At 35.5% G+C, this 72,089-nt stretch overlaps 1 protein-coding gene across 1 annotated transcript; it reads right to left on the reverse strand.

Annotated features, from left to right (window-relative positions):
* Window positions 1–2,682: 2,682 nt before the first annotated feature.
* On the reverse strand, window positions 2,683–34,443 carry LOC140151556 (general transcription and DNA repair factor IIH helicase/translocase subunit XPB-like). Its single transcript, XM_072173941.1, has 19 exons — window positions 34,326–34,443; window positions 30,402–30,476; window positions 28,975–29,105; window positions 26,598–26,713; window positions 25,585–25,705; window positions 23,492–23,566; window positions 19,019–19,150; window positions 18,091–18,290; window positions 16,292–16,363; window positions 15,501–15,607; window positions 14,531–14,707; window positions 13,770–13,889; window positions 12,264–12,532; window positions 11,534–11,670; window positions 10,725–10,821; window positions 9,605–9,722; window positions 7,794–7,942; window positions 6,760–6,888; window positions 2,683–5,238 (listed from the first exon to the last, which is right to left on the reverse strand). The coding sequence occupies exons 1-19, from the start codon at window positions 34,351–34,353 to the stop codon at window positions 5,104–5,106; spliced, it is 2,388 nt and encodes a 795-aa protein (XP_072030042.1). The 5' UTR covers window positions 34,354–34,443; the 3' UTR covers window positions 2,683–5,103.
* Between the last annotated feature and the right edge of the window lie 37,646 nt (window positions 34,444–72,089).

The raw sequence follows: 72,089 nt of genomic DNA on the forward strand, positions 1-72,089 counted from the left end.
TGCAGAGAAGCAGTTACTTGTGGCAGCATAACTTCAATTTTCTTATTCACCACACTTACTGCTGTTAATTACCAAAATCTGCCTCATTTAGTGGTGCTGGATCACAAATAAGTTTTCACCTTAAGGGTAGACGAGGTATTGTTGGTCGAAGCAGCCTAAAATTGATTTTTATTATCTAGATCAATATATTATTGAAAACTAACACCTTGATGTTTTTGCAAAAGTTAGTTCTACAAATCGTATACTTTGCAAAATTGCTTAATTTATTGTTGTTAATGAGTTATGTACGTTTTACAAAAGTGTTGTTGTTTCAGCCCTCAAGAACCGCAGCACCTATAAAAGTATATCTGTGATATTTTAATCTTCTACACGCTCGCTATGAATTGAGCAATGCAGTTTTTGCCAAAGCTCACTACCATTTGTAAGATGCTGTGAACTACCAAATCACAACAGTTTAAAATAATTAATAACCTTATATAGTTGGCTTGTTGGTACCAAACTTCTATTGTACCTTAGTTCTTAGACAATGTCAGGTTCTTTTTTATGCTGTTGTATTTCAAGAAACATGACTCATTTTGTTTGAGAAGTTGTGCAATATTTTCAGTAATTATAATCTTGATTTGATTTCTTATAAGCAAGAACCATTTTAAGTTAGTACAGAAAAATCTTCCATTGATGGTGAAATGCTGGCAAACCTTGAGGCCAATATACCTGTGCTGGCACCCCACACCTGTCAAAATAAATAACAATGTTTGTACTCAATGCACTCATTTTGTCTCCGATTAATTTTATTATCATATCCAAAATTTAGTTATGGTGAAACAAAATATTGGAAACAAGTATTTTCATGTTTTGTTTAAAAGTAGACAAAGTAAAATGCATCTCCACACAACTAATAGTCTCCCCTCAAGTTCAGAGTAACTCCATTTTGGATTTCGCAGAGGCAGATTCAAATTGCGTGCGCCAACCTAAATCCCGCAGGGCGTATACACCTGAGTAGAAGGGCTATTTGTCTGTACGCTGGTGACACAACTGCATTAAGGCACTGATTTGAATCTGACACTATGAAATCTAACATGCCATTACTCTCAATTTGAGGTGAGACACAGTATATAACCAGTATAGAAAGTTGTAAGAACGATGAAACGATTATGAGTATACCAAAGAGTAATCACAACAGAATGCTTCACCAACTGCAAAGTTCAGGGTCAATCATTCCATGAAGTGCGCCAAATAATGTCCACTACGCTCTTTCTCGCAGGCATGCAATGTGTATGTGATTTGTTGCAATCAATAGAAAGATCAACCCTCGTGAATATGCGAGAATTCTCAGTACATACAAAGCACAGGGACTTTGCATGTTAGTGTGCTATCTGTACCTCTTTATAATCAATGGAGTATCCATTTTGTTGTGAATGTACGTACTGCACATTGACAAAATACCAGATTACTATATAAACCATCCCTGTATAACCTGCGAGTCTTAAACGATTCATTGACATTTTACACACTAGCTTCCAGAGAAGTATGGCACTTTTTTGCTGTGACTGATGTGTGCACTCCCTGATAATGAGTGACATACACAGGGCTTTGTGTTCCCTTCATGATTGCCGCTCTGCACAAATTGCTTCTTTGACGCATAATTGGCCAATTCAGATTAACTTGTTGTTATGATTGTGAGAGGATTGAATTAGCCAATCGGAACCCCACTTCCATGTTTACACTGTGTACACTCTGAAAATGTAAACAAGTGCCATTTTTTTCTGCCAGCAAGTGAAGTGTCTGCCTCTACATTCAGCATGATACAAGGGACAGTCCTGCCAAACATTATCTTTGATAAATCAAACAAATATGATCAACCACAAACCTATCAAGGCACATAAATCTGCATTGTGTAAAAAAGCAAAATGCAGTCCTTTTATACATACCATTTTTCATCCTGATGTGGCAGTGACGTCAACGCGGTTAAAGGCAGCTGTTTTGTTAAATACACACTGATGTCGCTGCCACATCAGGGTGGAAAATTACAGGGTATTTCACAATTATTGCACCCAAATTTTATTTGTTGCAAATATCCAAATATTTTATGCTTATGGTCGTGTCATAAGGAGCAGACACTACCCTACCAGTGCAACATCTGTTTGTGTCTACATCCAGTTGCTCTATTACGGAAATTACATCATAATTAGCAATTGCTAACAAACTAGCATAATCATTACAAGCAGTTTGACTGAACTCAACACAGATTATATAGGCCAATATCTAATTCTCGATAACGAGAGTACACTGTTGAGTCAGCATACTTTTTGTGGAACAACATAATCGCATGACCGAAGACCATGATTGGTCGATTCTCAAATGATGTGCTCGAGCCGGTATTAAAGCATGTGGTCTTTCCGAAGTATGCTTGATCCAAATATGGTGCATACCCAAGTTGGTTCTCATGATTGAGAATTATATATTTTGCCTAATAGCTATAGCTATTCATATCTCAATTGTTGCAACTGCCAGCTTCGCCAGTATTTGTTTCAGAGCAGTGGAGTTTGATTCAACACAGAGTTGTCATTTTGCTGTAAAGAAGATGAGTTGTAAATTAGTTTACCCAACAAAGCCTCATAATTGGCATGTGAAAAGAGGAGGAATTTTTAAAAATGTATTTCAAAAGGTGGTGTGTTTTTTTTTTTTTTGGGGGGGCAAGCCAAAATGGGGGAAGGGTGATTTTAGTAGCCCATTGAGAGTTTACCTTCTACATAATAATTGCATGGCTACTAAGGCCTATTTAGTCAACCAGAATTTATATGTTGTATAATAAATAGTCTTTGTAAAACAGGGTTTTGATAAAACAACAGCAGTTTAAATTTTTTAAACCGAAACTGTTGCAAGAAAATATTCATTTACCTTACAAATATTTTCGGTAACAACCTGTTACCATCATCAGGCCAGTGAGGCCACACTGCAGGGTTGGCCGGTTAAAACCGCCCCGGTTTAAACCCCGTGGTTAAAACCGGTTAAAACCAGGTTTAAACCGCCTAGTTTTGACCGCTAAAAAGTGGACAAAACTGGTCAAAACTATTTTGATGCTACAAAATCAAATAAAATAAAGGAAAAAGACTGAAAATTTACCTCACTTGACATTTATTTTAATACAAATACTCAAAAATGTTGCCAGTATCATACATTGTAACATTACTTTTTGTTTACTCCATGTAGTGGCTATGCTGGATTTTAAATCCATTAGCCTAATTATTAAAATTTTAAAAGCAATGTTTCCCCCAACCCCCCCAATTGGTGTTAATTTTCTTATTTTAATCATGTCATGTTGAGACTAAGTTATTTGGTGTAAATCTTCCAAAGGACTACAATGTACAGAACAGGTTTCAATGTAGTTACAGCCCTCATTGTTTAAATTAAAGAGGTAGGCCTACAGTACTAGTAATTTTTCATATAATTCATTAACATTCACTGTTAAGTACTTGGCTTTTGATCGGACATTTTTTATCTATATTTTCTTAATTAATGATTTATTTATTAATTAATTGATAAATAAATCATATTATTCTATTATTATTCAAGTAGTGATTATAGTTATGTTATAGACCTGTATACATGATACATCAACTTCATTTAACTCTCGAATACAAATTAGGTTTTGACCAGATTTGACCAGTTTTGACCGGTTTAAACCTGGTTTTAACCGCTTTGTGGACAAAACAGGTTTTGACCGGTCAAAAGTCCAACCCTGCCACACTGACTTGCTGATTGTCTTCACCACACCTGGCTTCTGAAATAAATTTTCAGTAGATCTCAGACCCTGTTTCTTGATCAGGGTCTTGTACTCTTGATCTTAAGATTTGCCACACACAAATTTTGTTGTGGGAACAAGTTACTTTTTTTTTAATTTCAGGGATGTAAATAGGCCTGAAGAAAAAATCCTGAAAATCTGGGAAAAAAACTGGATAAAGCGTGTGAATTTGGGCTAAAAAGCCCCAAAACGGGCTGATAATAAATAAAATTGCAGAAATTTGGACACAAAAAAATCCTGAATTCAGGATTAATCCTACAAACTTACATCCCTGTAACTTGTTCAATATAAGAACAATGTTTTTCAAAACAGCTTGTGTATGTAACCACACATGGCTTACCTTTTTGCAGCCCTCTCTATGATGCTTAATTTTCTTACAAACAAATTAGAATAATGCATAATCAAATAAACAAAACATAAGGTAGTATTTTAATAGTGGTTAAAACCACTGTATATGCGACTTGCCAAACTTTCTTAAATTAGCAATGTGCTCTTATTTAGAAATTGCTACAGTAAGAATTTCAAATAATTGGAACATGTTGGGCTATTTTAGACATGTGCGTAATAATTGCATCCATTCAGTACATGTCTGGCAACCTCCCTGTGGGTGTGCTTTCATAGTCGAGTCACAGTGTGTCCATTCAATTGAAATTCTTACTGCAGAATTCATCTGTTATACTGAAAACTGCTCTCTTTATTATAAGCCTGATGTACCTTTTACACAGCCAGACTATATTATCATATCCCTATAATGGACACATTGTAGCCGAGTCAATAGTCACCTTCAGATTTAAGTCAGGTAACAAAAGTTACTTCAGAAATTGTGTCATGACTGTCATCCATCTGACAACTCATAAATGTAGTTTTATCAGGCACATGCATGATTCTTTCAAGGAACTTCCTTGACAATCTGTACGCACTAACTTTCCTGGGTAAACACATTCATTGGGCAGTGTCACAGCTAGCCAGGCCACCACCTATCCATCCATTAATTTGGACAGGTGAGTTTGTTTTTGGCATGGGTAAAATTGATGCAGTAGACAGATTTATATGCTTGCAAGGTTAAATTTGGATAGGCATTTCTTCCAAATGACAGGCAATCCCAATTTCTAGCCTAAGACACTGCCCTGGGGTGATGTTACTTGGTCAGTGACAGGTCTCCACCACTTCCAAGCGACTCTTCTTCACTTGATGAATATTTTCAACAATGGAATGGATGTTGCGAGTTCTTCTTTCAGTTTATACTACCCCGCTTGGATGCAATTCTGAAGCAACACAACTTGGTGGCTAATGTTTGTTTTTCACTTGCGGAATTTCTTGAAGAGTGGATGAGAGAATTTCTTATCCTTGGAAGATGACCCTTCTGATCTATACTGCATGTAGATCTGGTCATCGGCGCCAGACATAGAACTCATTGTTCCCGCACGACGCACAACCTGGAGGGGAAAAAGTTCAACAAAAATGTCATCAAATTAACAATTTTAAATTCTGACAAAAATATGGTTGAATGTATCCTGGGAAGTATATAGCCTAAATATAAGGAACTCTGCTTTTAAACTAATTATACACCACGGGTAGAAAAGGGGACTTCAATTCTGCCAAAGAGCTCCCTCAGGATATAAAGGAACTCTGCTTTTAAACTAACTATACACCATGGGTAGAAAAGGGGACCTCAATTCTACCAAAGAGCTCCCTCAGGATATAAAGGAACTCAGCACTTTACTAACCCTTTTTTACTTCACTTGCAGCATAGACCCAACGAAACATATATTCTTGCAGCAACCAAATTGTTCAAACTCCAAAAGGAAGATTATTTCATGATACAACTGAGTATACAATTTACAAATAATTCCAAACAAATTACCAATAAAATTGAAATCAACACAATATTATTTTGTTCACCTAACAATATAATTATATTCTCCCATTACTTCATCCCCATATTTGGGTGGGTGGGTGGGACAAAAAAACCATCCTTCCGGTGTGACTGACAAAAAACAAATGATACCAAATACAAGCAAAGAGAGCATAGCCAATGAAGACGCTGGAAAGCTGATAAAAAAGCTGTATCTACCTAAGAAGCATTATGAATGACAAGGAACTTTGCCAGGAAGATTTGGCTGCTCTTAAGGACCCTTAAAGATGCATGCATGGCTAACCAAACCCTTGACCTAACAAGTCCCATTATCTACTTAAGCAATTGAAGTTTTTAAAAAGATTCATACATTCACTTTTTCAAACCTTATTTGTAAAGTATCCTCATTGGAGGTGCTACCAGATTTTTCAAAGGAAAGAAGAAAGGAGTTCAGCTTACTGCATGTTTAAATTCTCATTACTGACAGTCAAACAAGTGCTATTAATACTTGCTGTTACAGCTGCTGTTGCTGATTAGCTATTACAGAGCAGATTACCTGTATGATGATAGCTAACTTCACCATCGACTCTCTTCTGCAGCATCACTGGCAGCTTATATTTCTTGTTTTTGTAACAGTGCTGTTGCTGATTAGCTAATCTTACTTGTGATGATGAAGATATAGCTGACTTCACCAATAACTTTATCTTCTACAGCAACATCAGCACAGGCAACTAATACTTGCTGTAAACAGTTGCTGATTAGCTAATACACATAGTATCTTACTTGTGATGATGAAGGTTTCAAGCTGACTTCACCAGCAACTCTTGTCTTCTACAGCAACATAATATATAGCATCTTACTTGTGATAATGAGGGTCTAAAGTTGATTTCACCAGCAACTTTATCTTCTATAGCATCATCAGCACCAGCAGCCAATACTTGCTGTAAACAGTTGCTGATTAGCTAATATATAGCATCTTATTTGTGATAATGAGGGACTAAAGTTGACTTCACCAACAACTTTCTCTTCTATAGTATCATCAGCACTAGCAGCTAATACTTGCTGTAAACAGTTGCTGATTAGCTGATATATAGCATCTTACCTGTGATGATGAAGGTCTAAAGCTGACTTCACCAGCGACTCTCTCTTCTTCAGCATCAGCATCACTGGCTGCTAATACTTGCTGTAACAGTTGCTGTTGTTCATGTTTGGTTGAGTACTTGAGGTTCTCCTGTAAAAGAGAAGGTTAATTGTTGTGAAGTATTAAATATTAAAGAATGCAAATAACTGAATCCAAATTTTATAGGTGTAATGACCTTTGTCATCATATTTTGTTTATTTAACCAAGAAATAGGTGCGTGTCAGTCCAATTTGTAAGCGCTCTACCTTAACCACCTGATCAGGGAATGTGGTATTTGTAAGCCGGACAAAATTGGTGAAATATACATATTTTTTAATTAAGCTTTTTTCTTAAAGTAGAAACACTGTGATTTTTTTTATTGCACTGGGAGAATGAGTTGATCATAGGAATGTGACCTGAGACGAATCGTCTCAGAATGTGACAGACTTAATATGAGTGAATTTTGCTGACCCCCTTCTTCCGTCGACCATATGGTCCTTATATACATTTACACTTAAAACCAAAAATATGCCATCAATACCATTGCACATGTTCAACACCATTGTATTTTATTTTAAACATTGTGTCACGCAACGCAGGTGCAATGTCACCAACATGATTAGACTAATTTGTTGGAACGTGCATAGGTTTATTGAGAATGTGCTCTGCGTTGATGACTTACCAATAGTTTTGTTTTTATTTGCAAGGCTCTTGGAATATACCAAAATAATCAATTTACTATGTATATCACTGAAGTGGTGGCCACTGACAAACAGATCAAGGGGGAAGGTCACTGGTTAAACTTTTAGTGCCTGAATATTTAGCATATTGTTAGGAGCAACATACAATTGGGTTCAGTACACATACCGGGCATACACTGCGCACAGTAGCATAAGTATGGAGATTGTATGACTAAAAGTGTAACAAATCAATTGACTTAGCATTATTGAAAAAAATTCAATTCATACTAGGACAATGGCCCAATGTGCCCTCTCTGTAACATTGTTTGTATTTACCTCATCCATTCCTGCCAGTTTGGTGATGACTTTGAAGCTGTAACCCTGATTCACCAGGAATCTTTGTCTCTTGAGTGAATAGAACATCTCCTGAGTGTCTTGTGATACTAGAGTGTAGAAGAAAGCATTGAACTCCTCCGCAGCAGCAGCTGAATCAAATATAGTATAGGTTAAATACCACTAATTATTGATTACACAGGTTTCAATGGGAAAATGGCTAATTTCGGGTGGAATTTTCTCACAGTTAAATATCAGGTAAAACTATATGATTTAGATGCCAAATGATCAAAAACTCAACATAGGTTGACCTGAGACTTCTTGTTTTAATGCACTGAACCGTAAACACCTTAAAATGGCAGTGCGCCCTTGAACCTGAAAGTTACAATATTGTAGGGCGAATATTTACTAAAAACCGAAGCTGTGCGTATGAATTTTGGTACTATTATAACAAAAATGTCATATAATGAGAGAAAATATACCATTTTGAAGCATCAAACCCTAAAAAGTACTTTTTTGGTTATATAACTTGATCAATTTGAGCGATTTTAATGCAGTCTTTTCAGATGCCACGCAAACAAATAGTTACTTGTCGCATTTCCATGTATTGCCCAGGCCTATTTAGTGGTATGTAACCAATAAGGTAAGATCTAATTAAACACATGCTAACTAAAGTACAGATAAAATAGTTCATTTAATGAAGTTACCATTTCTCATGCCCTGTCTGCATAGAGACGGTCAAAACAAACACTTCAAACTACAATTGGAGGTCGTAGGCTCAACTATCACCAAATACGCCCACTGCTTGATCTTTCAATCTCTTATACTTCCATCACATCTTTACTTAAGGTTGGTCTGAACCCTGGAATTATGGAAACTTTCGGGCCTCATAACTTCTAAATTGTTGGTCTACAGTATATAAAAGTATACATATTTAGAATGGCAAAGACTTGATAAGTTCATCTGTGAGGTCAAATTTGGGCCAAAATGGCACTTTTGGCCCAAAATCCTAAAAATAACGGTTTTTGGCCCACTTCTTTTTTGTGCACCGTAACAAAAAAAAATTCTTGGAGCCAAAAGTTTTTGAAACTAATTTTTAAAAACTAGATCAAAATATCTAGGACGCGTTTTTTCATTTTTTTGAATTTTGACCAATTTCACCAAAAATATTTGAAATTTGTGCCAAAATCGGGCTTTTTATGATTTTTTGAAAAATCAGCATTTTTTGACCATTTTTGGCGCAAATTTCTCGAAGTTAGTCGAAATTCAAAAAATGAAAAAACGGGTCCCAGATATTTTGATCTAGTTTTAAAAATTAGTTTAAAAAATTTTGGCTCAAGAATTTTTTTGTTGTGCACAAAAAAAAAGTGGGCCAAAACCATTATTTTAGATTTTGGGCCAAAAGTGCCATTTTGGCCCAAATTTGACCTCTCAGATGAACTTATCAAGTCTTTGCCATTCTAAATATGTATACTTTTATATACTTTAGACCAACAATTTAGAAGTTATGAGGCCCCAAAGTTTCCATAATTCCAGGGTTCAGATCAACTTAACCCATGAATACAAATCCGTCCAAATCTATTGACTGGTTTGGCACCATGGGTTAAGTTATTTCTTTTAACTAGTCACCAGCTGCCGGCAAATTACCACTATCTTACTAACCCAGATTATGTGACCATACACCAGTATCCCCTGGGACTTTATGTTAAATGTTTTGTCCATGTGACAAGCCTTGTCAAATAAATGTCACTGAATAGTGCCGCAATCAATAAATGCATATACCATATTGTTTGTAATAAATTTTATTGTATTACCTTTTTTGGCTCTCAAGATACGTCCAAGTCGTTGAGCTTCTTGCCTTCGTGACCCTCCATGTGAGGAAATCTGTATGAGTACATTAGCTTCTGGTAAGTCAAATGAGTTGTCCCCAACCTGATTGACACAATATATAAAAAGAAAAACAATTTTTAACCTTCTGAAATACAGATACATGACTGTAGAAAAACTTCCTGACAAATAATAAAAGATAAAAAACAGGGATTTTTCCTGTTTTTATATATAATATCAGGCTACAAAAAAAACAACATATACAAATGAAAACATGTTTGTTTCTTGCAGGTGCTTCTAAAACCAAGGTTGTTTTTTTAAATTGATTTTTCTCTTATTTTTGTGCCAGAATGTATGGTAAAATATGCTTCAAACGTGACCCATCATATCAAAAACGACCAGTTGCTGGCTGGCTTCATTTTATAAATAAAAAGAAATTTGAGCTTGTTTCACCTCATCAAACATTTATTCTGTATCTGATTTCAACAAGTAAGGTGTAATTTTAAAGCTTTATCCTGATTTTTAAATCCTAATTTTCATTTCTGAAGACAACTGGTAGGTTTTGATGTGATGGGTCACAAATATTTATTGTTAAATATACATTGCTAGTAGGTTAACATAGAACTTTCATACACTCCTACATGGTGAGAACCAATCTGAGCAAATTTTAGTAAAATATAAGGTGTGCGTAAATATTGTACAATTGCACGGTTGTGCAATCTGCGTAGTATTGTGCAGTGTTTTCCAACACGTTAATTTTTCTTGCAGGTTGATGCATGTATATTTGCTTGTATTGTCCAAAATGTTTATTGAAATAGGTTATTAAATGCGTATCATGTGTTGCTCAAGAAATTGTACAAAATAATCCACTTGTACTGTGCTTGTGCATTAGATGCATCAACATCACAATACGCGTGCATTATTTTGTACAATTTCACTCCCAACAAATGATACGCATTTATTAGCCTACAATTGAGTTTGATTTTCAATACTAAATGTAACTGATTCAATCTCACTATTGAGTTTCTTGGTCATTTTATCCATAGAATTGTTGTTTTTTTCTCTTCAGACTCTTCAAATGAAAAAATAAAATTCAGGAAAACTTACCTTAGAAATAAATATTGTATTAACGGCTGGATTGTTCTGGAAATTTTGTAACACCTGGAGTCTTTCCCCTTGACTGGTAGGGCCATAAACATAAGGTCTATAAAGAAATACATATCATAAGGCTATGTAAGATTAAGAACATCAAGATAAAAAATTTAATCTGAATATATTTAAGACACCTTAAACGCAGTATTTCTCAAATTTAATCCAATTTGCTAAGCATGAAAACTGTTAAGGATTCTGGAATATTGTATAGGATAGCTACTTGATAGCTAATCGTTGATCTCAAACCATTGCTTATGCTTTTTAAAGCGCAGTAATTTATTATAGTTTGCTACATACAGGCATAAACCCACAAGCCTCAGCACACTTTACAAAGAAGTACAATAATGCCGAGCAACTGTCAATCAACAAAATTATGGGATAAGTTAATTGCATCTGTGCAAATCAGGTACACATTACGTCAACAACTCCCCAGCTGCGAGTGAATGTTAAGGGTCACAGCCTGTGTAACTATAGTACATCTCGTCTCAAGGTTGAGAGTTGAGAGTAACGTCATGTTGGATTTGGCAGTGAGAGATTTAAATTAAGTGCCCTAACCTTTATCCAGCAGGGCGTATACTCAAGAGTAGGACACCACACCACACCACATCCTTCAAGGATGATTTGTCTGTATGCCGGGTGTCAAGGATGATTTGTCTGTTTGCCGGGTGTCAAGTCTGCCTAAATGCACCAATTCGAATCTACCCCTGCGAAATCCAAGATGGTGTTACTCTCAACCTGAGACAAGACACACTATATCTACTTACTTGTTCATTGCTCTAGCATAGTGTTGTAGTGCAAACACATTGTCTGAGAACACAATGACTTTGTCATTCCTCTGCTCATGGAATCGCACCAGGAACTGACAGGCTCGGAATTTATTGGGGTTCATGGTATACAGCAGCTGAAAGAATAAGATGATTACTGATGATCAGCAGCTGTAGACGATTATATGCTTTATTAATTGGAAAGTTGCCTACAATCTCATAAAAAAAAAAGTTCAAACACCTTAAAGGCCTAACTGGACCTGGCCCCCTCTACCTCTGTACAATGTTGTAACACACACTATGCTCATCTTCACTGTCTGCATAAGATGACCATTGATACAACATTAATATAATTCTTAGTTTCCAGGACTAAAGTATGTGCACTATGGTAACAAGAACATGATAGTTCAGTGAAATTAGTAAACTATGTTTGATGAGAAGTACAATGTTTAATGAGAAGTACAAACCTTCCCCTCCCCTCTTCCCTGTCAATCAATGCTGGGGAGACCGGAGAGCCCAATGGCAAATATGCTTTCATCAACATTGAATTGGGGAAGAGGAGTGGCAATTTACAATTAGTTTGCCAAAGTGTACCAACACTATTTTCCTTGGTTGTAGATTTATTTCCATTTCAGCCAAACCATAGTTACATTTCGGGGTTTTCTTGTTTTGGGGGTAGTAGTTGAAATAAATCAAGACCCGTCCCTACTCCCCTGGGATTGTTACTTACCAGTCTCTTCCTAGTCCTTATAGCTAGATATTCTCTGAAGAACTCTGGTGTCATTGGACACCATACCTCAGCACACTGCACTCTAGCAATAAAACCACGGTTTTGTAATTCCATCCAATTTGCCTCATACAGTTTGGGTCCAATTAAGAAGTTGAGATCAGCAATCTTGTCATCTTCACGTACCAAGGTAGCGGTGAGACCCAGCTTGCAGTGAGCCTGCACTTGGGTTAACACACGACGGAATTGTTTGGCAGGGATTGTATGCACCTCTGTATTGGAAGAAATGTGTGATTGTGAATGTTTTGCAGGCCATGGAAATATTTGTTTCCTTTTTAGGACCTTTAGAGTCTTTGTCAAAAGTTTTCTGCAAGCCCTATATAGCCATGAATGGAACACTGCTATGAGGGTTTATATTCATCATTCACAAAATCATATTCCAAGGAACTCGGCTTGTGTATTTTTGCAAACACAAAATCAGAATTCATGACATTTTGTGACAAATGCTCGTAATTGCATATTTTCAAGCTCATCTTGTTCATGTTCTACCATATCACGTAGTAATAGTCTCAGTTCTAATGTTGACAATGCTTAGTTTATCTTATCACAGCTCAGTAGACATATGGTAACAATAGACGTAGTCCATTAGGCATCAGAACCAAATTAGTTCAAACTTTGGATCGACCGTCGATGCTGCTTTGATGCTTGTTATTAATGAACTAACAACTAATTAATCAGAAATAATACTAAATTTATATTGGTCAATGTCACTACATACTGAGATTCTTATGTTATCTAAATTAACAATACTAAATTAATTGATTTCATAAATAAACTAATTTGTTTCTATTGCCTAAATTCAAATGGAGCTGCTGTCAAACTAATAATATCTACTATGCTCTCCAGCAGTGTTTACTCGGAGGCCGTATGTCTCAATTTTGGCCCAGTGAAAATTATTTTCGGCGCAAACAAATTTGCAATACTGTATTACAATTAATCAATTTGGGGAATTACTGAGACAAAATTGGGCCAATTTGGGAAGAAAATGTTTCATTTGGCGCACCCAATTTCCAGAGAGAGTAAACACTGCTCTCCAGTTTGTTAACAAGTCTTGCATAATTCTGTTCAAATGACTTGAATTTTGTATCTTTTTTTGAAAATTGTATTTACTTGTTAGAATATTTTGCAAGGGTGAATCATTCAGTGTTCAGATGCTCAAGGCAGGGTGTATGACCAGTGAGGTGTGACCCAAATCAGAACAGGCTGCAAGGTCTTTGTTATGCACTGCATCTGCCCTGTAATTCAAATGCAATTTTGTTTTGAGGTGTGACCCTAATTGGAACAGGCCATGAGGTCTTTGTAATTCACTACATCTGCCCTGTAATTCAAATGCAGTTTTGTTTTGAGGTGAGCGGACATTTGTTAAATAAATTGAGGCTGAGAACTTTTGCACCAGACTCAAAGGCATTGTGACATCCTGCTCTGAATTAAGGAAGAGGCAATACATACCATCTAATATCATAAGTCCCCATTCTTGTTCCTTGAGCCATTTCATGACCTGTTCAGCTTCCCATGACCTCTTTGTGGTATGTGCTACCATGGAGTAGGTACTTACACATATACTGCAACCTGCAAATAGTTAAATAAATATTTAGAATGCAGAATAATTTAATCAGAAATCTATGCCAGAACTAAATTATAACTTGAAACAAGCTTGGTAATATGAATTTACAATGCAGTGGAAATAAAACAAAAACAAGAGATGTTACTTTTTCACAACACCCCAAACAAATTGTACATATTTCGTGGACTAAATTAACAAAATCTTGAAAACTACTCACAATCCGAAAAAAATACATTTATTCTCTAACATGCCAGAAGTCACATATCTTGTCTCAAACACACCCCTTATCACTCTTTCTTTCCCATCATTCATGTGTACACTGCACATTTCTCCAGTGCACCCCCTGGTGTCTTGCAAATTGGATTGCACCGAAAAAAAACTTCCAAATATTTCAGTGAAAGCTTATATATACTGAATTTTCAGTTGCTTGAATCATGAATCTCCCGTGACTAAGAAGTGAAGGTATAGGACTCACAAACCTTACGTCATGGGTTTGATTCATGAGCAGGATTCCTTGTTCCCCTTTTAATAAATATCATGATAGCAAAACTGTTGAAATCTTTATAAATAGTATTTGACAAGACAACTGTATCAGGATAAGCACATGTTATGATTAAGTGTACATAATATTACATGCAACACTTACCCATAGGTTTGTCTTTGGCATCTGATGTAAACCTACACACCATAGAGTCATCTACAGTAGACCACAGCTTGAACTGTGACCTCCATTGCTCTACTGCCACACCTGATGTACATAACACCATACAACGCTTTCTTACGGTACATGCTGCTGTTACGCCAACGAGTGTTTTACCAGCACCTAATGACAAAAGAAAGGAACTGATGAATACAAATATTCTTAAAGTTTTTGATTTGTCAAAACCAATTTGAAGAAACTTACTTTCTTGCTGACAGTTTCGTCAATGAACCACTGACTTTTTTGAAGCTTGATATTGTTGTGATGATCCAACAAAACTGACGAAACTGTCAGCAAGAAAGCAAGTTTCTTCAAATTGGTTTTGACAAATCAAAAACTTTTAGATTGTATAATTACCAAACCGGATGAACCTGTTCCAAGGGTACAAACATTGTTTAAGTCTAGAATTGTCTCTAATTGCACCTGCTCCATGTCGTTGTATGTGGCACTCAATCCCTAACATGACATTCAGAACAAGAACCTAACATCAACAAAATGTGAACACCTTTATTTCATACAGGCTAGGCTCTGGTTTTAGCTGCAACTCTTCCGTCCTGTTCGTTCAATTATTTCCCAGTTGTTTGCTGTTTGATGGAAAACAAATAAATTATTCATTAGAAGACTGTTGGCACCTGAGCTGGTAGAACCGCTGGCTTTAACCGTGTTCTATTGTTTTGAACAGTGCAAGGTAGGCCCAATCACTGGTTCTGCCAGGCATTGGCATGTTGAATATTGAAGCCACCCATTCTTCTTTACATGATCTTATGCAGAACACAGCCATCAAATGTGGACAGTCCATGGCTGGACATGAGTCCAAGGTGTAAGAACAAGCTTTTGTGGCCATTTAGTACACACAATCAAGAAAGAAACAAGAAAAGAACACCAATGAATTGAATAAAACTGGTTATAAGCTTACCACATGGCAACACGATGACCCCTGACCTTGCTCTTCCATTACCAAACATTTTCCTCAGACTTTTCTCTTGATATGGTCTAAGTACTGTGGTTGGTTTCAAGTCAATACTGTATGGGAAGGTATAAGGGCAAGAAAGAACAATGAAAAGGATATTGAAAATGCATAAATAATGCTTGTTTTTGCTATTTGCCAAATGAGACTTTTCTGTGCACATAATCATTCCACTTGTTGACCTTAACATGCACAACAGAATTTTGAATGAGGCCATCATGGACATGGTGTATATGGCTGTGTTAAACACACATTCACAATTACAAAGCAACCACAAATTTGAAAACAATTTTAGTAAATAAATTGATGTTTGCTGATAAAGCCCTTAAAGATATCAAAACATTCATGTATAGAATGTGTGTAATCTTAGAACTTTCTTTGACTTTAAGTCCTCCTGGTATATTTTAACTAAATGGAGGCATGCTATTATAACTAGACTGTGAAATACAGCAGTAATCATCCCCAATACATGTGTCAATCAGTTGTCAATTGCTGATCAAAATGTAAGTAATCTCAGAGTACTGTCTACTTAGACTTCACATCTTCTTGAGATATTTAAACTTGGAGAAATGCAGTTGATCATGGGTTTGCATCAAAATGTAGCCTGTTTGGAAGTAACTGATGTAAATCTTGAAATTGAATATTTTAACATCAAACTTATTTTCCTTCTCAGTGTCACATCTGAGTGTTGCTTCCAGTATATATCAATTGGATACATCAAATTTGGTTTGAACACTTACGGTAAGTCTGGATTGTGTGTGTCATTCCTGAAATCATACTCAGCCAAGAGAGGATACTCAAGTTCTATACATCTGCATGGGGAAAAGAAGAAAAGCAAATTAAAATTATGAATCAAATAACAAAATGATGGAGGTACACTATTTTGTTTAGAAAAAATCCAATGATGACATATTGATGTTATGTATATATCCATTGAAGTCAATATTCTTGATTCTTTGAACCTGATTGTAGTTTAATTTCATTATTGATTTCAAATATGCAACTACTTTGGAAAAAATATTAACCAAGATTTGTAATTTTTCTTACATTTAATTGTTTTGATATCGGCAATGTTTTGGTAGTTCTCATCATATTATTTTTTCTAATTATTTACTGGTAGCCATTGCAAATATTTCTCTTTAGCAATGAGATGTGACCCCCATACACTAGCAGTTGTTCAATATAGCTGTTGACTGACACACTGCTGCTTAACTTTTGTCAGGGAATAATCCAATTGGGAAATGACAGCAGGCTTCAACAGTAGTACAGCTATGCAAGCCACCATTAATTACCCTGTCATCGTGTATCCTCAAACAACCTACCGTATGCGACGCACAGGAATGTGTATTGTACGCACTGTTGATCGCGCATGTGGGGTACTAACATACATACTGTTAGCACCACAGCACCCCAATGGTGGCACCCATACTGCATGTGTTAAAGTTCTGATTCCTGGTGGTTTCTTTTTATTCATGCTTAGTATCATGCAAATGACAACCAGCCATGTCCTGCCAGGGCCTTGCTTTTGTATATAATTGTCTCCCAATTAACCATGCATTTGACATGCATCAGAAATTTGAAATGTATTATGGAACATTCAGCATGTAACCTTGTTACAATGGTGTGCTACAACAAGGCATGATTCAGAAGTTGTGCTAGTCTGCAACAAAAACACAGATATTCTCTTGTGTCAGTCACCACTTACAAGCATAACCTAATGGCTAGGAAAGATGAGATAAGAATAAGAATCCCATCTATTCTATTTTTCACCCCAATGTAGCAGTTACGAAAGTGAGCATTTCATAGGGCGCAGCTTCAAATCACAAGCATTCGTTCAAAGTGCTGGTGCACACGCTTAAAGACGCAGCATAAATGTGGGTGCAAAAAAGCTGCCTTAATGCGTTGATGTCACTGCCACATCAGGGCGAAAAATGATCTACTCCCCATTCCAGAAAAAGATAACACTAATTTTTTGGGATAAAAAATATTATCAAGTTCTGCCAAATGAAATATAACTCAATCCTAATCATTCATTTAGTCCTAACTGGAGATAAAAGAAAAAGTTCACTATTTTACTAATTTCTTGAAAAAAAGAGCCAAAAACATGTTTTCTGACAATCGAGTGACAAAAATCACAGACTTGGAACAAGTCTAAGCATTCAAAATCTTTAGTATATGCCGAAATCTTGCTCTAATTTTCACTTTTTTGTGTTACTTTAATTAAATGGTTGGTTATAAGAATGAAACATGTCTTTTCCAAAAATTTGAATGCATAAACTGAAATTAGCTGAAATTGTCACAGCATACGAAAAACACCCTAAAAATGCATGTTTTTGGCCTTCATTTCCAAAAATTGCCCAAATATTAAAATTTGACATTTATTGCAAGTTAGGACAAACTAAAGGATTAGGATTTAGCTATGTTTCATTTGGCAAAACAGGATAATATTTTTTTAATCCCAAAAAATATTGTGTTGTATTTTTCTGGAATAGGGAGTAGTGACCTCAATTCCCTAAATGCAACTCACTGATTGACTTACTTTTTCTGTAGGGTTTCAATCTCATCCTGCTTCACTTCAAATGAAACAGTCTCCAGATCTTCTCCTTCTTCCTCCTCTTTATCAATCTTCTCATAGAAATCAAAGATATCAGATGGAATCTCATTGGAGGTACCATTCTCACCACCATTACCATCTTGACTGGCGCCGTTTCCTTGACTACTGGTACCTGGTTTGTTCAACTGATAACAGTAATAAGCATGATACACTTAATAAAACCCTGGTAACTTCAAAAAAATATTTACCGCATTTGATCTAATTTGCACCCAGAGCTTTAAAAAAATGGACATTTTTGATACAAACAATGCTTTAACCTGCCAATAATTCAGGGAAACATAAATAATATACATAAAGTAAATGTCACAGCTATTGCTGTGATTCAAATAGCATTTTTTGTACCCTATAATTAATCTTAAAATGCATTGAAAGGGGCCGCTTAAACCAATGAAGTTCATAGCAGGCACTTAATAGGGGTGGGTGCTAAAAGTAAAATACGGTATCTATAGAAAAATCATTTAATTTGTGTACATAGTGGTGCATACTCTTTGCGTGGCTGTGCATTGTAAGCTGTTGTATGCAGATAACCTTGCATATATGGACGTGTAACACTCGTGTATTAGCATGATTAGTCACGGAGTAACAAGCGTAGTTAGTTGAATGTTCCATGATGTATACAAATTAAATAATTTTTCTATAGTTGATTGCTTTTGTAAAATGGGCCTTTACAATATGTCACTATTCTTTTATGATGAATCAATGGACAATGTTAACTGCACAGTTTTCATGCAACTACATCTCCGAATCCCATATAATAGTCTCATTCAAAAGTAATGAAATGGAAATATACTTGGTATTTCTATTGACTGTACATGCATGTCAATATGATATTTTACAAGAGTAGAGCACAAACCTTGAGTACAGACTGCTTTGTAAGATGTGACACTTGTAGACCATCACCATCTCCTGTATTCTCGTCACCTACTTCAGCCCTCAGACGACACTGCTGAACGATGGGATCTTTTAACAGACGCTGAAGGACTTCCTATCAATTGTAAGGTCAAGAGTATTAAATATTGTTAGGGATAGAAGTTGGGTCAACAAGTTTATGTATACATTGGTTTGTGATGATTAAAATTTGAGGTTAGGTATTTTCAGACAAACAACAACAGGAAACATGTATCAGTCTGATACGTGTTTCCTGTTGTTTTTTGTCTCTTATTTTAATTTATTTGTTAAAAGGACATTCAGTGATTTTTAAATTGAAAATTGTGTCCACACATTTTGTTTTACAGAGACTTTACATATATGCATTTTAAAAGTTTCGAGGAAAATTCATTTTGGCATATGGATCATATCGTCACTCGCAAGACATAGTGGCATATGTGAAGGACAAAATATGTTTCTGAGAAAAACATGTTTAAAGGATATGTTACTAATAACGGAGTCGATACTCCTCCATATCGGGAGAGGCACAAAGCAAATAACCAAAATGACACAAAAAACATTTATTGAATTTTACAAACATTATACAATAACCCAATCTTTCTTTCTTTACTGCTTAAAAAACTAGTCAAGTAAAGAAACAGAAAAAAAACACTTGAGAAACTTCTTGAAATTTCACTGTTCACTGGGCATATTATGTAAGATGATATGAGAGGGAGAGAAAAGAGAGATTGGGAGAAAGAGAGGGAGAAAGAAAGAAAGAGCATTCAAAGGAGAGGGAGAAAAAGAAAGAGAACAATAGAGAATGATAGAGGAAGAACAAGTTGTGTTATATAAGATGATATTAGAGAAAGAGACATAAAGAGAGAGGTAGAGAGATAAAAAGAGGGATAATGCAACCTGATGATATGTGAGGAAGAGGGACAGATAGAGAGAGGGTGGGGGAAAGGAAAGTTGAAGCAAAGGAAAGTGACACAGAGAAAGGAATTTAATTTAAGGGAGAGAAAAGAGAAAATAGAGAGTTATGGAAAGAAAAAAAGTTTCAATTTGTGGCTGAAAGACAGGCCATTCACCCCATGCACTCCACAGAGCATCCATGAATCCCCTGAGGCTGATTTTGAACTTGGAAGGAAAAACAAAATCAGTAAATTAGACAAGTGAATTCTGAACAGCACTGCATGATGAAACACAGCTGCATACTTAAAACAGAAACTGTTTTAAATTACACAGCTGTGTATATTACTGTTTTGACATCATCTTTGTCATTTTCAAGATATAATAGGTGCATGTCATGCAAGATGAAACCCTTTAATTAAAAATTAATTTTGAGGCAAGCCCTATAGTTAGGAATTCAATATAGTACCTCTCACTCTAGGTGTATATTGGGAAAAGTGCAATAATTATGCCGGAGGGTGAATTTCGGAAAATGGTCTGCCAAAAGGAAATTGGAAAGAGTTCTGATGTAAACCCCAAGTTACTTCCTTAAAGGAATAATCAGCCTGAATAATAATTTACTTTGAAAGCAGAACACCCTAAAATTCAATGAAATTAAGATTTAAACATTTTTGGAACAAGCATATTGTATTAATACACCCTACAAATCAGGGGTGCGATGGCCTCATGTAATGGCACTCCACTTCAAAAAGGTTGCCGACCTATCTTATATCATTCCAGTTGAAATCATACACCCCCTATGGAAGACATTATCTTAATTTCCAACACAGGGAGTATAGATATCAAATGAAGTCAACCTTTCAGGTAACCTTGTTTAAAATTCACACTCCATGTGTAGAAGATTAAGATCATGTCTTCCATGGGGGTGTATGGTCTTCAACTGGAATTGCCCATTATGTTTACTCCACAAAAAATAGGTAAGGTGCAGTTCACAATCTCAGTGTTATTTCTTAGCCTCAAAAAGTTTATCTTAGAAAGAAGAGAGAGATAGAGAGAAAGACAGGGGGTTGCCCTTGGGGAAAACCTGAATAAAGATGAACCAAAATCCAAACCAAAACAATGAGCTACAGATATACAGGTAGGAAATGATTTCCCCACTGACCTCATAAGGGATTACATATCAATAGTTCACATATAAATCATGATATATCTTAAGGCTGCCTCATGTATGGCTACTGAATGCTGAATGCAGTATTTAAACCTGATATCAATTTTAAAAAGCAACATGTCCACTAAAAATGTTTAAAAAAATATCCACATAAGACCAAAATAATTGTATGTCTTAGAACTTGCCAAGATTTTTAAAGTCCATGGATGAATGTATTTTTCCCTTGTTTTTTTTTGCTTTCAATCTCATTCAAAATAAGCTTAAGATGTTCAAAACTTTCATTCTTGTACACAAAATGAAATATTCTCACAAATTTAAAGACTAAAGTGTTAATCACACAGTTCTTCCACCAAATATTAATGCTTTTAAACATATTTGAAGGAAAAATATTAATGTGGTGTTGCAAAATGAACGCATGTGGCAGCTTTGGGACATATATTTTTTCCCAGCAGCATAGTTCATATCATCTTTTGCCCCTCAACACTTCATAACAACTCTTACATAATATGCTTTAGGGATTCTTTTCAATACTATCTCCATATTAAATCTGGGGATAATGTCAGTAGCAACTTGCTATGTTGAGGCATGAGACAAAAAAAAATTTATTACGTGCAAAAAAAAGATGTTTATCACTTAGCCCAAACTGTTACATAATAATGCTATATTGATTTCAAAACAGGGAAAAAAGCTAGTCAACCAACCAAACCCCATATTTTTGGTTAATTACGGCAAAACTAACAATATTTTTATGCAAAATTGAAAACATCCATATCAACATTGCCTTCAGCATGCTTTATGATTGATGAATAAAATTGAATTGAATTGAAGTTATTGGGTCACATATAGCTTCGGTTAGTTGTAACCAAAAGCAAAGATTTTGAATGCTATTGACTACAAATTCTATGAGATTGCATGATGATGAACAAAATGTATCTAATAATATCACACATAACTCTTAAAGGATATAAATGTTACAAAACTCCTTTTTCCTAAATGAAGAGATGAGTAAATCCTTTGGCTTACAATTCCCTTGTTTTCTTACAAAACAAGGGCAGATTACATCAAGGAGGACTCACCACTGACACACTTGTTGTCAATTAATTCCCTCAGGTAGGGTAAATATAGGTCAGTGCTGTTATGTGTATCTCTGTCCTATATGGTTTCCCAAATAAGGCAGTCCTACTTTCCAAATAGCAGACACATTATAGGCTTGCAAGGCATATATCACGACATCATGTCCTGTCATTTCCTTTATAAGAACTTTTGTGATCTTATATTGTATATTGAAAAGTTAGAGGATAATACATGCAGGGGCAATGACGATTGAGCAAACCACAGTAGTTTAAATTTACACTCATAAGTTGATTATTTGTCTCATGTCCCATGAAGACTTAAAAATCTTATGCGCTATGTGCTTTTTATTTCATTTTTTGTGTGTAATTAAACAACATAAATTTTGGGTATTTTGTACCTCCCATATATAAATGCAATTACAAAGTGTTGTCGACATGAAGTTGATATTCGATCAGAAACACATTTGAAACTGAAGATCATTTTATAACCAATTATCGGCCTAATTTTTATTATAATGTAAACACAAATGATTAAAAGAAATCAATTTCAACTTTTGCAATTTTGCTAAAACAAATGCACAGCATAAATCTGATTGCAGGGGATAAGAGATAAACTGTTAATATTTTTGGGCCTTAATCATAAATTCATATGTTTATCATACGACTCAATTTTAGTACACAAACCAAAGTAGACTGTACATTGTAGTGTGTTATTGCTGTCTTGTCAATTAGAAAATTCCTATGGGATTTATAAACTTTTAAAAATAATGCATGACACCGTCAGGTCCACTGATTGCTATTAAGTCCAGTTACTGCTCCATGCCATTGAAAATGCAACCAAGATGAGAGCCAAGATTTCACTGACTGGCCTCAAAGAGGTTAGATCATAGTTTCATGACAACATCTTAATTGAGGACTCCTCTGGCTCAGAACCTAAGTGTATCCTTTGTGTAAAAGAGAACAAAATTACCCTAGCATAGAATTCTTCTGTTGAAGGATTACACAGCTTTATTCTGTAAGCTGCTTTATTCTGTAAGCTGCTTAATTCCTCAATGGAGTCTTTACACTAGTCTTATGCATGAATATCTTACAATAAGGATACACCAGGAGCTAAGCAAAGTTCAGACATGGTTTTCTTCTACATGACTACACTTGATCACGGCCACAAGCATCTAAATTAATGGGAGAAAAGTTGCATTAAGTAATATATCTTGATGGGTGAGCTTTTTCTGCATTTCCCAACATATTTTGGCTTCTCATTTTGAGAACTATAATTACCAATTGAGTATAAAGTTGACATACTTACAGGGTGCGTACTCTCCACAAAGTATCTGTTGTGCTTCAGGACCAGTTTCACTTTTCCATAACTCAAAGTACAAAGCTATCAAATTAAACAAAATACAACAAAATGTGTTGTCAAAGAAAAACAACTTAACTGGTATTACGTATACTCTTTCATCTGGGGAAATGTTCAAATTGTATTTAAAATAACTAGCGGGATACCCGCGCTTTGCGCGGGTCCCCGCTAGATGAGTAAATGGGAGCGTTCAGTATAACATTAACAGGAAGAATTACTGAACAGATAGAATCATTGAAAAGGTACATTTTTATTTATCTAAATCTGTCTCTTCTATACATTTTCTTTTATAGTTTCTTCTGCTTAGCTTGTGATTTTCCGTTTCCATGTTATTTATTTATTTAACCCGTTCCCATTATTTTCTAAATCTGTTCTTTCTTACATTTCCCTTTTAGCATCTTTTCTTATTTTCTGCTTGTGATTTCCCGTTTCCATGTTTTTTACTTAATTCTGTTCTCATTATTTTAGCTTATTTTTTTCTTACATTTCCTGATTAGTTTCTTTCCTTCTTTGTTTCGTTCCAGTTTCATTTAGTTAATTTAACCCGTTGGCCTAATTACTCGTACCCTTTTGTCCTCATTTTAATTTTATTTTTCTTTATAGTACCGCTTCATGTTGTTTATACAACACACATCTTTTCCCGTATTTATTATCCTCTCATAGCGTGTCTGCGGACGTGTTCACCGGTATCCGTGACCCGTCCATGTACCTTTTGTCCTTTATTTTTCCTTCTTTCCGTATTATCATGTCCACTGGTCTCTGGGTGCATAAGTGTGGCTCTGCGCCGTTCTTGTGCGCATTGGCGTAATCGCGCATTACACGCTGGCGCCCGACGCTGCGCTGCCGCCAGCTGCAGTGATAGCGTAGGCTGGTAACCGATTTTCATGACAAAAAACCCGTTTTTACCCATATTTTTACTGTTTTTGCAGCCAATTCTTGACCGTTTCCAACCAAATTTTCGCATAACCGTCTCGGTATATGGTTCAATGTCCCGTATGAATTTGGCGACATTTGGATTGAAACTGACGGAGCCTTTATACACGATACATACATAGATACATACAACATTCCCCTATTTATAGTAAGATTCTATTCAAGCATTCAAGAAGAAACCAGCTTGCATTCCTGCTAGATGCAATCACAGATGTTGCAACCACAATCTTCAGATGACCTAGGATCATGTAAGGCCAGTTTCTCACATGAATCACACATACACCGTGACACATGAAGCTCTACGTTAAACCATTTATCTTGAGTCATTTCTAGTTTCTTGGTTTTTATATCTTGACCTGCTAAACAAATCCCATGATAAGTTGATATCCCATCAAGTAATTTTCATTACATAATTATTAGATCAATTTGACAAAATAGAAGTTGGAGAACTTCTAATTTGAGAGATCAGTTGGTTATGGGAGTGTTACAGACTCATATGAATAGAGGCCGTCAGCGTTTTTCATGCGTGACTCATGACAAAACTGTTTGTATGACATGATTCGTACCCATGAGCTCCTCATTTACTTGCTTGATATGATTGACCTCTATAGATTGACTGACTGCTAGTATTGCTCTATACCTAATTCACCTGTTGTTCATGCCCTGAAACTTTGAACAGAGTTTACTAGTATCCACAAGGCTGCCACTGTGACGTCACACTGATGGCCTCTATTATCACTTTGTGAGCTATGCTATGAGTATGTTGTAATTATTAAATAAGACATCCTTAACTACATAAGCAAAGACTTTTAATAGCACATATTAATGGAACTAGAACAATTCTCCTACAGCAAGATTATACGTATTTTGACTCAGGTTTCTATTTTTAGGGTCAGTCAGGGCACCAGAATTGATCAAATATTTTTGTTCCAGCACTTACTTTAGTTCAGGTGGTTTGAGAAGGATACGGTTGGTTGAACGGAAACGCATATTTGTTTAGCTAATATTTATGTTAGTACCAGTATTCTACATATGTTCCATTTTTTGCCGTATGTTGTCATTTGTTTTAAAGATCTAGCCTTGTTCAAGCTTATAATATAAAGTATTACCTTAATAAATTCTATAATGCCATCTGGAATGGATGTTTTACTAAGACGTCGTAAGTATTCAATGATGTCACTGGTTTGAAGGCCTACTGACACAGCTGCATAGAGGGAGTATGCTGTCAATCTGTTAATGCAACAACATCAAGAAACAATGTTGAAAGACTATAGGTAAAGGCTGTCTTGTGTATCATTTGTATTCATACTGTTATTTCATGTAAAGAGATACATCTGTCAATAACCTAAAAAAATGTTAACACCTTTGTTTTCATAACATGGTTCAATTAAGGGTCAGTACAACATGTGTTTATATTTTTTTAATTTAAATCATTTTTATATTTTTAATTCCAAGAACTGAAAAGAGACCAGTGGAATGCTAGACATAAACACATAACAGGTATTTGCAAAAAATCAAAACATGTTTTTACATGTGAAAATTTCAAAGAAAACATTTGGTAAAATCATGGAAAAAACCCTGTTGAATTCTGCACCTTGAAGATGAATTTTTAGCAATAGATAAAATGCCATCATAGAGAAATTGTAATTGTATCCAAAAGTTGTAGCATAAGGAATGAAGTAAAACAGCCCAATTAAAGAAAGCAATTAACTTACATTTATCAAAAATGGTAAAAATGAAAAAGTTGATTTAAGTCAATGATTTTTTTATTTGATTTAAATTGCGATTTAAATCAAGCAACCTGGATGATGATGATAAGGCCAAAAAAAATTATTATGTTTGGTTGCCTTCAGAGACCGACCCAAAAAATAGAAATCTTGGGTCTTTTTTTTTTTTTCAATCACTTTTTTAGAAGAAACATTAAATTTGGACAATATCAATGACATTTATTTTTGTTATTCACTTATTTTATTTATTAAATGCATATTTGAATTAAAAACAAGAAGAATACACAATTTATAAATTGTGTCAAGCCCTATACTGGGGAATACTACCCCATTAGAATGACACAGTAGGTCTCGGATTCAGTATTTAGAAAGAGACCACTATTAGTATTACTAACCTGTATTCATGGATATGTTCAGGTCGACACACAGGTTCCGAGATAGCGATGAGGAAATCATGTGCATGTTTGTAGACAGGGGAAAAAGACTCCAAGAATACATGGCCATCAGGTGCCTAACACAGTAAATATAATATTCACAATTAATAATTTTCATGTTCAACATTGCGAAGAGGTAATGAGATTTTAAAACTTAGGTTCATAGGTTTACAATGACAGCTTGGATAACACAATCACCACAAAGGTTTAGCTGCATTAGCTGCTTGGAGAGCAAAAGGGTTAACAGCCTTTGTTTAAACTTAGCAGTTAACAGTCATGTGCACCAGGCAGCTATTGCGATTAGCGTTGTGTGCTCCAGCAGTAGATATTATGTTGTGACTTGAAATAAACAAGAGATGGATTAGATATTTGATCTTTTGAGAAAATGATAGGTAGGTCAAGAAAGAGGGGGCACATACATGTAATTACTTACACATGAGATGCAATCGATATTTTAATTATTTGAGAAAAGAATAGGTAGGACAAGAAGGAGAGCATGTAATTTGCTTAATTGGCAGTGGTATTAGATTATCCAGGAACAGTAAGGCATGGACTTGTGGGTACACTGGTCAGAACATAGGGCAGTAGCAACCAAGCTCAATTTCAGCAATCACCAATCAACTTGCTTGACTACATACAAATTGCAACAATTTGTCCCTCAAAAAATGTGTAAATGCAAAAAAATGGCCTACATGTAGCTACTAGATTAACCCTAACCCAACCCATGTTTTTTTTGGTATTGGAAGGAAAAGAAAAAACAAAAAAGGAGAGAAGATGAAGAAAGAAGTCGCTAGGACTAGGTATCCCCGGGATTCAAACCTCGGACCCCTCGCATGCCACACAGAAGATCACCAACCTTTAGCCACAGAGGTTACGCTGCCCTGGGAAGCGATTCCCTGGGGATATGTGACTTAGGCTGATTGCGTCATCAAGTCACGTGGGATGCATGCACGCATAGTGGTTTTAATAGTGAGCTTTAGTGAGACTTAGTTCTGTTAGGGGTAAGAGGACGGAATAGTAGATTAATGTCTTTAAGTGTCACCTGCTGTCTTCTCTAATTCAAGAGAATGCAACTTGTGATACACATATTGCTCCTCTTCATCATGTGATGTGCCCTGAGTAATTTGATTTAATTTAATTATTTAACTTTGTTTACAAGCTGCAAGTATTTCATGAGATGGGAAAGCCCCTTGTAATTGCAAGATAATGGTGTGGAAAGTCATTTTGGAATTCCCCAAATTATTGTAAACAAAGTCAGAGCTATGTTTGGAACTTGGAAATCCCCAGTTCATTATTGCACCATCAGAAAAAAAACCCAGGAAGTGATGTAATGTGAAAGGTGAATGTGTATAATTAATCTTGGGAAATCCCAAGATTGCAGCAATGTTGTGAAAATGTGATTGAAGTAATGGGTTATTAATAGATGATGGGTTTTTTGCATGAGTACTGATATAAAAGCCTGAGGCTTTTGTTTGGACTTTACAGAATGCCATGGGAGATTGAGAAACTCCACATGTGTGTGATGGTCTTCGTGCTTCAAAAAAGATGTACATTTTAACCAGTTTATGTAGCCAATAATTGAGCTATTTTAATACAGCAACGAAGGAGATAGCGAGCAAACAAATGTGCTCTTCCTCATCAAAGGATTAAAGTTCTTCTGTCGAATTGCTGGAGTTTGCTGGGTTTGTGAAGGCCACGCATCTGTCAAAAAATAGCGGAGCTGTGTTAAGGAAACCTGTTCCCTGGAAAAAGAGTGATTGGTGAAAGAAACACCATAATATTGGAGAAAGCAGCGCAAGGAGATATATTGTGGAGAAGACAAGTAATAGGAGCAAGCAGCATCATTTTCATGTGAGGATTTCATACGCAAGGATATTTATAAACGCAAGTGTACACTGGACTTCGCTGATTTTCTTGCAGGACAAGTGAATAAGGATATATTACATCAGTCGTCCAGAACATTAACATTGCAAGAACTCTAGGATCACCAACAAGAAGACCGCTGGTTAAGTACTGATAGAATAAAACTGTGATTGTGTGATTTTAGTGTATATTGTTGTTATATGTACCAAGCATACTTTATTTTCAATTAAAGACTTAGATTTTGTTAGCTTAATCAAACAGTGTATTTGTGTTGTGCATTCGTGTGAGTTCGGGTAAAAGGTGATTTTGGCCTTGAGTCAGTACGACTCGTAACCATCACTATACAGAACCAACACTGATGACCAATGGATATCTTATATGTGGCACATATTTACAACTTCCAAGTTATTTATGACACTAACGATGGCATTAAAAATACACTTCTGTGAGTGGGTCTATGGTCTAATATACTTACCACCCACAATGGTCTGGCTTCATGGTCAAGTTTGAGTGTCATCAGCTGCCTGTAATCTTTGGCACCAAACTCATCCTCTTTTGTTTCTTCTGCAACTTGTCTTGAAGCTGACTCGGGTAGCTCCTCTGTACCTAGAAATTAGTCCAAATGTTTAATAGAACACAATACATTATACTTTCTTCTTTTATACACATAAATCTATCTTGCCATGACAGTGCACACATATAATTATTACCGTATTGCCTGTAATAAACGCCCCGGAGGCATTGCATTTTCCAAACTCGGGGCATTTATTGAAGGTGAATTGTGAGTGAAAAAAACTTAGAAATCAGTTAAATTTCCCAATGGTGCTCCTGTAGAAAGGAGGGATTTATGACTACCTAATATGGTGTCGCCCACAGAATTACGTGGAAAATGATATTTTTGTGGCACATACAACAAAATTACACTGGTAAGTGCATCATCAAGCAAGAATCTGTTGAAATTCTACCATAATTAGGCAATGGAATGGATGGAAGTGTGAGTCATATAATAGGTTTTGTCCATGCGATTTAGCGATCGTCACACATAAGACTGACATGACTACAAGTTTTAAGCTTAGTCACACAATATAGCATTTTTTCACAGAAAAATTGGATGGGGGCGTTTATTAGAGGGGATCGTTTATTACAGACAAACAATACGGTATTCAACCTAATTAGCACCCTGGGCGCTTCAGTCAGCTTTTTCTGGGGGAGCACTTATTAAAATTATGAAATGAAAGTTACAAATGGGATTTTCCAGGCAAAAACATTCAAAATACAGAGCATCTGGAGAAAAAAAAATCATCATAATCCTAAACTGGAATGTTTAGAAGGTAATTTCATTCAGATGGAATTTAGTTGTAAATGCACATTGAAAAGGGGGCACATAGACTTTGTCTGTGGAAGGCACTTTTAGGGGAGGGTGCTAATTCAGTAAAATAAAGAGTATAGACTCTGTCATATAGTGTGTTACACATGACGGGCAAAATAGATCATTATAGATGCATACATGTGTCACATGTACCGATCTGAAGGTAGTCATAACTCTTGAGCACCAACTCATTTATTTGTCATAAAACTCACAATGACATATATTTTGAAGATCTTGAACATTTTTATACTTGTTCACATACTTAAACAACAGCAAAACAGCCAAAATTTGCTGTCGGGCAGGTAAAATAGCAACATTACATTTCCAACTATTTCTGCTCAACCTCCACACTCATTTTCTGGTAGAAATATCAAATTTTCAGCATTCTGGATAGGGAAAAGAGCCTGAGACTGGTAATTTTTTATCAGGATTACTTGCCTGACTGGCTAGCATTATTAAAACATTGGCTACCAGACATATAGAGCATGAGCTCAAGATGATGAGGTCATCAGTAACAAAAGATGACAACCTACCTTCTGGACCAAGTGAATCCTCATCTTCATTGTAATCAAAGTCATCTACTTTAGCTCTCTTGGACTTGCGACTACCTGAAAAACAACATACACAAATAAAAAATGAACAGTTGCATGTATTTGGCTGACATTGGGAACAAAATTGGGCTCAAAATCTGTTAAAATGTGAGTTTTTTACCAGATCATATGGGTCAATCGCTATCATGCTGCTGAATATAGACTACCCGGTCAGAGCGCAAATAAGAGCAGCACAATAATTTATTCTTAATGATTACAAGTCTAAATCCCCTGCTGTGCGAGCCAGATGGTCAAAGACCTTGGACTTCAACCACTCTGTACAAGGAGGAAAGCAAGAAGACTCTGCGCATTTAAACAAGCAAGACTTGCCGGTGACCTGTCCCGGCCCATTGTAAACATTCTGCAGTATGTCCAGCACTGTTTGCGGCATCATCATCCTAATTCATATTCTACAATATCAGCTAACAGTGATTGTTAAAAAAACTCATTTGTACTAAAAACAATCTGTGACTGGGACTCTCTGAACTGCCACATGATCTAATCAGCATAACAAAACCAAAAAGCTTCAAAGCAGCAATAACTAAGCACCTACATGTAAGTGAACAAGACTAGCAAGAAACCACAGCGCAGATCACAAACCCTGGCCATTTGATTCCATATTGGAGAGTTGGATTTTATTCTACTCAACAGGGTTCGCAGGTTTTTGCCGCAGGTGGAAAAAAACATGGTTTAAACCGTGATTTTAACCGCTTGGCAAAAACAATTTTTGCCAGTTTTTGCCGGCAAAAATGGCAAAAAAAAGAAAAAAAGAAGTGATTTTATAGTTCAGTTTTTCATCTCAAAATAAATTATTAAGTTACAAAAATCATTTCCTGAGTGTAACAAGGCCAGATTTTGTAATTATAAGTAACATATTAAGAAATTAAAGGCATGTGTTTTCATTGCTCATTTAACCGAAATGTGGCATATATCAGATTCAAAACTTTTTCATTTTAAGGACTTGATGAGACAAACATTATGTTGAATGATTCATTAGAAGTTGTGTGCTGCTGTTTATGAGCTTTCTGTTTTTTTTATAAATATTTGAGGCTGACTATTATGTGAGTTTTTGCCGGTTTAATCCAGGCAAAAACTGGCAAAAACAGGTTTTTGCCACCGGCAAAAACCGAACCCTGACACTCAAGAGGGCATTTTTAGAAGTGAATATTCAGTGAAAAACACTTTAAAAATATTAATAAATAAATGAATGAATGAATGAATGAATGAATGATTGGTTTAAAAACTACTTAAGGGGGACTACACCCCTGCCCAATTTTGTGCCTATTTTTGCATTTTTTTCTCAAAAATTATAGCGTATTGGTGACAAGTAAGTCATGTATATTACAGGGGTAAGGACTACAACTACTGCACTATACTCGGACGAATACGGTAATATCTGTAGCATATCCAGTTTGGTACAAAATAGTGTTTTGAGGTTTCTGATCGTCACAATTTTCACCCAAGACACAATTTTCTCCAAATTCCCAAACATCTTGTTTACTCCTTGTTATCGTTGTGACCAACATCATTTTTTACTTTTAGTCTCAATCAAACCCAGAATGCAATATTGACAACAGAAACCGGCTGTAAAATGAGATGGTTCATCTCATGACATTCATTTCGACAATTTGTTGTGTTTCATCAAGTCGGCGACCACATCATGACCATGTTTGATCAGACGTCTGGGGTCACTGGCTTGGAAATAATATTAATTATATCAAATATTCCAAGTTACATCCATACATACATACTTCTTAGATTTTAACTAGAATCTGTCAATCTGATATGGTAATTTTCTGCGATTCTGTTTCACCGATCGGCACCAGCCAAACCGACCTTCCTTTTTAGTATAATACGCGCTATTAACCAATCAAGGATCATCTAGGGAGTTTACTAACAATGACATCAGACATACATGTAAACTACAGCAGGAATTCCAATTGAATGAACGTAGCCTGACATAGCGTTACGTTTTTTGTGTTAATAATGCGGAAGTGAATCCAACCGTCCATGCCAACGCATAAGTTGTGATTGGCATGATTGGTTAGCAATGTTGTATCCAAGGTCTTGCGTTCGCATATAGTTTGAAATATGCGATATACGATCGCACTTGGATCGAGTAGGCCTACAGCTGTTGAAAGCTGCGTTCAATCAATTGGAATTCCTACTGTAGTCTTTTATTTTGTCTTTAATTATATGTTGATTATAGACCTTTTTCTGAGGACATCACCTTAGAATCGATATTGGGGTCTCAGATGTAAACAAACAACATGTGCGTTTCTCACTTGCCCACGGTGTGAAAAAAACATATATATTTTCTCCTCTGTTTTGTTATCTTTCACTTTAGCTATGCCCAGCGAGGTCACGTCACACTCAGTGTGACGTGCCCTGAACTCCAAATAACTTTCGTAAGCGACAAATTGCAGAAAAGCGTGCCAATTTAAGCTTCCTGTAATATCTATTGCACATGTATAACATACGAAGTCACAAACTTACAAACTTCAATATGCACTTCAAATAAATCAGACCAGCTGTTAATTATTACCGATCCTGCAGAATAACTTACATAATCGTCCATTTCATGGAATCCCGTTGCTCAGAATTGTAAATTCCATTTTTATCTGTCAAATGCACTGTGGATGTGCTCAGAGATTATGATGTGCTTCACTAAATCACAGGTGTGAAACTGACTTAAATACCATTCGCTCGCTTTACGCGAGCAAGCGAAGCCTCCACCTCGTGGCGCTGGGGCATGACGTCATCCTGGACTGTGCAAAATTTCTGACGGCCGGGCGCCATATAACCCGTTTTGTGATTGGTTGCAAAAACCATTTATTGCAACCGTAAGCCAATCAATGAACGCGGCGGCCTTAATTAATGTGACCCCATGTGACCCGCCAGTAAAGTACGTCTAACCTGATTGGTTTACAAAACTACTTTGATAATTACTAAGCCAGTCAGCGTGCTCGATGTTTAACAACCTCGTTGAGGTTTTCGCGAGGCGAATTCATGTGGTGATCAGCGATCGAGTATAAATTCAGCGTGACAACTGCACTTGCAGGTGCAATAACAATACATGCACACAATCAGTGACATTTACACAATGAAATAATGAATTATTTATGACATGCATGGGCTGGATTTTACGATTGAGGTAAGGTTTTCGGCCTGTCCCTGCGTGAATATCCTTAGTTTTCAGCATCAAAGATACTTGCGATGACCAGTTTTTGCAGACACTTTGATAACAGGTAACTTTTATAGGTCATAGGGTAGAAACGATAGTTGTACAATTGCACAAAATAATCATTTTGTTATAGGCTTAAAATATTTACAAAAAATATATTGGTCCACACGTTGTGCATGTATTCAGTTGTTCGACGTATACACTTTTATAGCTTCCATAAATACATGTAGATAATTGTTTTTAACGGGAACTGTATACTGGTTACCTTTCAGCTTGATTTGATGCTACAAAATACAAAAGATATGGGAAAAATGTGATGCTATTTGAAAATCAATCTTTGTTTTGTTTCACAATTTCTATTTACTTTTTACACCGTGTCCGTGACGAACTAACTAAACACGTACTGATACTGCATGTACTGCGAGCTGGCAATCTCGCGCAGGACGCCTATCGTGGCGCAAAGTTGATCACGCGCGCCGGCGTGGTATTTGCTTTTGGGTGCTGGATCCAATATCGATTGATTGATGACGTCTGAGAAAAATGTCTACATGTCAGTGTCACTGTCAGGGTTGCCGAATTCGACATATTTCAGATCCAAATCGTTCTGACGGCATTTTCCTTGGACGATTTAACGAGATATGAAATCTCAATAATGGAAATTTAATGGTTTAATATTACGTTACCTCCTTCTTTTCTGTCTCGCTTGCCCATAACAGCATATTACTATCACAAACACCGGTAAAAGAAGAATATTTTGCGAGATATTTCAGTTCCTATTTCATCACACTGCGAAATTGAAAGCACTACGTGCTGTATGTAACACGCGGTGATTATAAAGAAACCGTATGACAATCAAAATATTTTTTTCACAAATCAATATCAATTAGAGAAGATCACAGGAATCAATCAATCAATCAATCAATCAATCAATCAATAAATAAATTAAAAAAAAAAATAAATAAATAAATAAATAAATAAATAAATAAATAAATAAATAAATAAATAAATAAATAAATAAATAAATAAATAAATAAATAAATAAATAAATAAATAAATAAATAAATAAATAAATAAATAAATGAATGAATGAATGAATGAATGAATGAATGAATGAATGAATGAATGAATCGCTTAGAAAAAAAATAGCCAATAGGCCGAATGCAAAGAAATAAAGAAATGTTATCAAAGGAAAAAGCTGACCAAACGGCACAGCAGTGATTATCAGGAACATGAAGCAAAAAAACAAAAACAAATCAAAAACAAAACAAAACAAAACATTAAAAAAAAAACAATAAAAAAAAAAAGATTCAGTACGCAAGAAATTACCTTTTGTCTCATATAAACCCACCGTATAAATTGCTATCTTCAGTAGATAGTGAAAATAATAATCATTAAAAAATCATCAAACATAAAGAAAAAAAGAGGTATTAATTGTTTTCTTGTAGGTCCTAAAGGCTATCTTATCTACAGAAGATAGCAAGCAAAGCAAAAAAATTAAAAAAAACATGCAAAATAATAATGTTCCAAAGACGTATAGATGACGATTCAGTACGCAAAATCTGAGGATTCAGTACGCAAATCCCGGAGCAAAACAGCAATAATTGGCCGCGCGCTTAGAAAAAAAAGCCAATAGGCCGAATACAAAGCTATAAAGAAATGTTAAAATGAAGAAGCTGACCAAAATATAAAAACGCCACTTATATAGCAGAGATTATCAGGAACATGAAGGAAAAAAAGAAAAAAAAAACCAAAAAAAAAAAACAAAAAAACAAAAACAAAAAACAAACAAAAACCAAACAAAAAAAAAAAAAAAAACAATGATGATTCAGTACGCAAGAAATTACCTTTTGCCTCATATAAACCCACCGTAATTGCTATCTTCAGTAGATAGTGAAAATAATAATCATTAAAAAAATCATCAAACATAAAGAAAAAAAAGAGGTAGGCCTATTAATTGTTTTCTTGTAGGTCCTAAAGGCTATCTACAGAAGATAGCAAGCAAATAAAAAAAAACATGCAAAATAATAATGTTCCAAAGACATTGCCTAAAACGTATAGATGACGATTCAGTGCGCAAAATCTGAGGATTCAGTACGCAAAATCACGGGGCAAAACGGCAATAATTGGCCGTGCGCTTAGAAAAAAAAAGCCAATAAACCGTACTTGCTATCTTCAGTAGATAGTCAAAATAATAATCATTAAAAAAATCATTAAACATAAAGAAAAAAATAGAGGTATTACTTATTTTCTTTGTAGGCCCTAAATGCTATCTACAGATGATAGCAAACAAAGCAAAAAAAAAAAAACATGCAAAATAATAATGTTCCAAAAACCATTGCATAAAACGTGTTCTAGATGATGATTCAGTACGCAAAATCTGAGGATTCATATTACGCAAAATCCCGGGCGATTGGCCGCGCGCTTAGAAAAAAATAGCCAATAGGCCGAATGCAAAGCTATAAAGAAATGTTAAAATAAAGAAGTTGACCAAAATTTAAAACGGCACTTATATAGCAGAGATTATCAACAACATGTAGGAAAAAAAAAAGAAACAAAACAAAATAACAAAACAAAAACAAAAACAAAAACAAAAACAAAAACAAAAACAAAAACAAAAACAAAACAAAAACAAAACAAAAACAAAACAAAAACAAAACAAAGACAAAACAAAAACAAAACAAAAACAAAACAAAACAAAAACAAAAACAAAAATGAATGAATGAATGAATGAATGAATGATTGAATGAATGAATTAATTAATGAATATTAATTAATCAATACAGTATATTTAAGAATATCAACAGCAACAATCATAATAATTTAATTTCCAATTTTAAAGTCAGTAAATACCTGCTAAGATCACAACGGCAAGGGCAGATTCGTTACGCTCCAATTCTGAACGGTGCGTGCATGAACAACATGTAATGCCCCATATATATATGTATGCACAATCTAGCCTAATGATTTAATCAATTTTGTCGACGTCTATAAGGGTGGTTCAAAAACAAATGTTTATATCTCAAAGTTGGAAAGTCTGATTCACAGTTTTGTTGCATATTCTGAAAGACCATCTTACTAAGAGTATTTGGTGAAAATATGAATGAAAAAGAATTTAAATTAGAAATGTTGTGCTAATTTATAGTTAAATGGTCAAAACGAAGTTTGTTCACACACAAGCCTATGGGATGCGGGGGATGTGTAGCTATGAGCTGCTATGTGTCATCAGTGTGGTGTTATTTCATGATCTTTCGTGAATCAACAGTTTTCATACAAACTCGTCTTGCAAGAATCAAGATAATCGACTTTTAAGTTACTGCTTTTGGATTAGTGATGAATTAAGGAGAATTTTTATTCTCTCAAGCAAAGTTTACGAGAAAGAACGAAAATCGATTCTCTGTCTCGTCGAATATTCAGCTGTTTCATTGTGGAAACTACCAACAGTGTTGTGTTAGGCATATTGTATCATTTCATTTTATTTTCTTCTATCTTATGGCTCCAAAGTGGGAGTGCTCTCCCCGCATGCAATAGAGTCTGTGTGCCTGTCTCCCCTACCCCCTGAATAACGGAACAAATTTCTTTCTCTTCTGCGATCTATTTTCTTTTTAGCTGCTTCTTGTTTGTTTGTTTGTTTGTTTTTTGCAGCACTTCCAACAAGGCTGAACAAGCTACATAGCATTCCACACATTTTGCGTCCCACTCTTGAATTCCGTGGGAAAATTCAAACGTGCCTGCGCTCCATCACGCCAGGGCAAAAGCACTCTAATGTAAGTTTATGTGACGCAGCAGCTAGGCTTACGTGTGGACAAACTTAATTTTGACCATTTGACTTACAACTGGCGCCATATTTTTAATTTCATTTTTTTTTTCATTTATATTTTCATCAAGTACATTTAGAAAGACGGTCTTTAAGAATATGAAACAAACATATGTAAAAGACTTTTCAATGTGGGGTAATCACCCTTTAAAATTGGGAAAAGTTGTTTTTGGCCCGGGTTTTTGGACCACCCTGGAGATAACAAAATCAAAATAATTATACAAGCAAAAGATTTTTCTGTGTTTTTTATTTTTGCAGCACTTCCAAAAAGCCACATAGAATTCCACACATTTTTCGTCCCGCTCTTGAATTCCGTTGGAAAATTTAAACATGTCTGCGCTCTTCAAACTGGCGCCATATTTTTATTTAGAAAGATGGTATTTAAGAATATGAAACAAAAATATGTAACAGACTTTTCAATGTGGAGTAATCACCCTTTGAAATTGGGTAAAGTTGTTTTTCGACCACCCTGTAGATAACGAAATCAAAATAATTATACGAGCGAAAGTAATATAACTCTGTTCTAGGCAATAATTTTCATTTTGAAGTCCATAATGCTTGCAAATTAAATTTACCACCCCGATTCATTCGACTTCGAATTTCAACAAGGAAGTATCGTCATTCAGCTTTCTGTATCAATTTATTTATTTCTTGTAAGGAATGAGGTAACATGAATCATGCATTTGACGTCGAATATCTGGTGGAAATATAGTATTGCTTTACGTCAACAAAATATTCGTAATTACTGGAAATAGAGTTTAAATAGGTTGAATTTAACGAATACTTATCTGCATCAAAATCTCGACGTCGAATTAAAAGTATAAATCCGACCATCTGCAATGTTTCAAACCCGTTTGGGTCATTTAATTGTATTAGTATAGTAAAGCCATTTTCAATCATTCAAATAGTAGCGATAGAAAGACATCACATTAGACACTATTACAGAATAGCAGAAATTGCTTCATCAAATTATACCATGAGTATTATCCAGTTCAATAATACCGGTGGAAATAATTAATGGCCATAAAGTCATATGTATTATGTAGTGGCGCCGGATTTATTCAAAATGAATTTTGGTCTCACCTTTCAGATGTGGGTTTCAAAATTCATCGTTGTAATATGATACAAGTTTCTGCAGCTATAGTCTTCATCAATATCGGTATCTTCAGTAGATAGCAACTTCATCAATACCATCAGGGACGATTCAGTACGCAAAATTCCGGGGCAAGACGGCTGTAATTGGCCAGCCGCGCGCTTAGAAAAACAATAGCCAATAGGGTCTAGGCCGAATGCAAAGCTATTAAGAAAATGTTAAAATGAAAAAGCTGACCAAAATTTTAAAACGGCACTTATAGAGCAGATATTATCAGGAACATGAAGGGAAAAAAGAAACAAAAACAAAAACAAAAACAAAACATACAAAAACAAAAACAAAAACATAAACATAAACATAAACATAAACATAAACATAAACATAAACATAAACAAAACAAAAAAACAATGATGATTCAGTACGCAAAAAATTACCTTTTTTCTTATATAAACTTTGTAGGCCCTAAATGCTATCTACAGAAGATAGCAAGCAAAGCAAAAAAAATGTTTCAACAAAAATTGCTTAGCACGCGTTCTAGATGATGATTTGGGATGCAAAATCTGAGGATTCAGTACGTAAAATCCCGGGGCAAAACGGCTATAATTGGTCGCGCGCTTAGAGAAAAAAATAGCAAATATGCCGAATGCAAAGCTAAATGTTAAAATGAAGAAGCTGACCAAAATTTAAAACGGCAACAAAACAAAAACAAAAACAAAAACAAAAACAAACCAAAAACAAAAACAAAAACGAACAAAAATGAATGAATGAATGATTGAATGAATAATTGAATGAATGATTGAATTAATGGATATTAATTAATCAATACAGTATATTTAAGAATATCAACAGCAACAATCATAATTTAATTTCCAATTTTAAAGTCAGTAAATACCTACTAGATAAGATCACAACGACAAGGGCAGATTCGTTACGCTCCAATTCTGAACGGTGCGTGCATGAACAACATGTCGTGTCCCCATATGTATGCACAATCTTAATCTAGCCTAATGATTTAATCAATTTTGTCGATGTCTATAAGGGTGGTTCAAAAACAAATGTTAATATCTCAAAGTTGAAAAGTCTGATTCACAGGTTTGTTGCATATTCTGAAAGACCATCTTACTAAGAGTATTTGGTGAAAATATGTATGAAAAAGAATTTAAATTAGAAATGTTGTGCTAATTTATAGTTAAATGGTCAAAACGAAGTTTGTTCACACATAAGCCTATGGGATGTGGGGAATGTGTAGCTATGTGTCATCAGTGTGGTGTTATTTCATGATCTTTCGTGAATCAACAGTTTTCATACAAACTCGTCTTGCAAGAATCAAGATAATCGACTCAAATTACTGCTTTTGGATTATAGTGATAAAATTAGGAGAATTTTTATTCTCTCAAGCCAAGTTTACGAGAAAGAATGAGAATCGATTCTCTGTCTCGTTGAATATTCAGCTGTTTCATTGTGGAAACTACCAACAGTGTTGTGTTAGGCATATTGTATAATTTTATTTTATTTTCTTCTATCTTATGGCTCCAAAGTGGGAGTGCTCTCCACGGATGCAATAAGAGTCTGTGTCTGCTTGTCTTGCCTACCCCCTGATTGAATAACGGAACAAATGTCTTTCTCTTCTGCAATCTATTTTCTTTTTAGCTGCTTCTTCATGTTCTTGTTTCACAAGCCACATAGAATTCCACACATTTTGCGTCCCACTTTTGAATTCCGTGGGAAAATTTAAACGTGTCTGCGCTCCATCACGCCAGGGCAAAAGCACTCTAATGTAAGTTATGTGACGCAGCAGCTAGGCTTACGTGTGGACAAACTTAATTTTGACCATTTGACTTAAAACTGGCGCCATATTTTAAATTTCATTTTTTTTTCATTTATATTTTCATCAAGTACACTTAGAAAGACGGTCTTTAAGAATATGAAACAAACATATGTAACAGACTTTTCAATGTGGGGTAATCACCCTTTAAAATTGGGTAAAGTTGCCTGGCCCGGGTTTTCGGACCACCCTGGAGATAACAAAATCAAAATAATTATACAAGCAAAAGATTTGTCTGTGTTTTTTTAAAAAATATTTTTGCAGCACTTCCAACAAGCCACACAGAATTCCACACATTTTACGTCCCGCTCTTGAATTCCGTTTGAAAATTTAAACATGTCTGCGCTCTTCAAACTGGCGCCATATTTTTAATTTTTTTTTCCATTAATATTTTCATCAAGTACACTTAGAAAGATGGTATTTAAGAATATGAAACAAAAATATGTAACAGACTTTTCAATGTGGAGTAATCACCCTTTGAAATTGGGTAAAGTTGTTTTTCGACCACCCTGTAGATAACGAAATCAAAATAATGATACGAGCGAAAGTAATAACTCTGTTCTAGGCAATAATTTTCATTTTGAAGTCCATAATGCTTGCAAATTAAATTTACCACCCCGATTCATTCGACTTCGAATTTCAACAAGGAAGTATTTGTTATTCAGCTTTCTGTATCAATTTATTTATTTCTTGTAAGGAATGAGGAAACATGAATCATGCATTTGACGTCGAATATCTGGTGGAAATATATTATTTCTTTACGTCAACAAAATGTTCGTAATTACTGGAAATATAGAGTTAAAATAGGTTGAATTTAACGAATACTTACTGCATCGAAATCTCGACATCGAATTAAAAGTATGAATCCGACCATCTGCAATGTTTGAAACCCGTTTCTTCGGGTCATTTAATTGTATTAGTATAGTAAATCCATTTTCAATCATTCAAATACTAGCGATAGAAAGCCATCACATTAGACACTATTACAGAACAGCAGAAATTGCTTCATCAAGCGAGAGGAGCGAGCAACGGGTGGGGTCCAGGGGCCCGCCTTAGGGCCCTGGTGGGGTCCTGGGCAAAGCCCTGGTAGAGGTCCAGGGGCGAAGCCCCGGAAGCTCTGAGGTTTTAGCGTTGTGGAGGGCCATTTTTCATGCATGTTTTTACCTTTATATATAGTATTTTGTTCCTTTAAAATTGAGTGAAAATCACTAGAGAAGGTAAGGAAATAATGTTTAAACATGTTTTAAAGAGAACGGTTGCTATTTAATATAGTGTTTGGAAGTTTGAAATAATTTACGTAGGTTACACAGTGCACCGATGTACCTAAATACCATACAAATAAGTAATGTTGAATCAAATGTTCACATTACTGACACTTTTAGTCGGACCCAAGTTCACATGACAGCTCATGACCGACGATGCAGATGCATGATTTGCAGACCGGCCCTCCGGGCCGGCACTTAGTAGACCACTCAAAATGAACCGACAGTCCCGTCTGAACCGACGGAATGGCATATTGGGGGGGCAATTGCCCCCCTTGCCCCCCCTCTAGCTACGCCACTGATCGTTGTAATATGATACAAGTTTCTGCAGTTATTTGCGATATACGAGGGGGTATCCAACAGTTTTTGACATCACCAAGAAGCGAAGGAGCTATATCGATGAAATTTTTGTCAGTGCAATTACTGGTCCTTCTCTACATTATGGTCCAAAATGGTCTCATAAGTATGTTTACTTTTTTTTACAGGTGGCGCTAGATGGGCAGTAGGCGCATAACCTGTAAAATGGTGAAAATTGAGGCACGCAGCGCGATTAAGTTCCTGCATTTGAAGGGTTAGGCCTACAATGCTCAGAAAACCTATGATGAAATGAAAGCTATCTACGGTGATGATTGCTCATCATCCGAAAGTGATGGACGTCCACTTCTTGGCTCATCTGTGAGGGACATGTGGCCAGTTTGGAAATTCCTTTTACAAAAAGCAAAGTGGAGGATCTTATCATGAAAAGGTTATGCGCCTACTGCCCATCTAGCGCCACCTGTTAAAAAAGGAAACATACTTATGAGACCATTTTTGGACCATAATGTAGAGAAGGACCAGTAATTACACTGACAAAATTTCATCGATATAGCTCCTTCGCTTCTGGGTGATGTCAAAAACTTTTGGATACCCCCTCGTATAGTCTTCATCAATACCGGTATCTTCAGTAGATAGCAACTTCATCAATACCATCAGGGACGATCTCCAGTATACAAACGATAAATATATCTGGGTGGTGGGTCAGTTCAGGGAGGTAGGTTAAATAACAGGAAACTGGGTGGGCATTAATTGCCCACCCAGTAAATTATTTTGTCCACCCAGTAAATTCAACTTGCCCATTACCCAAAAATTCACATCCAGTAAATTTACCCACAAAATATTTTACAATAAAATTAGTACAATAATAACATAACAATTTGTAAGCGCTCTTTAGCAAAGTCATAGTTCATTGAATTTACAACCGTATGACAAAACAGGCGAAAATAGTAACTGCATGCTGGTATTGTCGTTAAGGAAGTGGGACTAACTATCCACATCTGTGCTGATGAAGCAACATCTATCAGAAAATAGTGATATTGATGAAACAGCTATCTACTGCTGATATTAGTATTAATGATGAAGTATCCATATACACTGCCGATCCTGGTGTCGATAAAGTAGCTAAATTAATTGATATTTAACAGTAGGCCTACTCGAAGTAAACTTTATAAATCTGATGGTTTATACTTCTTATAGTGTATGTAGGTGGGATGAAAAGCCGACGATCAATTGAAAATTTTGAACAAAAAATTTGGTCTTTTTGATAAAAAAAAATCCATATCTTCAATATGAAAGGTCAAAATTTTCAATTGATCGTCGGCATTTCCTCCCATCTACATACACTATAAAATATATCATTAGATTTATAAAATTTACTTCGAGGACTGTTATATATCAAAATGTGATGTCATAAAATTTGTATTATATCGTGAATTTCAAAAAATGAAAATTATTTGATATCAGAAAGACATTCTTCGTATTCAGAATGCAATTCGATATATGTCTGATGTGCTCTCATGTCCCACAAAAAATACTGTCGAAAAGCTCAAAACGCTCATTCAAGATCCCTTAACGAAGAAGCAATTTATTGCTGTATATTGATTAACTGCTATAAGGCTGGTATTGATAAGGGACCTATTTACTGCCGCAGCTGATGACGCCGGTAGTGAAATACGTTGCTATCTACTGATGATATCGGTGCTGATGAAGTAGCTATCTACATGCTTTGACAACGTATAGCGGTTAGGCCTATATAGTTTTATTGGGTCTTTAACTTAGCAGAAGCCGGTAACTTTTTTGCCTAGCCTGTATTATACATCTTACATTGCGCTCAACCAGTGTGATAACATACACATTCAAGAGAGAGGCAGGAAGTATGAAAACACTGATAGCAAGGTTAACGACTCCTAAGAAACAAACATATCGGTAGTGGGATATCTCTCATTAAACATTAACGCTGTGAGTAAGTAATGTCGAGAATTCTCAGACAAAATGCTTCACGGTACCAGATTCCCGACAACGATGTAACCTGCAGTGCAATGCATCCTATAGCAACATAAAAGAAATGAGCTGCATTAAGTTTATTGAAGTGTGTTATGATGTTGCTTTCGGGTTTCTGTTCTTGTTTTACAAATGGGTGTATATTATGCGCATGCAGCTGGCGAGAGTTCATTCGTTAAGTTCATTTGTTCCGAAATGCCGTGTAAATTGCAATATATTGTTCTTTTCGTAATTACAATTTATATTGCACTGTTGCAAATAACAAATTGTCAAGGGCAGAGGACTTTTTTTTAGTGAAAGCGTTCGGATACAAGTAAACATAGTAAGAAGAAATCCAAGTAAACTGAGCTCAAAAAGAAACTTATAATTTTTCACAAGGTCATATCTTGAAATCCTGTCCATCAAATGGAACCAAAATTACACACAGATTTACTCTTTCAATACTCTACTCTTAACACATGTCAGTAACCAAGCAGTTATCCAACTGACACAACAGCAAAATGCACTGACATGGGACAGCTTCCTGGAACACATTCACAGCCCAGCCCTGTTTCATGAAAAAAGTGTATGAAAAGCAGAAAGCAGCACCGTTTTATCATCTGTGCAAGGATCTTGTGTGCATTCTCACAGATTTTTTATCCTGGGTGCCAAATGTTGGTCTGTGAAAGTGAAGGAAGTCCAGGAAGCTGTCCCATGACAGTGCATTTTGCTGTTGTGTCAGTTGGACAACTGCTTGGTTACTGACATGTGTTTTGAGTAGAGTATTAAGGTAATCCTGTGTGTAATTTTGGTTCATTTTGATTGACAGTATTTTAAGATATGACCTTGTGATTCACAAGTTGTAAAAAATTATAAGTTTCTTTTTGAGCTCAGTTTATTATGTTTGTGCCTTAATTGTAGTACAGTACTATCCACAACCCTGGGAGGGTTATATGTTGGATTAGGTAGGCATATGCGGCGGGGATTCCAAAAATATACTCCCACCCCCATAAACCAAATTTGAAGAAAAAAATGGAATAGACCCAAAAATATACCAGGCCTGTACCATTTTGCCCTGATGTGGCAGGGACGTCAACGCGTTGAGGCAGTTGTTTTGACCGCGTATATTTATATGCGTCGTCTTTAAGTACGTTCGTGTGTACAGTATGCCACCAGTGTGAAAAAAGTGTTCAAAATTATGATAAATTTGCACAATTCTGGAAAATTTTGGCAAATTAGGCTAAAACACGGTAAAGAATCTATATTTGGGGAATTGTTGAAAAAACGTCATATCTCTAAACGGTTCCTGACGGTGTTGTAACCTCCAGTGCAATGCATCCTCCTATATCAACATAGAAAATGCGCTGCATAAAGTTTATTGAAGTGTATTGTGAAGTAGCTTTCGGGTTTCTGTCGTTGTTTTAAGCGTATGGGTGTAGGTGCAGCAGCTGGCAAGAATTCATTCATTTATTCTGACATGCCGTTGAAGATGTATTATAATTTATTAATGTATAATTCTTTAATTTTGATGATTAAAACTAGCAATATTGTAATTTCAGTGTGAACGTGTCTTAACAGAGTAAACAGACAACATTATCTCTTTAAAAAAATTAAATATATGTTGTATAGCCACCATATGTTAATTAATGAATTGATGAACAAGCCATTTTTCAAAAAACAACGAATCTACAGACGAAACAGTTGTAAAATCAAGAAACTTTAAGCTGTTTTTGAAAACAGCAAGGGTGCATAGATATCAAAAGATGGTAGAATTAGGAATTCGTGTACGGTATCCATCCTACTCTTTTTACACTCCCTTATATTGTTATTAATATTGTAATATTTTATTTCAAGAGGCGGCATAAATAAATCCTTCACACGCCTATTTGGAATCCTCAACATAAATGTGTAATTTTTCATGCATTTTCTATAACACTTTGTACTGTGTTGAAAAAAGAAAGAAACTAAACTGAATGGCAAGGACATAGTTCGATTTCATTTCAAGTCACTGTGTCTTCTGCAACTCAACTTGCTCTGTTCACAACGGCTGCATTTGCCTACAGTTTTCTGTCTTTTCGCCAGCCCATTCGCGGGCTGGTATATATTTCTGGGATCGGGTCTGTTTGCTCAAGAGATTAACTTTTATTGGTATTGGAATGACTTATTTTTTTAAATTTTTGCGGTGGAATTTTAAAAAAATTATTGTAATTCGATTTGTCAGGAAAAGTAAGTATGTTTTGCCGTTTCAACGAATGAAAACGAGTGAGTATTACCAAAGTTATGTTTGAATTAATATGACTTTAAAAGTTTTAGGTATAGGCCTAAAATGTAACAATAATAGTTAATATACAGCATCATATGGTCAGCAGAAGAAAAGTATGTCATTTCAGTGTCTTTGACCCGGGGTCCTTGACCACTGAACAGCGTGATATCATGTTGATAACAGATCTAAGAATCAAAATCTTCATCATATGGACCATATTGATGTCAAGGTAATTATCTATCCTATCCTGTGTCGTTTTATGGATAAAAATGACTTAAAATGCTATTGATGAAATAGTTGCTATCATAAACATCAGTTTTGCCTTTTCAACGGGAAAAATCCGATGCAAAATAAAGTTTTTAGGGCCTAGCTATAATATGGGCATAATTTATGCACGTAGGCCTATAGTATTGAACAATGTACCCATTTGACATGCACTTATAGATAAATAAATTGTCTTACTTTATTAATTTAATAACTTCTATGTTATAAATAAAATGACACATAACGTAAGTGAAGCTACTTTCTATCTTTTTTATTTGATTCATAAACTTACAGTCAAAACACACAAGAGTGAAGATTGCAGTGAGTAATCAGTCCTTTATAAATGTTCTTGCCACCATCTATCATATAGTAAACTATACATTGCGAATTAATATCAAATTATTTTAAAATAAAAAATGTACATGTAAGGTGAGTTTATATTATGTTATATGGCGAATTAAAGGAGTATTTCGTGATCCTAGCATCCTCTTTTTATGACATTTTTCAGTAGATATCCACAAAAAAGCTTATTCTAAAAATTTCAGTTGATTCCGATTTTGCCTTTACGAGTTATGCATGGTTATGTGTAGACAATGTGTTGCAATTTTTTTTGTTCTAGTTATGCATGGTTATGTGTAGACAATGTGTTGCAATTTTGTTCTGGTATACCAGAACGAAATTCAAATTTCACGATGTAGCCAGAGGTTTCCAGTGATATAAAAATCTCAACTTTTTTTGAGAAAAGTTGGGGGATGATGCTGTGGATCACGAAATGCCCTTTTAACTAAAACCTGCAGTCAGTGCAGTGTAGTATTTGTGACGTGGTATATCGAAAGCAGACACTTTTGGGCAGGATCGTAAATGGAGAAATAGCCAAAAATCTACCCGGGGTGATTTTTTCACGATTTGGGTTTATGATGTTTTTAATGTTTAAAATATTGTCTGATCGTTTCAGACCGGAATATAACTGGCATCTTGTATTTTTGAGACATTTTTCAAGGTAATTCCTACTCTCAACATTGTCAATAATATTTTTAAAGGCAGCTTATCTATTATTAATATTAAAGGCCCATTCAGTGATTTGCTCATCCGGACGATCGTAAAAATCATCAAAATATTGGTACCGTACCTTTGTTATTACATAGATGTGCTAAGTCTGCGAATGGTTCAGCCGAAAGCCGTGTAGGCCTATTTAAGACAAAATAAGACATTTTACACGAATCTGTATTTTAGATACTGACAGTATCTAAAATTAGCTACAAGTATTTGAATGGCGGGGCTTGAACTTCGTCAGTACTGCTGTTTTCTTCATTTTTTGCCAAATTTGGCATTTCAAAAATACCAAATGACAATTTGAATGACTTAGGCCTATCCTTCTCTTTTAAGGGGGTACTACACCCATTGATTTTTTTTTGCATTTTTTGCATTTTGTGAAGAAATTACAAAAAAAATTGGACAAAGTGGTATGCAAAATGAAGGGGCAAATCTTCTCGTTTTATTGGTGGCATCGGTATCAACGTAGCTTACATGCTTTTAAAAGTAGAAGCCAAAAGGTGGTACATCACTGATGATTTAAATTCACTTCATTTTGGAAAGCTTAATATCAACGGATTTCGTTAAAATTTTGGATATGTGTTGCTAACACGTTAGGGAAATAAAGTTGATATGTAAAATGGGAATAAGTGGTTCCTGATTTCTTTTATGACTTCATGAACTTGGTGCTCCACAACTATCAAAAAAGGAACTGGTTAAAATGCTTCTATTTTCAATGTTGAGCTATATTTTGTATTTTTAACTTGCAACATTATTTCACTGAAACTTAATTAAGCCATAGGTAACAGGTTACCACAACCATACTACAGCAATGTTGAAAAAAATAGTATTTCTTGTCACCTATACCACCATATTGGGTAGTTTTCCGTAAGCTTAGCTTTTGTGATTTTGGTAACTATTTTATATTTATTTGTGAAATCCATCTCAACTAGGCATTCTAAATTGTACTCACCATTTACATCCCAAGGTATATTAGTGTATCCACCTTGCACTTCTCGATATATATCCAGTTAAAGACAGAATATCAAAATTATTCCTCATTATGATACATTTTGTATCACAGACTCTCACATGTGTATTCAAAATTGATGCTTAAATTTGACCTGAACCAATTGACCTATAACCTGACATACGGTGACCTAATAGCCTTTTCTTCTCCTAACAACACATCAATAACAACATCAATATCAAATTGACTAATGACTATGCATCTATTGTGTAAGTGTTTATTTAATTTATTCAGTGTTATATATTTTGCAAGCACCACTAGAATTTCTATAGAGAGTATAACAAAGGATTTAATGTATTCTATTCATGTACCCTACTTGAACATGTTGAAAAGAATAAATTATGGTTTGTTATGAAACACGCATCTGAGTTACCAGGATACGGTAAACAAAAAAATATATAGGGCTAAAATGACTTACTATACAATGGTTTAAAACACCTTTTTATTTATTTTTTTATTTTTTTTATTTCACATGATCCGTGCATATATCGCCTCGCTATAAATGAAAAAATATTTTTTTAGACCAATCAAACCAATATATGGGTGTAGTACGCCCTTAAGCAATAAACAATTTTAATTTTTTTACTCTTGCGCTGGGATCACTGAATGGGTCTTTAAGAAATGTGGCGTATCATGTCAAAAACAGACATCTTTTGGACAGCTTATAAATTTGGAGGCTTTCACATAAAGAGCTATTTTGCTCCACAACGCCGTTTTCCCCAATAAAATCGGACATTCCTAAGCGAAGATATCGAGTTCGTAAGTTATGGTATTAAAAAATTGGAAATTGAAATATCGTGGGTAAAAAGCTGAAAAGACAAATAAAACCAGAACAAAACAATTTAGAGAACAATAATGAATTAAGGGATCCAAAATGAGCGTTTATTGCGTTTCGACAGTATTTTTTTGTGGGACATGAGAGCACCTCAGACGTATCGAATTGCATTCTGAATACGAAGCATGTCTTTCTGATATCGAATAATTTTCATTTTTAAAAATCACAATATTATACAAATTTTATGACAAATTATAAAAATTTGATATTTTTCAAATTTTTGATATATAACAGTCCTCGAAGTAAATTATATAAATCTAATGATATATTCTTAAAGTGTATGTAGCAGGGAGGAAAAGCCGACGGTCAATTGAAAATTTTGACCTTTCATATTGAAGATATGGATTTTTTTCCCCAAAAGACCTAATTTTTTTGGTGTTTTGGGAAAAAAATCCATATCTTCAATACGAAAGGTCAAAATTTTCAATTGATCGTCGGCTTTTCATCCCACCTACATACACTTTAAGTATAAATCATCAGATTTATAAAGTTTACTTCAAGTACTGTTAAATATCAAAAATATCAATTTTAATGATTTGCCATAAAATGTGTATTAAATTGTGAATTTCAAAAAATCAAAATTATTTGATATCAGAATGACATTCTTCGCATTCAGAATGCAATTCGATATGTCTGATGTGCTCTAATGTCGCAAAATAAATACTGTCCAAACGTTCATACCCCAGCCCTTAATAATAATGAACAATAATGAATTAAAGAGTTGACAGGAGATTAGGAGTTAATGTTTTCTGCAGTTTCAGTGTACATCTTCTCACCGTTGATGATTTGGTGGACTGTCATGTAACATGGATGTAGTAAGCCGTGATCCTAAAAATACCTTTCACATTGACCAAAACTAATTACAAGACCTCTTCTACATTGAGGCTGGCTTTCCCTTTTAAAGGGAATTTTTATTAGCTATGGTTTGTCAGATGTTTAAATTCGTGTTTGTTATTTTGGAATTCTTTTTAAATTACATAAATTTGAAATCATTTTGGATCAACTGCGATGCCATTGCCTTAAAAGGCTTAAGTATTTCTTAAGGCTGACATTTGATTGTGTTTGCTGTTCACGAACTGTTAAACATATTGATGGTTTTGTTTGTTTGTTTGTTTTTATTTGGTGTACTATTTGTTTCCACATAATTAAATAATACATGTGATAGAATTTTTATCATAAAATTGGATTTGAAATCTAAGAGGTGTCGTCGTGGCGGAAGACACTTTAATTGTAAACAGGTACCTTGTAAACCAGTTGATCTTTCCGAGAATGTTTCTCAGGGATCCAATCATTCATTCTGAAAAGCCGTATTGCTACGTGGAATGTTCAATCTATAATGAATAAAGCCGTCTGTGATTTAGTCATCACCCAGAATATTGATGTTCTTGTGATCATGGTGATAGCAGAAGCATGGTTGCATACTGATAAATGATATAATCAGACATCACAATACCTTTTCTGAATATCAGATTCACCAGTTGGAAAAGCTGGAGGTGGTCTGTATGTACGTATAATAAAATAGTACCGTACTAAATGACGTCTCTCACCATAAAATCATTTTGACACAATTGTCTACAATTGCGTAGCAGATAGGTCAATAATTGGGTACCTCAGCTTATCAAAATTATTTCTGGTGGAACAACCCATTTCCTAAGATTTTGAAAAAGCGATTTAGATTTTACTTGACTTACTTGACTTATATGCGCAGGCCGGTGTGGGCCTTTGCGCTCTGCCGAGTAAGCCTCCTCCATTCAGTTCTGTCTGTTGCTTGTGTCTTTGCTTCATGTGGGGCCATTCCCAAGTCCCTCTGAATTTGGTCCTTCCATCTGGTTGGTGGACGACCTGGTGGTCTTTTCTTGCTGAAGTCATTAATGTAAGCTTGGTGGGGAAGCCGATGTAGAGGTATCCTGAAGATGTGCCCAGCCCATTTCAAACGTCTCCGGCAGATAACATCATTGATAGAGCTAGTGATGTTGAGACTTTGTCTGATGGAATTGTTGCGGATTTTGTCAAGTAGGGAAACTCCAAGCATTGCCCTCAGGCTGCGTTCACATAGAAGTATACTATTCGGGTATACGGTGCACGTTTTACAGGTGCACGCGTATATAGTTCAATCGAGCAAGGCAATTTCATAGTACCGGGTCACATAAGGCTACGATCGCATAGAAGTATACTATTCGGGTATACGATGCACGTTTTGCAGGTGCACGCGTATAGATTAAATCGAGCAAGGTAATTTCATAGTACCGGGTCACATAAGAGCTATTCGAAAAGGCCGTATACCTGCGTATAGTATAGTGGGAATCGCGCGTGTTCGCTTTTAGTGCAGCGTATACTGTCCAAATTTTAAAAACCTAAACCATATGTGGGCAAATTCATTTTTTTAATAGATGCACTATCTAATTCTGCACATTATGACACCTCATTGAATGCAATGTGACCTCAAGAAGTAAAGTTACAAGCATTTGTTAAGACGAAGAAAATGGGTAAACTGACATACTCGCTATTCGCTATACGAAATACGCTCATTCGATCAGGCGGAGTTCACATAGTATACTCCTATATGAACTCAGCCTGATCGAATGAGCGTATTTCGTATAGGAATAGCGTATACCGTATACTTCTATGTGAACTCAGCCTAAGGCATCGCATTTCAAAGACATCCAGTCTGCAAAAGCACTGTTAACTTCTTAAGGGACATGTAAAGGGCGGGAACCTGGTTTGGATTACAGAGGGAGTGTGCCTGTAAGAGACACAGCCATCAGAAAAGCAGTTCAGAAATTGCAATTTTTCCCAGCCTTGAAAAAAAAATTTGGCAGAGCTGGGAATCGAAACCGGAACCTCTGGGTTCTAAAACTCAATGCATTACCACTAAGCCAACTAACTAATTGAAAAGTCTGATAATAGTCCTTGATATTGCTGAATAGAATAAATCAATACTGACATTTATCTAATGTATGATGCTATTCAAATAGACGTTCCACATAAACTAGGAATATGTGATCAATCAATCGATCAATCATTCAAGTTTTCAGTTTTCAAGTTATCAACAATCAATAGTAAACCGACGAATCATAAATAAATAAATAAAGGTTTTATTTCAATGGTGACCCGCAGGTCAAATTGCTAGAATTTACATTTAACACACTGAAACAGAAACAATGCAATTTGGAGGTAGCTATAACATTAAATTGCATTATCTGTTGACCTAGTGACGAAAAGTGTTTTTAATTTAAGGGGGAAGTGTTAGCTTTTGTTTGATATAACAACAATTCTGATTGGATGAAGGGACACATGAGGTTTCGATAAAAACCAATCATAGAGGCCCAATTGTCAGCTAGAAGCTCCACAGCTCTTCGATGCTATGCACTCAACCCCCGGGACTCAACCGTGTAGTGTAATCAAAGACTGTAGTGGAGACAATCACTGCTTGCTTGAGAGCTCTATGAACGTAAATGTGTGCTCAATTGTATCGAGGTAGAAACTGTGCGCATGGTGGTTTTTAAGAGAATCGTTTTTGTATAGAAACCTTTCCATATGAATCAATAAATAAGTCAGTAAACAAACAAATAAATAAATAGGCACAAATAAACAAATAAATACATAATGCAGAATGCAGTAATTATTATATAATAGTTCCAAAATTCCAAACATTCTATTATTTATACTTTTCTGCTATACACGCAAAGGACCTGTGCTTTTAATATCCGCGCCTAATCAATAATGGGTCTTTCAATATGTTCACTCCATAGTCAAACTACTGTGTTCCCTGTAGGATTATCTACTGACCATTACTCAGTCGTAAATAGGACGCTATAACAGTACCCAATGATGCGTACATATCAAGGTCAGTCATTGGCCGGTTTACTGAATATACAAAGAGATACCTCATTTTGGTGCCAATCACAACATAGGTTTGATAACATGAAAATCAAAATAATGGTCAAAGGTCAACGTTTCCAAAGCAGTATTATATAATAGACGTAAACACAAGCCAAGCTTTCGTGCGGGAAACATAAAACCATACTCGCCAGTCACGGTCGTGCCCTTATTATGAGATTTGATACGGCGCCGAGGACTACAGCTGTTCCGAAATCAGCCTGGAACTCTGATTCTAGACGAAAATTTGGATGTTTTTGCAATGAATACAAAGTATTATATCATCAAGAGACTCACATAGAGGAATACGACAACTATCGTGAGCCAATCTGCATTCTGTTGCCTGCATAAGCCGACGATCAGACAGAAATTCTAAAAGGAGCATGACCCGATATCAGCCTTAATTTCATGGTAAGTTTAAAACGCATTGAATACGCCAAATTGCAGTCACAAAATATATAATATTAGTAAATCACCAAAGCGAATGGTAACGTAGGTATGTGAAAAGGAATCGTATTAACAATAACAAAGTATGTGCCCAAAGATTTGTCCTTGACATATCGCTTTTTTGAAATATCACAAAAAATATCAAATTTTGCATCGTCCCAAAATTTAAAACAAATACGAACCTTCCAAAATAAATACATATTCGCACTCGTCGGCCCAGTCACTACCTGCCGCTGTGATTTGGGGTAACTCGTCGCTGCCCCTCTCCAGATACCGGTACTTCAAATTTGCCCATACCCCAGCCTTTAAAGCAAGCAATACCAAAAACACACCCTTATGCTGGGGGGCAATGATCTCATTATGTCATCTTTAACCTTCATTAAAGCCATTTAAAATGCTACGGGCCTTTTGTAAGCGGATTGCAAGTGCCCATCAAAAAGGTTCTTCTTCATGAATTCATCAATGGTTTTACACGAATGATTTTCAATGAACTTAGAAATAAAAGAGAGGTTTGGTCTAAAACATCTTTAAAAATAAATAAAACAAAGAAAACACGTTGTTGATGATGTTTATGTCGTTGCTATTGTTGTTGATGATGATGCCGATGATGCCGATGATGTATATTTTGTTCGAGCAGCCATGACGTGATCTGGGCATATCATATCATCCTTCTTCAGATGAGAACATTTATAGTACTTTTACAAGAAACCCGGACATTGTTTATAATGCACTTTCATATATTGCTCGTTTCACACATCTGAAGACGGGCGATGCTCGCTACCTGTCACGACTGACCAATCTATATTTACGGTAAATTTTTATACATTTAAATATATCATTCATTTTAAATAAATAGAAAGTCAATTCAATTGCATCATTCTTGCATTCATGTGGCAATTCATATTGACAACTTGACATAATGTGTACTTAACCTTTACATGAACATTAAAAGCAGATGGGCTTGCGTATCCTTCTATCTAAAGATATAGTCTTTTTCTTCTTGCAATCATTGGATTTAAGCCTCTCACCATGCAGCAATCTTAAACAGATAAAATCATTATTTTATTCTACTGTCTTTCCTGGTTGTTGACATTTTAAAACTTTGAATTGGAAATGAATAGTTATTTAAAGGGTAATGACCCGATCGAGAGCCCATCCCCCATTTTTCTTTATCAAAACTGAGATTTTGGAATAAGAAAAAAAAAGCTCATATTTTTCTCATTGTTCCCAAGTTTGACTGTAAACAATCAAATCATCTACATGCGCTTCACATCCTTCTATGTCTGCTACAATTTGGTTCACCATTCTCTGAAATGTTGCAGGTGCGTTTTTCAAACCGAATGGCATAACCTTGTGCTGGTAAAGACCAAATGGTGTACAAAAAGAAGAAATCTCTTTGGCACTGTCTGTGAGTGGAACCTGTCAATACCCTTTCAAAAGATTGCTAACAAATTTTGCATTCCCAATTTTGTCTATGCAATCATCAATTCTTGGAATAGGATACGAGTCTGTCTTTGAATGAATATTTGCAGCTCTCATATCTGCTACTAATCTGTATGAACCATCATTCATATTGACAACTTAACATAATGTGTACTTAAACTTTATATGAATCCTTCTATCTAAAGATATAGTATATACCCGGGGGGTCACTCCCCATTGTGGCCTGTACACCATCCGCGATAATCAACTTTAGAAAAGCACCCTAAACAAGGATTTAACCCTTGGCTAAAACGATACCCTAAACACGGATTTTCTTCCTTGCATCAAATTTCATACCCTAAATTTCATTTCCGCGTATTAACAATTTCAATTTTGCTACCCTTTTTTCCAATATTTCATGTTTTTGACACCCTAAACACGTTGCGCGCGTATCGTGCCTACCCACGAAAAACTACCCTTGTTACGCGTTTTCATTAACGCGGATGGTGTACAGGCCACAATGGGAGTGACCCCCCCCCCGGGAGTATATAGTAGAAAAGGATCATTGGATTTAAGCCTCTCACCGTACAAATCATCACTTTATTCTACTGTCTTTCCTGGTTGTTGACATTTTAAAACTTTGAATTGGAAATGAATAGTTATTTAAAGGGTAATGAACCGATCGAGAGCCCATCCCCCATTTTACTTTATCAAAACTGAAATTTTGGTACAAGAAAAAAAAGCTCATATTTTTCTCAACACCCCAACAAACTTTAACGCCCGAGATATGTTTCGTTTAAATGGCATGAACAAAAAACCGTGGTGAGTTGTGGTTATTTAAATAAACTGGCGGCTGTTATTTTCTTAATAATGTTGTTGCTTATTAGTTGAGGGCAACAGTATGTCATTTTATACACATACCATATGATAGGATTATGTTATGCTATCATTTAATAATTTAATCTGAAATTGAAAATGACTGTTCCCTGTCGCATCTCGTTCTTGTGTTTTCATGCATCATATACCGTATTTAACTTCATAACTTGGTACCCATACGACAACATAACAGATGGATTTGCTAGTCAACACACTAGACACCTTGAGCATACATAAGATGAAAGAGACAGACAATGTAGAAAATAGATGGATGACATCAGACAACATGATATCATTGAAATTATTTATACTCTTTGCAAGATAAAAAAAAACCATGTTGCTATATTTTGAATTGTTCATGTTTGTTTGTTTGTTTGTTTGTTTTTCTTTATCTATTGAAGATAACATTTGCGGCGCGGCGGGTCTGATGATCAATCAACGGATCTATCAATTTGCTATCAAAGTCCTCAGAGAAAATTAATTTACAAATATTTAAAATCTTGTTTTATTGCAACGTATCTAATTGCAATTACAAACAAGTTTTCACACTGCTTTGACCAAATGAATTTTGCACCCTTCTTCAACTAATCAGTCAAATTACTTGCTTGCTATCTCTAAAAAGTTTGGACAAAACTTTCTGTAATAGCCAACCATTCCTAGAAATCTCATGCGTGCCTTCTTGTTTACAGGGGTGGGGTATTGCTCAATTGCTTCAACTTTGGCTTTGATAGGTTTCACCTGACCTTGACCTACAATATATATCCTAAGTATGTGACTGTGGCATGGCAAAACTCACTTTTTACCAGATTGGCTTTCAATTGTACTTTAGACCGCTTCTTAAACAATTGTTGGAGTTGTTCCATGTGTTGTTCCCAAGTTTGACTGTAAACAATCAAATCATCTACATGCGCTTCACATCCTTCCATGTCTGCTACAATTTGGTTCACCATTCTCTGAAGTGTTACAGGTGCGTTTTTCAAATCGAATGGCATAACTTTGTACTGGTAAAGACCAAATGGTGTACAAAAAGAAGAAATCTCTTTGGCACGGTCTGTGAGTGGAACCTGTCAGTACCCTTTTAAAAGATTGCTAACAAATTTTGCATTCCCAATTTTGTCTATGCAATCATCAATTCTTGGAACAAGATACGAGTCTGTCTTTGAATGAATATTTGCAGCTCTCATATCTGCTACTACACTCTCAGAAAAAAGGTGCTACTTAGAACCTTTTTTTGTCCTCTATGTAGAACCCTAAGCAGTAATAAGGTTCTAAAAAGAACCTTAAAAGGTTCTATAAAGAACCTTAAAGACTTAAGTAGGCCTGGGGACATTCTAATTCATTCATTCAGGGACTCATCACAAAGTTAAGAAAAGTAAAACGTAGTATTAACCCATTTTGGTGCTAAAAATCATTTTCTTGGATAAAAAAACCTTTTTTCTGTTCTACTAAGAACCCTTTGAGGGTTCTTTCTTTAAGATTCTTTAAAGGTTCTTCAAGCTTAAGGTTCTACAAAGACCCTTTTTCTTGGCTACAGAACCTTTTTTGGTTCTACAAAGAACCCCATTGGGTTTCAGTTGGGTTCTTTGTAGAACCAAAAGGTTGTGTAGCAAAAAAGGTTCTTTGTAGAACCTGCTTGAAGAACCTTTTAAAGAATTTTAAAGAAAGAACCCTCAAAGGGTTCTTAGTAGACAGAAAAAAGGTTTTTTTTATCCAAGAAAATGATTTTTTAGTACCAAAAAGGGTTAACACCACGTTTTACCTTTCTTAACTTTGTGATGAGTCCTTGAATGAATGAATTAGAATGTTCCCAGGCCTATTTAAATCTTTAAGGTTCTTTATAGAACCTTAAGGTTCTTTTTTAGAACCTTATTACTGCTTAGGGTTCTAAATACAGGACAAAAAAGGTTCTAAGTAGCACCTTTTTTTCTGAGAGTGTAATCTGTATGAACCATCATTCATATTGACAACTTGACATAATGTGTACTTGACCTTTATATGAATCCTTCTATCTAAAGATATTATATAGTATATAGTAGAAAAGGATCATTGGATTTAAGCCTCTCACCATACAACAAACTTAAACAGATAAAATCATCACTGTATTCTACTGTCTTTCCTGGTTGTTGACATTTTAAAACTTTGAATTGGAAATGAATAGTTATTTAAAGGAAAATGACCCCGATCGAGAGCCCATCCCCGTTTTTCTTTATCAAAACTGAAATTTTGGTATAAGGTTTTTCTCATTACCTCAACAAAATTTAACGCCCGAGATATGTTTCGTCTAGATGGCATGAACAAAAACACCGTGGTAAGTTGTGGTTATTTAAATAAACTGGGGGCTGTTATTTTCTTAATAATGTTGTTGCTTATTAGTTGAGGGCAACAGTATGTCATTTTATACACACAACATATGATAGGATTATGTTATGCTATCATTTGATAATTTAATCTGAAATTGAAAATGACTGTTCCCTGTAGCATCTCGTTCTTGTGTTTTCATGCATCATATACCGTATTTAACTTCATAACTTGGTACCCATACGACAAGATAACAGATGGATTCGCTAGTCAACACACAAGACACCTTGAGCATACATAAGATGAAAGAGACAGACAAGGTAGAAAATAGATGGATGACATCAAACAACATGGATCGTTACATAAAGTAAAAATAAAGAATAAAATAAAGTTTGATGGAGAAGTCTTCCTTTTGCAAAGGAATGAAATATGCTAGATACGAGAGTCGGTCAGTATGTAATGAAAGTTGATCTTCGACCCCATATATTGAACATTTTGATGGAATTTCTTTATGATCACATAAAGTCTGTACCTAAATGGTGTTTCTTTCATCAATCACTCCCTTTCTCCAGGAAACAGGCTTCTTTCTGCACTGCTCTACTTTATTGACAGATGTGTTGTTTTATAAACCAGACTCCAGCAAGTCTTTCATACACTCAAAATCTCCTTCGTTGCTGTATTAAAATACCTTATTGGCTATGTAAGCTTATTAAAATGTACCTCCGTTTGAAGCACAACGACGATCAACACATACAGCTTACAGACTCTCTTCATATTCTTCAAAGAGCAAACTCCCTTGCTTTCAACTTTTGTACTCATAAAAAACATGATCTATTAATAGACCATTCTGTCACATCACAGCACTTCCTGTGGGTATTTGTATTTCCCACATGAAGTCATATTCACTTTACAATCTTGGGGATTTCCTCGATTGTGCAACACATTGAACATTCTGGAGAGAGCAGAGGATTTTCCAACAATCCAAAATTAGATATTATTCAATTTGTTTTGATCAACTTGATGAATGAGAGGGGATTGCTTAAATAGTAGTTTTCGTATAACAATAGTAGAAATTCTATAACAGTTATATTTCAATAACGGATTCAAATATTTTCTTGGGGTTAGTATTATAAATTCAACTAAAACCTTTCCTGCTCAACAAAGGTAGTTTTGTGCAAGTTTGTGTTCTACTACTTTTCCAAAAGATAGCACTCTCCATTTCCCGAGAAAATCTAGAATATACAACATTACCTCATTTTAGCCTCTTATTTTCCTAAAATAAATCCTCTTCATTACAATATTGACCGACCCTCGTATATTTTACATGTTAAACTAAAATCTTTTCATAGGATGAAGTGAATAATCATTCAGCAAGAAGACGGAGTTACGATGATTTGTGTTTACATCAGTGGAAATCAGTGGATACACCAAAACTAGGAGTTACAAAACAAGCGCCTGGTCTGTTGTATTATTCCATTGTTATTTATCCAATTCGATCTTCGTCCCCTGTAAAATACAACCTTAAGGCAATTAGCTATACTTATACCTTGTGGGTGTAAATAACACATTATATATATCTTGGTATTCAGCATCCAGACAGATATGTAGTGTCACAAGATGGAATACCTGTCAAATAGGGTCTTTTATCCAGCGGGTAGTCTGCATACATTTCAAACATACTGTATGGATAATTTAGAATGATATAGTGTGTTGTCACTATATGACATTGTCAAAGAAATTTGAACAAGTTGACACAATTTTATGTCAATGTAATAACACAGCAGAGAGTTAAACATGTAGGTGCTGGAACTGATATCCTCCGAAGGCGTGACAAGTTGTCCTCCAAATGATCAGTGGCGTATAGACAACGTATCACAACGTAGTCTTCGAATTCAGAGAAAGGCGCAGGATTGGTTGTTTTAGTAAATTTCCTATACTTAAGGTATAGGGAAATTTTACATTTCGCCACATACATAAATTGTACAAATAGCACAAATAGCTAGAAGTAAATGCAAAAGACAAGGGTTCAAAGGGCTTTAACGTACTGGCCATATAAGCAATTTTGAACTTAGATTATTTTTCTCATATCCTAGTTGCTTCCAATGATCGCTATTTGTGCAATTTGTGCAATTGGTGGAAAGGGCTTTAACGTGCCGACTATATAAGCAATTATGACATTGATCGCCAAGTCCCTTCTAGCCGTCAGCAATTTGTGCAATTTATGCAATTTTGAACTTAGATTATTTTTCTCATATCCTAGTTGCTTCCAATGATCGCTATTTGTGCAATTTGTGCAATTGGTGGAAAGGGCTTTAACGTGCCGACTATATAAGCAATTATGACATTGATCGCCAAGTCCCTTCTAGCCGTCAGCAATTTGTGCAATTTATGCAATTTTGAACTTAGATTATTTTTCTCATATCCTAGTTGCTTCCAATGATCGCTATTTGTGCAATTTGTGCAATTGGTGGAAAGGGCTTTAACGTGCCGACTATATAAGCAATTATGACATTGATCGCCAAGTCCCGTGTAGCCGTCAGCAATTTGTGCAATTTATGCAATTTTGAACTTAGATTATTTTTCTCATATCCTAGTTGCTTCCAATGATCGCTATTTGTGCAATTTGTGCAATTGGTGGAAAGGGCTTTAACGTGCCGACTATATAAGCAATTATGACATTGATCGCCAAGTCCCTTCTAGCCGTCAGCAATTTATGCAATTTTGAACTTAGATTATTTTTCTCATATCCTAGTTGCTTCCAATGATCGCTATTTGTGCAATTTGTGCAATTGGTGGAAAGGGCTTTAACGTGCCGACTATATAAGCAATTATGACATTGATCGCCAAGTCCCTTCTAGCCGTCAGCAATTTGTGCAATTTATGCAATTTTGAACTTAGATTATTTTTCTCATATCCTAGTTGCTTCCAATGATCGCTATTTGTGCAATTTGTGCAATTGGTGGAAAGGGCTTTAACGTGCCGACTATATAAGCAATTATGACATTGATCGCCAAGTCCCTTCTAGCCGTCAGCAATTTGTGCAATTTATGCAATTTTGAACTTAGATTATTTTTCTCATATCCTAGTTGCTTCCAGTGATCGCTATTAATTTTGTGCAATTTATGCAATTGGTGGAAAGGGCTTTAACGTGCCGACTATATGAGAAATTATGACATTGATCGCCAAGTCCCTTCTAGCCGTGAGCAATTTGTGCAATTTATGCAATTATCCCCCCCTCCTCTTGCAAAAAGTCCACTGTTTTAAAAGCAAGTTGACTTGCTGGATATAATATCATCACACTGCCGACGCAGCTTTTGACTATAATGATGATGCCTAGGATGATGATGACTCCGATATGAAGGTGTCATTTTATTAGCGTTATTGAAATCAGGGGAGCCCCGAAAAGTTGAGTGTTACCGTAGTTAGGGCGGTTTTCGGACTTGTTTTTTCTTTCTAAACATCCTCGTACGTATCATTCTTCCTTAAATTTTCTCGGTTTGTAATAAGGCGGTTCTCGAAAGCAATGGGACAGCGCTATTTTGGGAGTCTAATTACCCTATTAGCAGTTATAAGAGCTAAATATACCGTGAAATTTTGATGATGATTATGATGATGATGATGATGATGATGATGATGATGATTATGACGATGATGACGACGACGACGACGATGATGATGATGCGACGACGACGACGACGATGACGATGATGATGATGATGATGATGATGATTAAGGCAGCCCCGAATAGTTTAGTGTTAGCGTTAGGGCAGTTTTCGGACTTGTTTTTTCTTTCTAAACATCCTCGTACCGGAATATCATTCTTCCTTAAATTTTCTTTCCACCAATTGCACAAATTGCACAAATAGCGCTTACTGGAAGCAACTCAGATATTGTCCTCATTGCTTTTATAAATTGCATAAATTGCAACACCCGTGGCTATTTCTACAATTTGTAAAAATTGCTTACGTACATGGCTATTTGTACTATTTGTACAAATTGCACACTTTCTTGCAACTGTAGGCAATTTGTGCAATTGACTGACATAAATGGCACAAATTGCAACACCTGTGGCTATTTATGCAATTTGTAAAAATTGCTTACATACGTTGCTATTTGTGCTATTTGTACAAATTGCACACTTTCCTGCAACTGTAGGCTATTCGTGCAATTTACTGACATAAATTCCACAAATTGCAACACCTGTGGCTATTTATGCAATTTGTGAAAATTGCTTAAGCAACTGGCTATTTGTGCAATTTGTGCTATTTATACAAATTGCACACTTTCTTGCAATTGAAGGCTATTTGTGCAATGACCAATCCTGCGCCTTTATGCGAATTCAGGGAACAATGGCGGTTGTCCTTATTTAAAAACACGGCTTTCAGCTGAACGACCAGCAGGCTATTTAGCACATCTGTGACAATGACAAAGGTACCAAAATCTGAATTTGGATGATTTACGATCGTCCAGATGAGCAAATTACTGAATGGGCCTTTAAAAGTTGCTTCCTAATCAGATCTAATTAGTATGACAGGAATTATTTACATAGTTCTAAAACAAATCCAATTTAAAATAGGTGATGTAGAAATACCTCAATGACGTTTCGTGCTGTAACACATCACTTTCTCAATTTGAATGACAAGGTTTGACCTTAGACGTCTGTTGCTTCCTGTTGGTAGCTGACGTAGTTGGCGCTGAGGTAGTTGACGTAGGTGACGACGCTGTTGGTAGCTGACATAGGTGGCGCTGTTAGTAACTGGTCATAGATGTGCGGAAGGCAGTAGTTCCCACAATCCCTGTTGAGTGTATTAGCCTGCCCCCTCTTACGTCAGCTATCAACAGGAAGCAACATACGTCTAAGGTAAAATCTGGTCATTCAATTTGAGAAAGTGCTGTGTTTCAGCATGAAATGTCAACATCACTTATTTTATATTGGATTTGTTTTAGAACTATGTAAATAATTTCAATGAACAATCCTGATGAATCTATTTGCGGAGTGTGACAGGAATATTATCCTTCTTTACCTTTAGTTACGGTCACTAAAATGACCCAGGCCAAAATCACCTGCTACCGAGTTCACTCAACACCAAACACGCAAACTCACTGTTTACTATATCAAACAACTTATGATTATTTTATCAATTAGTGCAGTATGCCTAGCAATCAAATCACTATACAATATCATACAAGAACTTAGATTTAAAATTACTACAAAGATTTCCTTTTGCAATGGTTACTTATCTAAGCCTGGAGATCTTGATTGACTAACGTTCTGATGAGATTCCTTTGATGGTCTCAGTTATTAATCCAAAATCCGGCAATGTCCAAGATCCTGTCTACCCAAGAGGAACCCATGATCTATATTAGTCTAAGTCCAACTCTTGAAGACTATGTTTTCACTATCCTAGCTGCTATGCTGGTGTTGACCAAATGGTCTTTTATGTTGACCGTAAGCTCCTCTGTCGAGATCACTTGTGCAAGCTATCTGCTCCACTTTACAGTCAGATAGCACACTATGACAGTCCAATGATATACCACAGTTCATTGATGGAGATAATTCAGTCTGTCACTTCTTTGAATCGACAAGACAATCAAGCACTATTGGCTTTCACTACCGCCTTTCACGTACTTTCTTCTCTCCAAGTTCCAACACACAAGAACCGCGAACCAAAGTTTGAAAACTATAAGATAAATTTCACCGTGAGAGTTCCCTGCTATAAATCTAATCTGCTGCCTAAATCATTTATTATCCAGGCTGTATATATAATATGTTACCATTCTAGAATAATCACCCATTAATTAGAGCATAATTATATATAGCATATTACATCATTTCTGAATATAGCTCATTACCATAACGCGAGCCAATCAGAATCATTAACATGTATACATAGTTACTGTAATAGCGCCACTACTTAATTTTCCAGAAACTCCATATAATTAAATATGAATTTCTTGTTCACTTTATTTATTAGCGTTTTCCGTTGAGTTTCTAGAATGTTCCATGTGCAAACAAGTAGAGATAAATATCAAAACATAAAACCTAATGTCTGATGACAAAATACACAACCTGTAATGAATATTATGAAATACTTTGGGGCACATAACGCCATCTTTATTTAACACCACTATTCTTTTCTTAATGAAATGAATGGGTCGAAGTGAAACCTTTTAACGGCTGCCGTTACAATTAAGATGCATGACCTCAGTGCAATGAGAAGACATGTAGGAGTAGAACTATAAAGAACTTTTTTTTAAAAATTTATCAGTATATCTTGGTAAATGTTACTGTTGTATAAAAAAAGGTTGACATGAATCTCGTGAGCTCTTATGGTGGCGACTTTCATGGTACATTAAAATCCCACGTCTGCCAAAATCTTAGTAAATTTTAATAAATCTTAGAAGGCTATCAGTTAGTTGATGATTAAATGGCTTACGAGTGTTACAATGTAAAGTTGTAATGTTCATGCATGACCATATTTATATTTGGAGTCCCTTGGGTCATATGTATAGGCGACTTGAGGTAAATATAATAAAAATCCCTTTAAAAGGGAAAGCCAGCCTCAATGTAGAAGAGGTCTTGTAATTAGTTTTGGTCAATGTGAAAGGCATTTTTAGGATCACGGCTTACTACATCCATGTTACATGACAGTCCACCAAACCATCAACGGTGAGAAGATGTACACTGAAACTGCAGAAAACATTAACTCCTAATCTCCTCTTTAATTCATTATTGTTCATTATTATTAATTCATTATTGTTCTCTAAATTGTTCTGTTCTGGTTTTATTTGTCTTTTCAGCTTTTTACCCACGATATTTCAATTTCCAATTTTTTAATACCATAACTTACGAACTCAATTTCTTCGCTTAGGAATGTCCGATTTTATTGGGGAAAACGGCGTTGTGGAGCAAAATAGCTCTTTATGTGAAAGCCTCCAAATTTATAAGCTGTCCAAAAGATGTCTGTTTTTGACATGATACGCCACATTTCTTAAAGACCCATTCAGTGATCCCAGCGCAAGAGTAAAAAAAAATTAAAATTGTTTATAAATTGCTTAAAAGAGAAGGATAGGCCTAAGTCATTCAACTTGTCATTTGGTATTTTTGAAATGCCAAATTTGGCAAAAAATGAAGAAAACAGCAGTACTGACGAAGTTCAAGCCCCGCCATTCAAATACTTGTAGCTAATTTTAGATACTGTCAGTATCTAAAAATACAGATTCGTGTAAAATGTCTTATTTTGTCTTAAATAGGCCTACACGGCTTTTGGCTGAACCATTCGCAGACTTAGCACATCTATGTAATAACAAAGGTACGGTACCAAAATTTTGATGATTTTTACGATCGTCCGGATGAGCAAATCACTGAATGGGCCTTTAATATTAATAATAGATAAGCTGCCTTTAAAAATATTATTGACAATGTTGAGAGTAGGAATTACCTTGAAAAATGTCTCAAAAATACAACATGCCAGTTATATTCCGGTCTGAAACGATCAGACAATATTTTAAACATTAATAACATCATAAACCCAAATCGTGAAAAAATCATCCCGGGTAGATTTTTGGCTATTTCTCCATTATTTTACGATCCTGCCCAAAAGTGTCTGCTTTCGATATACCACGTCACAAATACTACACTGCACTGACTGCAGGTTTTAGTTAAAAGGGCATTTCGTGATCCACAGCATCATCCCCTAACTTTTCTCAAAAAAGTTGAGATTTTTATATCACTGGAAACCTCTGGCTACATAATGTTTATGTACAAAATATTTCTTGCAGATTAATTCGTTTAGCAAAGTAATCGTGAAATTTGAATTTCGTTCTGGTATACCAGAACAAAATTGCAACACATTGTGTACACATAACCATGCATAACTCGTAAAGGCAAAATCGGAATCAACTGAAATTTTTTAGAATAAGCTTTTTTTGTGGATATCTACACTGCAAATGTTCCCGAACACGTGACGCCTCTCAGACGCGTCCGAGGTGTTCATAATTGTCTCTTTAGAACACTAGTGTATTTGAAAATATGATAAGGCTTGCACATTAGTGTTCTTTTAGTATAATGTAGAACACATAGTATTGATCAGACGTGACACAAGTGTTCTATTGAATACTGGTGTTCAAAAATGGAACGCATGAGCAGATAGAGGCGTTGGAGAGCTGCGACGTGTCAGCGAGAAATTCGCTACTTGCACGGTTCCGCCATTATGCACTATGTGCGGGGAGAGCCTCGAACTGGCAGCATACATGAATGGGAATTGAACTAGTCATAACGTTCTGTGCAAGGTTACATAATTCTTCCTTTCATGTATGCTGCCAGTTCGAGGCTCTCCCCGCACATAGTGCATAATGGCGGAACCGTGCAAGTAGCGAATACACGGTGCTCCTTTGAAGGAGGGATATAAGTAACAACAACAACAACAACAATGGCGATGAAACGTGGAAACGCTTCCGGGAAACGCTATAACAAACTGTCTTTTCCAAGACAAATGGGATGATAGTGAGAGTAAATTCGAAGGATTTAGAGAAGAATGAAATTCAGGGCAACTTTGGGAGCGACTCGGAGCCCGTATATCTGTTGACAGCGATGAACAAGCATAGGAGAGACACAAGAGGGTGACTATGGCCGAGCGATTTTAATCGCATTAAAATGCGTTGCGCTGTCAGCCGGGAGATACGATCGGCGAGGGTTCGAGCCTTGGGCTTGCCTTAGGTGAAAACTCTCTGATTTCATCGGAATTCTTCGGAACACCGCCATTATCTTGTTTATACTACCATGCATTTGTTTATTGTCAAGTAATGAGATTTTGAAAATGTATAAATAAAGGTTGAACACCAGCATTCTGAAAATCAATGTTTGAACACGTGTCATGTGTTAATAAAAATTCCTTTAAAAAAGGAATGGGGCGCCCAAATTATGTGAGCTTGGACGTGATATGGTGAATTCCATGGCATGGTGTTTAGATTTGGTCCCGGGGATTTGGTATCATAATGATTTTTCTAGGGAAGAGTAGAAGATGATCAAATGCAAGAGAAATGTGTTTGATTGGGGAAGGTGTATCACAGGACCGTTTTGGATGAAATAAATTGAATTGGAATGAAGCTGTCGTGTCAATTTGCGATTATGTGGGGTGGGGAGTTCAATTTTGGGGCATATTGTAGTGATGATATTGCTTTGGATATTGAATATTGTTGAATTTCGTTATGCAGGGGTATATGATGGATAGTATAGAAGAGGATCTACCCCTATGTTGACCAAAAGAAAAGTTTTTATGAATGTATAACGTCTGTGATACATATACATCATAACGTTTGTGATACATATACATCATCTACTTGTTAATACACTGAAAATCTAATAGAGATGAAGGATAAAAGACAATTACAGAACATTCATTCTTCATAAAAGTAGCTATATGGGTATACAATGTTTACAAGATAAGAACGTTAATGTTTTGTACATGAACGTAACATCTTTGATACATAGTTGTTAACACACTGAAAATCTGACTAGAGATTTACAATTTGATGATATCCAAAAGAATACTTACTAACTTAGCATTGAAGAATTAAAATAATTACAGAACTTTCATTTGTTAACATACACGTAGCAATGATTAACAATGTTGAAAATACAAACGTAACGTTTTGTTCATAAACATAACATCCTCGACACATCTAGGATCCGCATAATTTGTTGATTAATGTCATTAACAGTCACAAAAGATTTATGGTCTGATCATTTTATCATTTTAAGGGGGACCAGATATTGCATTTGGAAGAACCAGGCTTTTCAATTACTATCAAAACTGCTGGGTACCAAACTTTTTGATACAGCTTGTACAGTAATTTGTTCTAATTTCCATGCAAAAGGAGCCAGTTGTTTCATCCTTAAAACAAATAGGCTACACCATAATTTCCAATTACCCCATGCAGATAGATAAGACCTTGGTAAGATAAGCATGTTAATTGTTATTTCACTATCACTATCTTGATCTTGATAAGATGCCTGACTTTGAAACTTTGGGTACAAAAACTCATACTCTGCAAGTTAGGTCAAATTTTGCACTATGATTGTTTATTTGAGGTTATTGGACTATGCCATTCAGATTAGGCTATTGTAGTCCATAGTGTTGGTCACCGTCTATCGGGTTCTAAGAGGCGGTAAATTGGTTACAAAGGTCAAAGTGGTTACAAAGGTCAAAGGTCTCGAATTATTTGGTGTTTTACAAATCCATTAATTTTGTCTTTTAAACAAAGAATATACGCACACCATTTTATCCTGTGCATAACAGAAAACAATAATAAAATAAAATCCAAGCATATTGTGGTTTTATTTCTGAGCAAGGCATAATTTTAGCAAAACAATTGCGGAGTAAATCTAGTAAGAGTGAAATTAGAAGCTTCTCACAAACTCATGCCTATATTGTGGGCCGCCTCCGTAGAGGGCGCCCCAAAAAACCGTTACATTTCTTTCATGTGTCCGAGGTGTTCATAGATAGTAATTTTGAACACCAGAGTTTAAAGGATTAGAACATGTTACACTAGTGTTCTGAGGTAATAACACCTGTGTTCTCTACATTAACACTAGTGTTCTCTAAATAAGTTGAACACGTGTCATGTGTTAAAAAACCGTTACATTAATGAACGCGTTCCATGTGTTCTGGCCAATTTACAGTGTACTGAAAAATGTCATAAAAAGAGGATGCTAGGATCACGAAATACTCCTTTAATTCGCCATATAACATAATATAAACTCACCTTACATGTACATTTTTTATTTTAAAATAATTTGATATTAATTCGCAATGTAGGCCTATAGTTTACTATATGATAGATGGTGGCAAGAACATTTATAAAGGACTGATTACTCACTGCAATCTTCACTCTTGTGTGTTTTGACTGTAAGTTTATGAATCAAATAAAAAAGATAGAAAGTAGCTTCACTTACGTTATGTGTCATTTTATTTATAACATAGAAGTTATTAAATTAATAAAGTAAGGCAATTTATTTATCTATACGTGCATGTCAAATGGGTACATTGTCCAATACTATAGGCCTACATGCATAAATTATGCCCATATTATAGCTAGGCCCTAAAAACTTTATTTTGCATCGGATTTTTCCCGTTGAAAAGGAAAAACTGATGTTCATGATAGCAACTATTTCATCAATAGCATTTTGAGTCATTTTTATCCATAAAACGACACAGGATAGGATAGATAATTACTTTGACATCAATATGGTCCATATGATGAAGATTTTGATTCTTAGATCTGTTATCAACATGATATCACGCTGTTCAGTGGTCAAGGACCTTGGGTCAAAGACACTGAAATGACATACTTTTCTTCTGCTGACCATAATGATGCTGTATATTAACTATTATTGTTACATTTTAGGTCTATACCTAAAACTTTTAAAGTCATATTAATTCAAACATAACTTTGGTAATACTCACTCGTTTTCATTCGTTGAAACGGCAAAACATACTTACTTTTCCTTACACATCGAATTAAAATATTTTAAAAAAAATTCAACCACAAAAAGTTTTAACAAAAAGTCATTCCAATACCAATAAAAATTAATCTCTTGAGCATACAAACACGATCCCAGAAACAGGTACCAGCCCGATGGGCTGGCGAAAAGTTATGTACATTGATTCTTGCCAGTGACTGCTATTTATAAACGTTTCGTGAGTGAGTGTTAAGGAATTTGATAATCTAAATATAATCAATCAATTTTAATGGACCATGGTAGACATCTGAAAATATTTATACCTGATATCAAAACCTCTATGACGCGTATTACATTATTAATAACGAATTAGCGACTAATACCTTAAGTGTTTTACCCATTTATAAACACACAATCTGTGTGAGTGTTCCCGTTTGCTACACAGCGCGGGAAGGCGTATGTCTGCAATGTTGACTGTATTAAATAAAATATTATTGCCATATCAAACCAAACTCAAACAAAGTGTTATTACAGAGAAGAATATTTAGCCCCTAATCACCTCCAACAGAAGTACAACATTTCAACAACTAAATAATTGACGCAACATAATATATGACATAAATAACTTTCAAATTCCGAATTTTACTTTTAGTTGATTGCGTGCGTAAATGTTGACAATAAATAATGCACAACTTTTTTCCAGTTTAATTGATGTATGCAAAATATCTCTACACCGCATCATGCGCGCACACCATCAAAACAAGATGTTCAAGGCGCAATACAAAAGCAGTTTCAGATGAAACAAAAGTATAAACTTAAAACTAACATGAAGATATACAATGATGATTGAAAACCAATACATAAAACAAAAAATAAAATAAAACAAAGGACCTAATGTGTAATGCAAGAGTGCAAACACAAAGTCAGTTATTTTATAGGTCGTACACATTAAGTGTGTTTTAAGGGGGTACTACACCCCTGCCCAATTTTGTGCCTATTTTTGAATTTTTCTTAAAAATTATAGCGCATTGGTGACAAGTAAGATATGTATATTATAGGGGCAGTAGTGCAGTAGTTGTAGTCCTTACCCCTATAATATATATATCTTACTTGTCACCAATGCGCTATAATTTTTGAGAAAAATGCAAAAATAGGCACAAAATTGGCCAGGTGTGTAGTACCCCCTTAAGTGCCTTTTTAAAACGATCAACAGTTTTGGCAGATTTGATGTGCTCAGGAAGTGAATTCCATAAACGCGGTTTTGCAACTGCAAAAGATCTATCACCCCATTTATCTTTTGATTTTGGTTCATAAAGAAGTGATTTTGATTTTGAGCGCAAACTGCGAGATCGATTATAAGTTTTCAGTAGTACAGTTAAATAATCAGGTGCATTTCCATTAAAGGCCCTTTCAGTGATTTCACAGGAACATTAAAAAGTTGCTTAGAAATAAAGAATAAGTCGACAGAATTTCATTAAACCACTTTTCCCCTGAATACATCGACAAATTAGTCAAAAACAGAAGTTTTAGAAAGGTTTTCTACTTCAACTCAGATCGACTCGAGAAAATCAGACGATGGTGGACTACATTATTCAATGTGGCAACAGCCAAAAGCGTAAACAAAACAGACAATATGACGGCAACACTGCCTGCACGATGGACGCAATTATTTTTTCCCGGAGCCAAGATCCGTTCTTAGCTCTATTGGCCGGGTGGCCCCAAAAAAAAAAAAAAAAATGCACAAAATATATTTCCCAGTGCAATATATACATTTTCACATGAAAATAAATAATTTTAAATTCAAAGAAAAAAGAAGAAGAACAATTTTTAATCATCGCCGGGGATGGGAATCGATCTCGGGACCCTATGCGTGGGAGGCGAGATCCATAACCACTACACTACGTAAACTCATTGATACAGGTAGGGGAAATTTTCAGTATATATCGTAACATATCGTGCGTTATTCATACAAAAAAAAAAAAAAAACAGTACTTACAATGAGGTTCACTGGCGAACCTCAACGGATTTAGACTGATAAAATAGTGCTTAATAACATACGTACAGTTTTGGAATAATTTGAGACATTTTTGTGTTTACGTGTAAAACCAATGACAACGTCAAAATTGAGCCAATCTTGGCCGGCCCCCCCTGGAGAAAATCGAGATTTTCGTACAGTGCGCCACCAATCGACTGGAAAAACTTCCTAGTCCAGTGTTTCTAACACGGGGAAGTAGAGTCTAAATTGATTTAAAACAGACGCTTAATTTTTGTAGTAGAAAACAAAATAAGCAATTAAAGGTCACCGAGGCAAACTAACGGTCAATTCAAATATGAAAAACATTTAAAAT

This window comes from Amphiura filiformis, chromosome 4 (genome assembly GCF_039555335.1).
Source record: "Amphiura filiformis chromosome 4, Afil_fr2py, whole genome shotgun sequence".
Lineage (NCBI taxonomy): Eukaryota > Metazoa > Echinodermata > Ophiuroidea > Amphilepidida > Amphiuridae > Amphiura > Amphiura filiformis.

Excerpts from the sequence above, each read along its gene's own strand:
- LOC140151556 (XM_072173941.1), bottom strand. The coding sequence starts at position 34,353 with ATGGGCAAGCGAGACAGAAAAGAAGGAG. Across the intron at positions 13,890-14,530 it reads TGCCAAAGACAAACCTATGG|GTTGCAGTATATGTGTAAGT; the intron begins GTAAGTGTTGCA and ends AACTATTTGCAG. Across the intron at positions 11,671-12,263 it reads TAAGGACTAGGAAGAGACTG|CTGCTGTATACCATGAACCC; the intron begins GTAAGTAACAAT and ends TTATTCTTTCAG.